The sequence below is a fragment of the Primulina eburnea genome, chromosome 11, assembly GCF_022965805.1.
Source record: "Primulina eburnea isolate SZY01 chromosome 11, ASM2296580v1, whole genome shotgun sequence".
Lineage (NCBI taxonomy): Eukaryota > Viridiplantae > Streptophyta > Magnoliopsida > Lamiales > Gesneriaceae > Primulina > Primulina eburnea.
In genome coordinates, this window is record NC_133111.1 from 41,145,595 (window position 1) to 41,215,298 (window position 69,704).

The 69,704-nt window shown below is 33.4% G+C and overlaps 10 protein-coding genes across 20 annotated transcripts; 6 read left to right on the forward strand and 4 right to left on the reverse strand.

Annotated features, from left to right (window-relative positions):
* Positions 1–607: 607 nt before the first annotated feature.
* LOC140806127 (cyclin-D5-1-like) lies at positions 608–3,147 on the reverse strand. 3 transcript variants are annotated; one of them, XM_073162610.1, is made up of 6 exons: positions 2,683–3,147; positions 2,503–2,610; positions 2,068–2,359; positions 1,851–1,984; positions 1,531–1,743; positions 608–1,427 (listed from the first exon to the last, which is right to left on the reverse strand). In XM_073162610.1, the coding sequence occupies exons 1-5, from the start codon at positions 2,929–2,931 to the stop codon at positions 1,534–1,536; spliced, it is 993 nt and encodes a 330-aa protein (XP_073018711.1). In that variant the 5' UTR covers positions 2,932–3,147; the 3' UTR covers positions 608–1,427; positions 1,531–1,533. The 3 variants fall into 3 exon arrangements, with proteins under 3 accessions (XP_073018711.1, XP_073018710.1, XP_073018712.1); XM_073162609.1 differs by having other exon boundaries at positions 610–1,743; XM_073162611.1 differs by having other exon boundaries at positions 611–1,743; positions 2,503–2,589.
* Positions 3,148–10,729: 7,582 nt separating this feature from the next.
* Positions 10,730–12,817, forward strand: LOC140806129 (BTB/POZ and TAZ domain-containing protein 4-like). The gene is made up of 6 exons (XM_073162612.1): positions 10,730–10,985; positions 11,087–11,372; positions 11,498–11,637; positions 11,721–12,027; positions 12,141–12,454; positions 12,545–12,817. Exons 2-6 carry the CDS (start codon positions 11,115–11,117, stop codon positions 12,669–12,671), a joined length of 1,146 nt encoding a protein of 381 aa, XP_073018713.1. The 5' UTR covers positions 10,730–10,985; positions 11,087–11,114; the 3' UTR covers positions 12,672–12,817.
* A 2,501-nt stretch (positions 12,818–15,318) lies between these two features.
* On the forward strand, positions 15,319–17,213 carry LOC140806130 (glucan endo-1,3-beta-glucosidase 12-like). Its single transcript, XM_073162614.1, has 3 exons — positions 15,319–15,566; positions 15,650–16,783; positions 16,970–17,213. Exons 1-3 carry the CDS (start codon positions 15,515–15,517, stop codon positions 16,999–17,001), a joined length of 1,218 nt encoding a protein of 405 aa, XP_073018715.1. The 5' UTR covers positions 15,319–15,514; the 3' UTR covers positions 17,002–17,213.
* A 295-nt stretch (positions 17,214–17,508) lies between these two features.
* LOC140806131 (uncharacterized) lies at positions 17,509–19,213 on the reverse strand. Of its 5 annotated transcripts, none has more exons than XM_073162619.1 (5): positions 19,007–19,213; positions 18,830–18,902; positions 18,516–18,581; positions 17,918–18,014; positions 17,509–17,773 (listed from the first exon to the last, which is right to left on the reverse strand). In XM_073162619.1, exons 1-4 carry the CDS (start codon positions 19,036–19,038, stop codon positions 17,940–17,942), a joined length of 246 nt encoding a protein of 81 aa, XP_073018720.1. In that variant the 5' UTR covers positions 19,039–19,213; the 3' UTR covers positions 17,509–17,773; positions 17,918–17,939. The 5 variants fall into 5 exon arrangements, with proteins under 5 accessions (XP_073018720.1, XP_073018717.1, XP_073018718.1 ...); XM_073162616.1 differs by having other exon boundaries at positions 17,918–18,017; XM_073162617.1 differs by having other exon boundaries at positions 17,509–17,808; positions 17,918–18,017.
* A 3,870-nt stretch (positions 19,214–23,083) lies between these two features.
* Positions 23,084–27,186, forward strand: LOC140806132 (phototropic-responsive NPH3 family protein NPY4). 4 transcript variants are annotated; one of them, XM_073162623.1, is made up of 6 exons: positions 23,084–23,665; positions 24,190–24,638; positions 24,875–24,944; positions 25,049–26,224; positions 26,447–26,575; positions 26,659–27,186. In XM_073162623.1, the coding sequence occupies exons 2-6, from the start codon at positions 24,577–24,579 to the stop codon at positions 26,776–26,778; spliced, it is 1,557 nt and encodes a 518-aa protein (XP_073018724.1). In that variant the 5' UTR covers positions 23,084–23,665; positions 24,190–24,576; the 3' UTR covers positions 26,779–27,186. The 4 variants fall into 4 exon arrangements, with proteins under 4 accessions (XP_073018724.1, XP_073018722.1, XP_073018723.1 ...); XM_073162621.1 differs by having other exon boundaries at positions 23,087–23,523; positions 23,603–23,665; positions 26,447–27,186; XM_073162622.1 differs by having other exon boundaries at positions 23,087–23,523; positions 23,603–23,665; positions 24,477–24,638; positions 26,447–27,186.
* Positions 27,187–33,668: 6,482 nt separating this feature from the next.
* Positions 33,669–35,855, reverse strand: LOC140806134 (probable N-acetyltransferase HLS1). Its single transcript, XM_073162624.1, has 3 exons — positions 35,386–35,855; positions 35,074–35,282; positions 33,669–34,768 (listed from the first exon to the last, which is right to left on the reverse strand). The coding sequence occupies exons 1-3, from the start codon at positions 35,569–35,571 to the stop codon at positions 33,904–33,906; spliced, it is 1,260 nt and encodes a 419-aa protein (XP_073018725.1). The 5' UTR covers positions 35,572–35,855; the 3' UTR covers positions 33,669–33,903.
* Positions 35,856–38,236: 2,381 nt separating this feature from the next.
* Positions 38,237–42,570, forward strand: LOC140805634 (uncharacterized). The gene is made up of 6 exons (XM_073161893.1): positions 38,237–38,621; positions 38,736–39,452; positions 39,694–39,894; positions 41,047–41,451; positions 41,533–41,879; positions 42,138–42,570. Exons 1-6 carry the CDS (start codon positions 38,307–38,309, stop codon positions 42,568–42,570), a joined length of 2,418 nt encoding a protein of 805 aa, XP_073017994.1. The 5' UTR covers positions 38,237–38,306.
* Positions 42,571–56,377: 13,807 nt separating this feature from the next.
* Positions 56,378–59,558, forward strand: LOC140806136 (uncharacterized). 2 transcript variants are annotated; one of them, XM_073162628.1, is made up of 8 exons: positions 56,380–56,441; positions 56,507–56,614; positions 56,814–56,957; positions 57,840–57,938; positions 58,250–58,326; positions 58,463–58,571; positions 58,705–59,033; positions 59,331–59,558. In XM_073162628.1, exons 2-8 carry the CDS (start codon positions 56,545–56,547, stop codon positions 59,421–59,423), a joined length of 921 nt encoding a protein of 306 aa, XP_073018729.1. In that variant the 5' UTR covers positions 56,380–56,441; positions 56,507–56,544; the 3' UTR covers positions 59,424–59,558. The 2 variants fall into 2 exon arrangements, with proteins under 2 accessions (XP_073018727.1, XP_073018729.1); XM_073162626.1 differs by having other exon boundaries at positions 56,378–56,614.
* Positions 59,559–59,709: 151 nt separating this feature from the next.
* Positions 59,710–62,884, reverse strand: LOC140806135 (uncharacterized). Its single transcript, XM_073162625.1, is given in 8 exon segments — positions 59,710–59,959; positions 60,188–60,295; positions 60,574–60,817; positions 60,993–61,153; positions 61,155–61,229; positions 61,370–61,560; positions 61,648–61,885; positions 62,159–62,884. Coding segments are annotated over 8 exon segments (1,359 nt in total). The 5' UTR covers positions 62,378–62,884; the 3' UTR covers positions 59,710–59,836.
* A 2,760-nt stretch (positions 62,885–65,644) lies between these two features.
* Positions 65,645–66,888, forward strand: LOC140806137 (LOB domain-containing protein 37). Its single transcript, XM_073162629.1, has 2 exons — positions 65,645–66,066; positions 66,178–66,888. The coding sequence occupies exons 1-2, from the start codon at positions 65,883–65,885 to the stop codon at positions 66,636–66,638; spliced, it is 645 nt and encodes a 214-aa protein (XP_073018730.1). The 5' UTR covers positions 65,645–65,882; the 3' UTR covers positions 66,639–66,888.
* The last annotated feature ends 2,816 nt before the right edge of the window (positions 66,889–69,704 follow it).

A 69,704-nucleotide genomic window follows, 5' to 3' on the forward strand; every position in this document is an offset into this window, starting at 1 on the left:
CCCTAAACCTAATGGCATTTCTTTCACTCGTTTCCCCAATCCCAGAGAGAAATTTTTCCTGCGATGACAACAAAAAAAATCGCAGGCCAGTTAGGTATATTCACATTCTTGACAAGTAATCTTGGCTGGGCATCGTTGTTATTATGTAATAACCCATGGACCACAACACGAAGACCAACACAGCAGGCTGCAGAACGAGACTATGGGTTATTTAATGTAAGCTGCAAATATAGAAAGTAAGTTTACAGACTGGACAAACTATGCACTGGATCCCAGCATGTGATCAAGAGGTAGCCCCCCAGCAGAGTACTTGCACCATTATTCAAGCTTACATGGACCAGATAGAAATAATCCACCGCGATTTAGTCAATGTGTATTCCAAGTGTGGAGCATATTTTGTTGTAGAATCTTGCAAAATTAATAATAGTTTCACTTATAATGTCATCTAAACTCGATATTCGAAGAGTAGTTGGCTCTTTCACAAATAGTATTGTTGGGTTGCAAGAATTGTCATGTCTAGCTATTCACATAATACAATGACCAATGTGAGATTTATACTACTACATGGCTAAAATAATTTTAATAGCAACCTGGTAATAACTTGAAGTTTCAACATAATAGATGGTGCTAGACCTAGGGGCTCGGATACAACAAAAGGTAAAAAATGGCACAGTACAAGCATGGACCATTAAGCTTATCAAATGCTCTTTATTATTACAACTAAATCTTGAACTATAGCCCTGACACACTCTAAAATTGAAGGGCAATCTTTAGAGGTCCTCCGCTTACATCCCCAAGATTTATGCATGCAATGGAACTTCATGAACCATTGTCCCAAACACGAAAGATATCAACAAGTAAAAAAGAAACTGAGCCAAACATTCAAAAGCTCGTTCAAAAGCCAGCAGTATTCGACTTTCAATGCTTTTTCTGAATGGCCCAAATGCAGCACAGATACATATATCACATCAAACAATAACAATGTATCATTCCTCATTCCCCATCCACGCCTTTTGAGCCTCCCCAAATACATAGAAAGAATCTTAAGTCTCCCCCTTCAATATGTAGGGCATACACCAAAGTCTTTTGAATCATGTGCAACAAATCAAAGTTATAAAGAGAGAAGGGAATTATGAATAAACAATAAGGTTTTCGAAAAAGTAATGCCCTAGTAGCATTCATTAAAACCAAACACTACTACTAAAAACGGCCTTCCACGGCTTTAATGGAGCCTTTGGACATTTCTTTGGCTCTTACTCCCTCAACAACTGGCTTTTTATTGCCTACTTTACTTAGCTTCTTACTCATCACTTCCAAGCTAAAGGTATGCTTTTCTTTATTTATCCAAATTCCTCCTTTCACTATTCGCTTGGTTGTCAGCACTCGAGATTTTTCTTGAATTCTTGACAATGGAGCCCCCTATCAAACTTCAAACCATACCATATGTTGGAACTTTAGCCTCTCATTAAAGATCACAATCAATATCAAGAAAACCAAGCAATCTTTGTAACCCCTTATTATCACACTAACTCCTTAAGATTTAGGAACCTTAGGGCAATGTGGATCACCATCGGTATACGTTAGTCTTCGTTTTGTGCCAATACCGATTGTTGTATCATCATCGAGAACATTAATGGAGCTTGAATTAGTGGATAACGAATTTCGGGAAATGTTAGATATGGGGGTCTTGGATTTGAACATTACAATCTGTTGTAGTAGACTATAACATGAAAATGTATCCTCCTGCCAAAAAAAGAAACCCAATATAATCATGGAAAGAGAACAGGTGATTCTTTATTTTATCAGTAATTAACAAAAAATGCAAACCATTGTAAAGTAAGCGAACTCACTTTTTCTAGGTACCCCCATGATGGGATTGCATTAATCTTCATCTCAAATAATTTTCTCGTTAACTGATTATCATAAGCAGCTAAAACTGCCGCTGCCGCGACAACGGAAGGTCGGTGCTCAGATACGTCAATCTCTGTATCAAAGTACTCAAAAATTCAGAAACAAGTTTCTTGTAGACTCGTCGAAGTACAAACCATATACATGTATCTAGTTTACCTTCCATTACTGCAAAGATCAAATCAGTAGCTTGAGTTACCAGTTCTTTATGCCTAAATTCCTCACAGAACTTGGCTGTGAAATAATTTAGATAAACAAAAGGAGTGGCATAATTCATTCTCCATTCCAATGTATTGAGAACCAATAACTCCATTTTTTGGATCACATTTCCTTCGAAATTGTATTCATCTACATGATATTCGGATAAACCCGGTACTTCACATTCCTCCATTTTCGCAGCAAGGGATAAACTTGCAACTGATAATAACCGAATAGCCCACGATTTTTCATCCTATGAACATCAAAAACATCCCCAAGTCACATAACAAGCAGAATGATAAAATCTAAAAATCCCATATCCAGAAACGTCTATATCAGAGATTTCAGCAAAAGGGATTCATCGAAAATCAAAACATTATTTGAATCCGCACTTACATCGATCCACCTTCTTGAAAAGAATCGATCAAAATAAATCATTGACAGATAGACAGTACTTAAGTGAAATCCAAACAGGGCTTTTGCCTGTATACCCACAAAAATCCACTAAAACCATAAATAATCAAACAAAAAGTTAAGCATAACAATACGAAGTAACACAAAAGGGAAAAAAAATACATCAAGAATCCATTTAATGGCATCCAAACGGGCGCATTTGAACCAGCTTCTTTTTCCCTTCACTGAACATTCGGTCCCACTTGCTATAAAACTGGTCTCCCTCTGTATTAGATTTTCAATATAATCGCAATCGGATTCTGAAACAGGATAAAGCTCAAAGTTCTCATCTTTCTGAATACACCGTTCTTGCAAACAGGATTCATTTTCATAGCACAAAAGATTAGACAATGGAGTTTCGAAATCTTCCATCTCGAAATTTTTCCGGCCTGAGCAAAAATACCCAGCACTCCCAGTATATAAAATAGTAAATTTACTATAAATAATAGTATCGAAAATAAAATGTTGGGGTTGAACAGGGGTTGAATGGTGGAGAGATTGAGGAAATCTTGATTCCCAAAAGCAAGAATTAAGGTTGTAAGGTTGAGGAGTGGTGCTCTGGTGCCGCCAAATTTAGCGCATGGAGCATATTATAGAGTTTTTATTGTATTATGATCAATGATTTTTGTATACTCATATTTTTTTCTTATTATTAATTTTGTTAATATGATTTCACGAATTACGTAATTTTGTATCCAATTAGCAAATCTTTTCCATAAGTGTGATTGAGAGCACATAAATGCTGATTGGAAAATGAATGTGGTTATAATTATTTTTTGATTGAAGAAAACAAAAACAAAAAAATCGAAATAATATAAAATAATTACATTGATTTCAAATGTCAAAATTTTGCTGCATTGACAAATCGAGCAAGAAGAAGATTGTGATTCATATGTAGTTATTTCCAAAACTAAATGTATTAATGTCAAACATAAATGAATTATCACTCATTTTGTTTTGAAAAATAATATTGCGCCACTTTAGTTCATCAAGAAAAATTGCGTATGAATTTATATATAATTATTTTGTATAATTTTGTGAATTGTTGTTTTCATATTTTTTTTTAAAAAAAATGATTTAATTATTAAAAAAATTATAATTTGTTGCCGTGTGTGTGTATATATATAGTAGGTCTTTTGTTAGACGGTCTCACGAATCTTTATCTGTGAGACGGCTCAACCTTACCGATATTCACAATAAAAATCAGAGTAGGTCTCTTGTCAGACGGTCTCACGAGTCTTTATCTGTGAAATTGATCAACCCTACAGATATTTGCAATAAAAAATAATACTCTTAGAATAAAAAATAATATTTTTCATGAATGACTAAAATAAAGATCTGTCTCACAAAATACGATCCGTGAGACCGTCTCACACAAGTTTTTGCCTAAAAAGTAATATTCTTAGCATAAAAAGTAATATTTTTCATAGATGACCAAATAAGATATATGTCTCACAAAATACGATCCGCGAGAGCGTGTGTGTAATTTGTTTGTGGGAAGAGGGCAATATTGTCATTTGTAAATAAACCTTTTTTAGGGAGATATGGATAGTTATTTAGGAAATGATCTTTATGTTTTAGATAGCTTATAAATTATTTTGAAGAGCTTATAAATTCTAAAACAATATGATAATTTTTTTAACAAATTATAACTTTCAAAATAAGTTGTTTGACAACATATAAATTGTTATAACAAAAATTTGGGTCACTCCACTTATCTCATAAGATCTTAATTTAATATGTCTTAAATATATCCACCAATTTTACAATATCTCAATTATATCCTCTTGTGATTTAATAAAGATTGAAAACCTTGATTTCTTTGGACTTTTTTTCCTCTCTTCCCCGGGATGATACGTTGGCATCTCTCATATCTGAGATAAGAATTTTAAGTTTTAAATAAATGTTGACAACTATTCTTATTTTTAATATTGATATTCTTTCTTCTTCTTTTTTATGTATGTAAATTTTTTAATATCATAATAACTATTTGAAAGAATCTTTAATGCATTAAATAATATACTATGATGACATATAAGAGAATAAAATTATTCATTACTAATATTCTTGTAGACATTTACGTGAACAAATTAAATTAAAATTTAAATTATTTACTTTTTTTATTAATTTTCAAAAAAATATCCATTAAAATTTCGATACTATATACTAGTTTCAGTAAATATTTGAACTATTTTCTTTAAAAATATTTCTGACAAAATTTATTTGCATCGTTTTTCATAGTATGATGTATTTTTTGATAATTATAACAATAAAAAATATTATAAGACAAAACACACCGACATCTTTAAATTATTTAAAATAATTTTACCTAAATACCGTAAGTAATATCATTCAACTTATGAACTCTTAATATTATTATGGATTGATTCTTTGTATAATAGTGTGTGTGTGTCTATATATATATATATATATATATATATATATATATATATATATATATATATATATATATATATATATATATATATTTTTGTGTGTGTGTTATATATATATGTAGGTCAGATCATGACACAAGATCCAAAAACTGGATAATTTATGATACCCAATGGGTGGGAATGGTGTTATATGAGATTGCAATAATATTATACAAGTAAAATGACAAAATAAAATTTATTATTAATTGAATGGAAGAAAGTATGAAGTATACATGTCATTTATATATACATATATATTGAGCCATTATTTATATAATTAAATAATTTACATTATTATAAAAAAAAAACAAGTGACATTGATTATATACAAGGAATAAGATACTTGGATTGCTTAGTTCAACTACAAATGTTGAATTGTTAAATAAAGCCAATTAGGGTTTTTCAATTTATTTCTTTTTTTGTTCGAAAATTTTAATAGGAGAATGATATGTGTTGTTAAAATAAATCATACACATACATATATATCACATATGCAGTTCACTTGCATTTATCAGATAAAAAACAAGAATGATCATTGACGAAGTATATCAATCCGATTATTTCAAAACCGTGCTATACTGGTTTCAAAAAATTTAATTTTCTAGTTTCTCATCGGTGTCGTCGATCACTATATATCCAAATATTATAAACCATATATGAACATTTATTTTTAAAAATATTATACTGGTTGGTTGGTTCGTGAATGAGATGATGAAGACATCGAAATACTTGGGGAATTTTATCAGTGGTGAGAACTGATATGATTGGTGATGGGTAGGAGCGGGTTCACGTGAGCCAGAAGCTGGACCACCCTGCATGAGCTGTGAAATATCATAATTCATACCAATACGCTCCCCTTCTCTTATTTATTCATTCATTTTCATAATAAATATCATATATTTAATCATTCATAAAAATGTATATGGTGCACCCACAATTTATTTCAATTCACTTTTTATGCTATCTATATATATTCTATTATTAACCATTGGGCCATATATATATTAAAAAAATAATCGTAAATATATTTTTGAAAAAATAAATTATAGAAGTTTTTTTTTTTTTTTGGAAACTTATAGAAGATTATTTTAAGATGGTGTTATTCCTGTCCAGACCGATTTTAGACATGTTATTATATATGCTGCATGGGACTGTGTGCAAAGATTCTGATTTCTGAACTTTGACTGGGAATTACCTAAACAAGATCCCTATTCCCCATTTTGACTGATTATTAAATTTGAGTACTTTATTTATTTTATTTCTTTTTCTGTGCATGTATGCATATATATATACAATTTTGATATCCTGCACACCTACCGTGCACACCTTTGTGAGCACCAATGAGGTGTCACTCACCCATTGGATGCATAATTTTTCTATATTTCATCACATCCAATGGGTGAGTGACACATCATTGGTGCTCACAAAGATGTGCACGGTAGGTGTGCAGGATATCAAAACTGTATATATATATATATATATACAATGATATCCTGCACACTCTTTTCCTGCACACTGTGGGCGCCTGCTTACGTAGCCCGCCCAGAACCACACAAAATTTTTTGTTTTGTTTTTTTTAAAAAAAGCTGACCAATCATGCACCGCCACGTAAGCGGTGCTCATGATACCCTGCACACCACACCTGGTGTGCATGGTAACAAATTCATATATATATATGTGTGTGTGTGTGTTTTTTTTTAAGCGGTTAGAGCATATGTCATGCAAGCCAATTGTTGGTCAGAGATTTTATTGACTCGATTGTAATAAACAATGTTTATTTTAATATAATTCATTATTTCATTGTTTGTTATTCCTTTATCTGTATACTCATGTTATCAAAAATAGATAAAGATCTTGATTATATTTTAATACAAATGAATCGTAATTCGATGTTGAAACTCATTTATAAACACTGTATGATATAAATTCGTTCCTAGTCGATTCAGCCGCATAAAATATGGATAAATATTGCTTAAGCTCGAGATTAACATCCGTGATGTCATATTCTATAACCAATTTTTATTTTCTCGCTTAAGTTTACCATAGTTTTTCTCATAATTTTAAGTTAATCGTAATTCTTGTGTTGAGTTATTAATAAATTTTAAAAGAATTTAATGTAATTTATATTATGCTACTAATTTATATAAGAAAAACACATAATTTTATTATTTCACATTGCCTACACTTAAAAAGAAGGGTTATTCAGTGTGACCAACGTGGTGGTCGTGCACTTAAGAGTAAGGGGGCATTTAATTATGATGTGAAATTATTATATTTTTTTAGAAGTGAAAATTGATGAGTGGAATGAAATTAATAAAGTTCATTTTTCTTTGGCTCAGCCTTTTCTTGTGGGAGTTGGTTGAGATTTGATTTGACCTATCTTGTTTTCTTTAATTAATTATTATTTGTTTTGAAATGAAATGTCTCCCTATTCCTGAACCTCTATGTTCTTTAATATTATTTTTGAAAAAAAAAATCATACATATTCACAAAATATGCTCCCTAATTGTAAAGCTCATATTTGAGATACATTAATATATATATATATATATATATATATATATATATATATATATATATATATATATATATATATATATATATATAACAATTTTGATATCTTGTTCATTCATTGTATTTGCTGTTGAGCTGACACATAGCTATTACATATAAAAAATTTGATATGCTTCATCATATTCATAAGTGTATGTCATCTCAACGGGTATGGTGGGTCTAAACGGTAAGTGGACAATATATTAAAATTATATATATATATATATATATATATATATATATATATATATATATATATATATATATATATATATATATATATATATTTGTCAAAATAAATTTATTAAGGGGTAAGCCCGATATTGTCCCATTAGACCCAATGGTACACCTTGTTTTAAGTCCGAGGCCACAAGTCTCACGAGGCCCAACACAGGAATGTATTTTTCCTAATCGAAAAAATATATATTAATATTATCGTTAGAATATATTATTAAATTTCAATGTTATAAAATATATAAAACCATTCTCTTTCAAATTTCAAAGCCAAATAGCTCTAAAAATTGACGTATCAAATCATATGGAATTTTTTTTTGAGCTGACGAGATGTTTAATATAATTTAATTTAGAATTCAAAATCTCGTTCTAAATTTAAGATTTTGGCGTGCTATAAATTGTCATTTTTTCTCTTTTAACTTTTTTCTACAATATACTTTTCCCTAAGTTATGTTTACTACATAAGTTAAACCACCGCAAATTTTATAAAATATTATTATCAAACAATAAGATGGATTTTCCATTATACTTCTAAGGCAAAAACTTGTGTGAGACGGTCTCACGGGTCGTATTTGTGAGACGGATCTTTTATTTGGGTTATCAATGAAAAGGTATTATTTTTTATGCTAAAAGTATTATTTTTTATTGTTAATATGGGTAAGGTTGACCTGTCTCACAGAGACGGATCTCACACGAGACTCACTTATATTCTAATTCTAAATAATTACAAAATTTTGTATCAAACCGTAAATAACACGAATTAATACAATGATATATTACCAGTACTTATTTTGCTACGTTAATTTATTGAGGTAATGTCGTCGAAGTAGGGATAAATAATGGACCATAATCGGTCCAAATCATGTATGAATAATCTGATTCAATTTGGACCCACTTATTAAAATCACTAAACTCCATACCAGTGTTGAATTGAATTGAGTTGCTTGAAAACATGTCCAAAACCATTTAAATATTGTCTGATTTAATCCATTCCAATGAAACATTTACCTTTGAAAAAATTAGTTCATAAATAAAATTGTCAAGTACATAATGATTGGAAAAAATTTGGTTTCAACTCTATTCCAATCTGGTTCTGACCTCCGAAATTGGATTTAGTTACACTCACAACCTGGTAAATTCAATCTCGTGTCTTATAAGATTGGTTTGGTTTGGTTTCATCATCCCACAATTCGAAACCAATTCGGTAACATATCGAAGTATATAAACTATTTTTATGATTCTTGATTTCCTAACTTCTGCTAGGACGTACAAATGTCTTACTGAAGATCAGTGCTAATGTGTTGATAATTATGCTAAATCTAAACTAAAATTAGATTAGTAGAAGGCGATTTGGGGGTAAATTGGTCGAACCTAGTGCTTATCAACATGAACATCATGAAGATTAGGTCTTGCTATTTTCGAGTCACCCATTAAGCAATATTCAGTACTATTAAATCTCAATAAGGACTATTTAAAAATTTATTTTGCACTTAAAATCGAATTAAAATATGTACTTTTTGTACAAACGGAGACTAATCAATATCTACATAATTGAAAGGAATTTATGCCGACAAAGTTAATCGACTACGTAGTCGGGGTTTTGACTTGAAAGTAGATCTTTTGTGAGATGGTCTCGTGAATCTTTTATCTGTGAGACGGGTTAATCCTACCGATATTCACAATAAAAAGTAATACTCTTAGTATAAAAAGTAATAATTTTTAATGAATGGCCTAAATAAGATATCTGTCTCACAAAATACGACTCGTAAGACCGTCTCACACAAGTTTTTACCTTGACACTTGATTGGCACAAATGAAACTAGTTTCAAATTATATTTCAAGCAGCTCAATCCAATTCAATATTTTATTCGAGATACAACTTAATCCAAAACTGATTCTGGATTGAATCGGATTGATTTCAGATTGATCCACTCCGATAAACATAGCAAACATTCCGTTTTCATCAATTCTGAATGAGTGATAAAAATAATTTTAATTTGACAAGAAACTTAGAAACATTCCAAGAAAATAAAGAAGAAATTGATAACATGTGGCCTTGAGAAATTCCTTGTTCAATTAAAATTTAGACAATTGTTATTATCATTATAATTCATTTTTTTTTATTTATGTTATTCTAAAATTGAATTGGAATTTTTCATACGACCCTTCGGCATTCGTAAGGCTAGATTAGATTTCGTTTCACATCAATGACTAATTAATAAATATTAGCAACCATATATATAGGTTGTGTGCGTATAAATTACTTTTGTGCAGATAATATTTTGGTGTTTAAAATTTTGCAGATTGTAATAAAATCGAGAATTCTAAAGATGAAATTTTATATGATTAATTTAAATTATTGCTGAAGTAATATTTTTAAGAAATTATATATTAGTGCATCGTTGCGTGTTTGTACAATATTTTTCATAATTTATTTGATTTATATTTAAATGATAATCAAAATGTAATTATAAAAAACAGTGAAAGACTACATTATAATTTGACAAAAACTTATGTGAGACGATAGAGTTGACCCGTCTCATAAATAAAAATTCGTGAGACCGTCTTACAAGAGACTCATTATTCTTATAATTTTGATTAAAAACTACTGAGAATGATAAATTTGAAATATTATATATTTTAAAGTATTTAAATGAAACAATTATTATCATAGTAATATTTGACAACTCAATAGCTGGATCCAGCATGTAATCGCAATCTCTCCTCCGAAGGATACAAGGAATCATACGGAACTCGTCGAAGCCAACACATAAGTCGGATAAGGTTCAAAAATATAATATTAATTTGTGGACGCGTTGACTGGGAACAGCTGTCGGCACACCGCACGTTTTCCATACAAAAAATCAACGGTGTTACAGACTCGGGGCTGACACAGTTCCACATCATTTCCTTATTATTTAATCATCAACTTCCTCGTTTTTTAAATTATTTCCACGCAGAAACATGCATCCACCCTTTAATATAAAATGTTGGCTCTATTCGATCTCTCGAATTCTCCATCTTTTTTAATTGAATTCCTCCCTTTCTTTCTTGTAAAAATATAGCCAATCATCCCTATGCTTTTCATATTTCTGGAAATTTGACGTTTAGGGATTCTTGAAAAGATTGGTTAATTGAAATAAGCAGTGTTCTTGCTTTGAAATCACAAATTTTTCATAAGAAATTGTTACAGAACTCCGAAAGGTAATCTGGGATTTCCTTAACCTCAACTTTAACAACTTTTGTGGGAATTTTGGCGTAGATTTCTTGAAAAACGTGGCTGAAATGGTTTATTTATGATACAGAACCAAACCCTGAGACTTGGTGACTCAAATGGGACCTGGAAATGAAGAATCCCCGTCCAATTTGGAGAAAACGATGTTGCCTGTTCCGCCTCCGTTGCCTGTTAATTTGAGTTCGAGGTTTTATCAAAGAGGCTTCTCCGCATCAGGATCAAATAATAGAGGCCATTGTTGTCAATCTCATTCGATCAACGATTCAATGGATCGTCTCTTTGACGAAGCTTACCGAGCAGATGTTTCGATTTTAACAGATGATGGTGGCGTCATCTATGCACACGCAAGTATTCTTGTAAGTTTTTTTGCCATGTTTTTCTTGGAACACAACAAATATATAATCTGTTGAAACATGAAGTATTTGCCAAATATTAAAATCTTGATTGATTGTATTCAATATATATAAATCAATCTATCCAGGGTAATGCTTCTCCGGTCTTCAGAAGCATGTTAAAGCAACAGAAAGGCCGAACAAGAGGCAAACGCCTGCTATCAATATCGATCCGAGGAGTTCGACCCGAGGCAGCTCGAATTTTCATTCGATTCCTATATTCTTCCTGGTAATTACCATCATTCAATACCAAATGCAGGATCTGCTTCTTCTGTAATTCGACATAAGATATGATACATTCTGCATTTGCAGCTACGAAGAAGAAGAAATGAAGGAATTCGCAATGCCATTGCTGGTTTTATCCCACGCATACGTGGTTCCTCAGTTTAAGCAAGTGTGCGAATCTTGGCTAGAGCAAAGATTATTATCCATCGAAAATGCAATGGATATCTTCCAGCTTTCGTTACTTTGCGACGCCCCTCGCCTCATCTTAATCTGCCATCGTTTCGTTTTGAACAATTTCAAATCCGTTTCGGCTACCGAAGGGTGGAATGCCATGAAAGAGAGCCATCCTGTACTGGAGAAGGAAATACTCACCTCTGTCATTGACGAGGACTCTGTAAGTACCTTTAGTTGTTGATTGATTACCCAACTAAAAAGCATTCATACTTGGACCAAAAAAATATTATAGCTTCATTTCTTTTACATGGGATATTGATTCTGATTGTCCAGAGGCAAAAGGAGTGGGCGAGGAAGGCGAACGACAGGAAAATTTACGAGCAACTATACGACGCAATGGAGGCTTTGGTTCACATATGTAGAGATGGTTGTCGAACAATCGGTCCATTTAACAAAAACTTGAGAGACGATTGCGAGCCTTGTAAATACATGGCTTGTAAAGGGTTGGAATCGCTCGTTCGCCACTTTGCCGGATGTAAAATGAGAGGTTCCGGTGGATGCGTCCATTGCAAGAGAATGTGGCAAATCTTGGAATTGCATTCCAGGCTTTGTGCTGATTCGGATGCTTGCGGAGTTCCCTTGTGCAGGTGATGTCTTGTCAAAGAACTAACTCTATTTACACGATAAATTTACCTCGCCGATGAGAGGCTAAACTGTTGAAGTTGTGTTATTTACAGGAACTTTAGGCAGAGGAGAAGGAAGCAGAACAAGAAAGAGGACATGAGATGGAGAATTTTGGTGAAAAAGATAGTGAGATCCAAGAGTTTAAGTGGTGCTCCATTCTTTGTGTTGGAATCAACATAGTTCAAAGCTTCGTTCATCGTTTGTAGTTTAAAAATATCATCTTTCTCCATATATCGTACTAGTTTGTATTAAAGAATCCATTTTTTCCCAGCTAGAATCAGGAAGACATTATCCAAGATCATAAAGCTTTAGCTCATTTTCATGAAGTTGAGTAATTTATAATATTATAATTTGATGGCATAATAATATTGTGGTCCTAGAAGAACAAACCATTCATAGTCCCAGTTGGTTAAAAATATTTTTCCATTGGTTTATTGATTCTAAAATAACTTATTTCATCAAGTATAATTTAACGAGTTTGTTTCAGCTCAGCTCATTAAGTGGGCTCGTTCTTTAGCTCTTCTATCATTGAGTTCGAGTTAGATGTTGATTCAAGCTCATTAAAAATAGAATCCAGTTCAAACATATACAATATAATGTATCTCTATAAATTAATTATTAACTGAGATATAAGAGAAACAAAAAACCTAATTTACAAATATAAAAACTCAGTGCATCACTGAACATCCAGAAAATACATCTAACAAAAATAACAGCACCATAGATCCATTATCAAATTTTTGTTAATATTAATTATCAAAATAATCATTCATCGTATATGATTCTGATTTTTTAAATATTTTAAATAAAATTATCATTTCATTCATAAATAAAAATAAAAATATAATCATAATAGCTAAGTTTTAATACATTAATAAATTTCTTTATCATTAACATATATAGTTATAATTATTTTTAGATGTTTTAAATTAAATTTTTCATTTCAATAAAATATTTCATACAATTTATTCTTATTTTCGTTCTATTCATTAACTTAAATTATTTATCAATGTTGAAATAACATATTAATTTAGCATCTAAAAATTGATCATGTGAGGTTAGAATTTACATTTTAGCTTTTTTTTTATTAATATAAATTCATAATACTCTATTTAAAATATTTTTGTTGTAGCAAATTTATCAATTTCAAGTAATTTACTTTAAATGATTCATAAATTATACTACGATATGGTTTCACATTTCAAGTAATTTACTTTAAATGATTAATAAATTATACTACAGCATGGTTTCACGAGCCACAAACCATATAAACGAACATATATTCATAAATATGTAGACGAACCAAGTTCGAACTATATAAACGAGCCGAACTTGAGTTTGAGACTGCAAGCCAGATAAACAAACATAGTTGTAAACAAGAAATGAGCCAAGATCGAGCTGGAGCTCGTGAGCCGAATACTTATGGTCGAGCTCAATTCAATAAAATTAAAGAATAATTTCAACGAATTTTTTTTATCGAATCGAGTTTTGAATAACTCACGAGCAAGTCGTTTACATTCTTAAAAATAAAAAATATCAGTTTCTAAATGAAATCCTTTCACCTAAATCACATCTACTAATCCACACACAACATGAGGAAGAGTGTGTGTCTATGTGAAACATAGTCATATATTTTGGTGCCTCGGAAAGGAGATTTCTGAAGGGATGTTGATATTCTAACAACTCGACAGAAAATCTCGTGAATTGGCTTAGGTTCGTACGAGATAAAACAGCTGGACTCTACAGACATTGGGCTTCTTTTCTTCTGTATCACTCATTGGTCCCACAAAATGTACAGCGTCCTCCATGCTCTGACAATTCTTACTTTTATTTATTTTTTCAAGATTCTGTCCAGAAAAATTCTCAAAAGCTGCCATATAGTACCTAATATCTATATGAATTATGATTGTGTTTTTGCTATTTAATTTTTCGAGAAATAGATCTTCGGTCTCGATCGTCGATTTTTTTTGTGTTCAATCTCTGAGTATTTTTTTAGTACCACATTTTCACATGAAATGTACCAAATTTCCACATGAAGTGTACCACATTTTGTATAACGTAGTACCACAATTTTATAGGTAGAGAGTGAACCCAAAGAAATGTTTTGATTGAGAATTTTTTACCAACTTCTCTTAAATTTTTTATTATCGAATTTTAGTTTTAATATGGTATAATTTCAATTACTTTTTAATTAGTTAAAATAACGTTCATGTGTTTAATATTACATAAATAAGTTTCATATAATTACAAAATAAAAAACTAAAATCATTAAAAAAAACATACAAGACTAATACGCATCGACGTAGTTAAGGAGGACAGGTGGGTGCGATTACCTTCAATTTTTTTAATTTCATTGACTAGCTAGACTAGAGATTTAAAATTAATTATATTTTTTCAATTTTTCCTTCAAATTTGCTCTTGCTTTCCTAATATTTTTTTAAAAAAATTTGCTATGCTAATACGTCATTATGATAATATAGCAACAAAATTCAAAAATAAAGAACGAGAAAATTTTTTTTTACAAATATTTCTATATCTTCACATGTTTTAGATATAATTACAATTTTCTTTTATCATATGGACTCATTATAAGACATAACAAGTATGAAAATTAGTCAGATGATTTTATTTTTGTGAGAACATTTTCTTACATTTGTTATTTATGTGTAAAGAACATCAAGTCAATGGACAGAAAATACTTCTAAGGATTTTTTTTGAAAAAGGTTGAAATTCGATATGACGGGGAACGTAATTCAAGTCCAGTAAAAAAAAAACGATGATGTTTATGGTTTAATCACTTCTTAAATGCCTTGCTTTGCACTTCATTGACATTCCCCACCTTCCCTTTTGCATGCTTTCTGAATAACAACAGAGTGGAACTCAAAAAAAAAAATCAGCACAGTAGGTCTATTCTAGCTCTGTAAAAAAATGACAGAATATGAGACTCAGTGATACAGAGAGAGGATTTCAACCTTTTTCTTTCTTTTTTTCCCTCTATCTTCATTCCATTATTGTGCGGAAGAATGAATATGGTTTGGTTGATTTCTCTGTTCTTCCTCAACTTGTATCTAACGGGTAAAAATCTAAACCAAAATATTTCATCTTTATACATTGTTTTTGCATTTTCATATAAATATTTCCTGTTTTCTAACGTGCAGCAACTAGTCATGAATCAGTGGAGTTCTTGGCTCTCCACGATCCAACTACACAAAATCTTGAGGTTCCATCTGCAAATGGGATTCCCATGGCTGTTCAAATGGATAATATGTATCTCAAGAATGTGTCAAAAAGTATTTTAATGGCCGAATCTTGGGTGAGGGCTAATGTTCTTGCTTACTACCCAGCCATTAATGTGAGCGCTATTGTAATTGGTGACACCATTTTATGCAACAAAGATCAAGAAGACAAGTTGATTTTTGTTTTACCATCAATCAAGAACATTCACTATTCACTCACTAGGTGGGGATTGCAAAATGAGATTAAAGTGTTAGCTTCTTTCTCATCCAGTTGTTTGGACTCAAACTTTGAAAAATACAGAGTTGATTTGGCCCAAGATTACATCAAACCTCTACTTGAACTCTTGCAAGAAATAGGTTCACCTTATGCTGTGAATCCCCCTCCATATTTGGTTGATTTGTCAGATGAAACCCTGAATTTACTAAAATCCCACTCAAAATCCATTCAAAGTCTAGGGGTTCTTCACTTCAAAAACACTCAAATAATTCTCAGTAGCCCAAGAAAAGAGAGACCATTCACCAGAAAGCTAGCATTCGTGGATTTATACAGCATGATGGTTCCATTTCCACCGAGGCCAACTCCTATATCCCCTTTAAGAAGTCCTCTTCCTCCATTAGTTGGAACATTTTCACCTCCACCAAATTCTCTTCCATTTGGTCCTTCACAGCCTCCACTAGCTAACCCAACACCCCATCCGTATTTACCCCGTTTGGCACCAATGGCTAACCCAACTAGCCCTCCATTTTGGTCACCCCATTTGCCTCCATGCAACCCATCTGGTTCTGTGGGTGCACCAGTGGCAGGGGTTCATCATGGACTGTGGTGCGTGGCTAAGCCCAATGTGCCAGCTGGCACGCTGCAAGATGCCCTAGACTATGCCTGTGGGGAAGGTGGTGCTGATTGTGAAGCCATTAAGCCACAGGGGGCATGCTTTTTCCCTGGTACTCTTGTGGCTCATGCTTCTTATGCTTTCAATAGTTATTGGCAGAAGACTAAGAGGCATGGTGGCACTTGTAGCTTTGGAGGCACCGCTATGCTCATTAATACTGATCCCAGTAAGAATATTTTTTGCTTCTAAATCCATAAATTTTATGGAATGTGATTCAATAAGATCGTGTTTCGAAATAAAATTTCATATTTTGGAAACTTAAGCCTGAAGAGTTTTCTTTTTCACTTTTCCACCCACCCAGTAGCTCTAATTCCAGATTCTCTTTTTAACAACATTAAGTTTATTATCGCAGGTTATGGTCACTGCAGATTCGTTCATACTTAGTTTTATTAATTGAAGAGGTTATTGTCATTTCTGTTTAGGTTTGATTTAGCTTTTTATGTAATGAGGAACCAAGACTTCTGACTCAAGGCAAACTATTCCCTTCATTCTTCAGTCTTTGATTGAGTTGTAATCTAAAGTAGAAGCATTTGGGATTCCATGCTAAACAAGAAAAGCTCTTCTATCTGTTGCTATTATTTGAGATATCACCATGATTGTGTTGCATTGGGAATCTGGATGGCCAAACTATCATTGGGAATAATAAGCAATCTGGTATCTTGTTTGGGTATTTTGCACCCCACAGTTTTTAGGTTTTTGACTAAAGCAAGAGGTGGAATGAAGTTAAGATAAAATTTTCAAGCCGCCCTACTAAAGGTCGACACGAAGAATATTCCCAACTCGAGCTTGATTGAGCATTGATAAATCATGATTCTGCAACTATAAATTTACTAAAACTGGATTTCTCAGTATCAATCAAGTTATGACGTTATATGGAACAAAACACGCATCTAAATCAAACTATCATCGAGAAATTTCAAATATAGAATACTTGGACCACATAATTCAATAGACTAGATGTTTGCCAACCTACCATGACTTTAAAGGGCCTCCTTATAATATGAAAAGAGTCTTGCCGAGGACATAAGTTTTGCGCTACCAAAATTCAAAGGAGGGTTGTTTACCAAATCGACTCTCTTCATTTATTCCATTCTACACAAGGGATTTCTCTTTGTGCTGGTCCGCGAGCCCATGAAATTGTTTAGTCCTCTAATTCCTTTGGGGATTGCATCCAAGGAGAGCAGTTGTGAACAAAAATTTCAGAAGTAAAAGAACAAGACCAAGATTTACATTGAATGGATTAAATAAAATAGTAGATAAAGAAGCAGCATATGAGAGAACTATCCAGTATGATACTTACTGTACCGAACTATATTTCACGACTATTCTTCATTGGTCCCATTATCAATTACTCCCTGACCAGTCTTTTTGTTGCTTGTTACATTAGCATTATCGTTCTGCTGTAAAAATAACAAGAATGAAACAATCAAACTCCACCTAACTTCTCAAAGTAACGCCAATGAAACAGGACAATTGTCTTTGATCGGCTAGGGGGATGGAACAAAGTATCACTTGGTCTAACAAATCATTTTGGCAATTTGTACCACAAAACAATGCACCAAATGAAATTGAAACGACACAACAAAGTAGGCTCCAATTAAAAGTAGGCATTTAAATCACAAATCACTAAACGCATAAAAGAAGAATGCAAGAGTTCTGCCATCAATGAACCAGTAAAAATCACGGTCTTGAAATTGAAACGACACAACAAAGTAGGCTCCAATTAAAAGTAGGCATTTAAATCACAAATCACTAAACGCATAAAAGAAGAATGCAAGAGTTCTGCCATCAATGAACCAGTAAAAATCACGGTCTTTCGAGGTCAAGATCAGCAGAAAAAATCCACACCGTAGCTTCAATATAAAGACGCAACATCTAGAAATGAGGATGAGACGCACCTTCTCAATTAACCCTTGAGCAGCCATGTACTCGTAATACTTGCGCATGAGCATTTCTTCCTCGACCTACAATTTCCACAAAAATTCAGAAACTCCACCTCTAAGTCAAAATGCAATCATCCCATTTCATACTGTTAGATGAAGCAGCAAAGAATTGAAGCCTCTGGCAATAGATGACATTCAAACAGTTGTAAGCTTCCAAATCATGCTACTTAACAATCAGGATAAACACAAAAACCTCAAGAGACCTGATTTATGTTCAAATCTAGATAAAATTAAAGGGAATTCGATATCAAACAGACCAAAACAAAAACCTGGAGTCTATGCAACTCATGGGACATGGACCTGTATGCGTCCATTAGAAGCTCATTCTGCTTCTCCAAGTGCCTGCATACAATCATTAGACAAAACTCGCATTGGATTTCGCAAAAAAACATGACTCCAATTATGCATACGCAGAAATCAAAGATTGATTAAAACTCGAGACAGACTTGAACATATCTCCCGAGTGCTTAGGATCCATACTGGTGAATAATATTCAGTCAAAAAATATTGTCTCGAATCCCAACTTCAAATTTCAGCATTCACCAAATTCAATCCAAAAAGGGAAAAAAAAATTAAACTACAGACTTCAAACCCCTCAAATTCTCATCTGATAACTTTTGAATGCAAACAAAAAAAGGTGAGCCGTGAGCCAACAGAGGGAACCTAATTCTGAAAGATGAGATTGGGCTTGGGTCTATTAATTTTGAATTCGAAATCATTGTAGCCCATTTAGTACTTAGTCCATATTCAAAGGGTACTCCAGCCCAACATGTAAAGGCCCAACCAAAGGCAAGCAACATAAATTACATAATCATATTAATTATTAATTAAATTTAAATTTAGAAAATTATAGAATATATTTATATGACGTTTCACGTTTGTCCTTTAAGATTTTTTATTTTCTTGGTATTTCGACTGAGGAGACATTTTATACGGATTATTTTATGTTACACCTGAAATATTTCTTCGTAAAATCACTCGGATCAAACGAATGCTTCCTGTTTTATAAGTAACCCATGTCTTGCCTTGAGAATCCCACGGCTACTGTTTCGCCACGTCGAAAGACATTTGTCGAAAATTTTAAATCTCATCGTGGGTGTGATTTTATTCATAAATTTGGAGTTTGTTTAATTTTTTTAGATTATATTATTACAAAATTTGGTGATTCTTGAATATCTTCCATTTTCAGGCGTTATTGTTTTCGAGGATGCAAACTCTTTTCCGTCTTTGTTTTTTGCCTTGCTATTTCCACTTTGGAGAATATGGATTCTAAAAATAATTAATTTAAAGTTTTTCTGCCTTACAAAATAATTCCCAAATCTAATTCTCTCGAAGATAATATTATTATTATTATTTATGAATAATAATAATAATAATTATCCAAACCCTATTGACATTCATCGGCATCTATTTTCGTTAATGGCAAAAACTTTGTATGAGACGGTCTCACGGATCGTATTTATGAGATGGATCTCTTATTTGGGTCATCCATGAAAAATTATTATTTTTTATGCTAAGAGTATTACTTTTTATTGTGAATATGGGTACGGTTGATCCGTCTCACAGGTTAGGATCCGTGAGACGGTCTCACATGAGATCCACCATACGAATCAATCTTGTGAGATAAATATTCTATATATGCCAATTATGAAAATTTATTATTTTTGATATCAAAAGTATTAATTATTATCATAAATATAAATATGATTGACTCGTCTAAAATCCATGATATAGTTTTACAAAAAACTTACTAATAAATTCTAATACAATCTATCACAAATAATATAATAAATTAATTTCCAAATCATATAATTTTGTATTCTTGCTCCAAAATTTAGTGTGACGTCCCCACAAAAATCCCAATTAGATTTTAGTATAAAATTGATTTAAAATAAATTCGTTTGAAAATCAAAATGAGTTCCGAATTCCAACCCCATGAAATTGGAATCCCGACAGATTCTCGTGGCAGAATCTTTTCACAAGATGTGTCGAAAAGTTTAATTATTATAAAATTTTTGAGCATCTTTTATAAATTGGAATCCTTCTGATACAAACAGTGAAAAATTAACTATATTTTTCCAGTTATGCCTCATTTCCACGTCATAATTCTGCTATTCATAAAGGACGAACCTTGTCAAATTCGTTAGTGTTGCAATTTGTATGGAAGTATTTAATTTAAGTGAATGGTTTGATTTGATGAATTATTTGAAAGATGAATGGCATGTGTTTTTGGATATATTCCAAAATCATCTCAATTATCATTAAATATACCTAATCAAAAAACAAGTGTTTGAAATTCATGCAATATAAACTCATTAAAACAAAAACAATCAAATGAATATAAACTTCTAAGGAGTATCTGAGTTAATGAAGTAGATGAAGTTTGATTCCTTTTACCAACAACTTTTGCAGCGAGTTTGACACTGAGGACTTGTCCGGTGTGATTTACTTGAACAACATGATTTGCAGGTTATTGTATTGGTCTATAAATTTACTCAGTATGCCTCCAACACTTCAAAGATCAAGTATTCGAAATACAAAATATAAATAAAATACATTTTTAATTATAGAGTTATTTCACAGAAATATTGGCTGCCATATAAAACAAGCAATTTATAGGTAAACAAATACATCAAAACTTACATTGATATACAAATTTAAAAACAAATTTATTAACATTCAGAATTGATGTAAAAAACGAGGAGAATATGGTCGGAGACAAATTAATAAAAAAATAATTTTTATGGAATTTTGATGACATCGGGAGAAGGGGGATTGGAGCAAAGCATGTGGTCTCAGATTTGGGATAACGAATGTGGTCACTATTTGTCCAATAGGTGTGGCATGGGAGATGTTCACCAATTTTTTCTTTTTTAAAATAAGAAAATTATTATTTGATTGGAAAGGTCAATAATATAATAAATTTTATATATATATATATATATATATATATATAGGTGTCGGAAGTTTCAACCGACTTATTACAAGAGATGATGATCTTCTTATGATTCGGCCACGGTAAATTCAGTTGTGGTAATAGTTTATTCATTATAAATTAATGTTACTCAAATTCTTTAAATTTTAAAAGAGTTTATAAATTTTAAAAATAAAAATTCCAGGTAAATTTATTGCCAACTCAATTGACCCTTATTACCAGTTTATAAAGTAGGTCTTTTGTGAGATTGTCTCACGAATCTTTATCTGTGAGATAGGTCAACCATATCTATATTCACAATAAAAAGTAATACTCTTAGTATAAGAAGTAATATTTTTTCATGGATGATCCATATAAGAGTCTCACAAAATACAATATCACACAAGTTTTTGAATACAAGTTTCTAATTCCATAATTGAAAACTAATTTACTTGGATGTACTCGATCAAGAACAAATTTCGAAAGTCACCTATCTTTTAAGTAAGAACTTGGATTCATCATTCACGTGGAATTAATTTATATTTAAAATTATGCTAAATTCAATTCATAAAAAAAAGAAAACCTATGATTTCAAATTGTAAAATACAAACACATCACAACATAAATTTTGCAGAACTTACATTGTGGCTGACAAACAAGTGGAAGTGGAAGTTTTCAATCACCTGTTTCAAAAAACAAACAAAAAATAAAATTATGAGAAGATCTTGGGAATTAGTTTTGAGATGTAGATTTTTTATTTGAATCAATTATGAAAAATATTACTTTTAATGTTAAAATTATTATTTATTATTGTTGGGTGCAATAATTGTCTTTACTTGGTAGAGCGATCGAACCGTTGTACTTGAGCTGCTGCGCAGTTTAAAAATTTTGAGTTACACTATTACCACCAGCTATAATTTTTGGTAAAGTGGCAAGCGCTCGGTCTTATAATTATTGTAAATATGGACATAACTAATCTATCTCAGAATAATGATCCGCGAGACCGTCTCACAAAATACTTATTATTTAAAAAATATTAGATTAAACATTTGTTATGTATATATTTGAATTATTTATTTAGTAAACAAAAGCAATATCTAAATATTTACCAATTAAATTTATAAAATAATCGAAAATTATTTTATTGAGGAGTGACGTCATACTAACTGAATAATTAGTACTTATCATTCACATAGTAACCTAGTATTCTCTGGTTGATGAATTTGGTGTAAAAAAAATTTGAGAGTAAAATACAGATAGAGTTGGATGCTATTATTATCAAAGTAGTTGTCAAAGTTCGATTTGTCCATTTTTGCTGCGAAATATCTGTAAGAGTAATTGCATCTTTATTATATATATTTTTAAAATATGTTTTCATAATTTATTTTTGATAAAAGTAGAATAAAATTGTATTTCTATTTTTATATTCAAGAAATCTTCGAAATCTTAAGTTTTACTCTTCTTATCATGAATGTTGAACTCTAATTAGAGAGTATTAGTACAAAATGTAAGAAAAACATTTTCTTTTCAAGAAAAGCATGATAAAATGGAGCGATATTGTCAGCTGGGTCTCTGCTTAGCTTTGTTTTTATTTCATTTAATTCTTTTGATTGTGAAAAAGATTAGATTTGAGGGGTCCCCTTTGTCTACAAGCGAAAACGAAGGCTCCCACTTTACAGTTGCATCTGAAATACGGAAAAAAAGAATTTTTTTATACCAAAGTACAGCTAATTTTTTTCATAATTTAGTAGTGTGCAGCACCTTTTGGCAATGAAATTATTTACATTTGCTTGGGAAGTATTAGTGTTCTGATATACGGTTATAGAGAAGGAGGAGTGTCTGGAGTGGAAAGAGGTATGGTGGTGGTGGGGACGGTGGTGCTGATTCTGAAGAGATAGATGAGAGTGTGGGCACTTTCCGAGCTTGGTTTTTGCGATAACATAGTGTTGCGGTGGTGGCTGGCAAAGATTAGGGACAACTCATCTTTTTGGTGTTTTGGTTTTTTCTGTTTTTTTGTGGCCGATCCCTTTCTGATTTAGTGGTTGTGGGGTTTGTTTTCTTGTTTTTGTTCTTCAAATTAGTGGGCACTTGTTCTCCCTAATGAGTAATTGATCTTTGAATCTTGAAGGGCTTCCGTTGATTTGAAAGATTGGTTTGATTCTCATGGGAGTTTAGCTTCTTCTGATCTTAGGTGAGTTTTAAAGAACATACAAAATCTGGTTTTTTCTTCTTCTTTTTCCCCTTCTGTTCTCTTGTGATAGCAAATGCTACTTGTTGTGTGTTCGAATTTATTGATTCTGATATTTGTTTGGAAAATGATATGTGATAGTAAACTTGTGATTTTTATGTTATTTTTTGAGTAAAGACGCAACCTTCCTTATTTTTAACTCTTTCTGCATTTGGGTTATGCTGAATTTGTGATTTGGCCAAAGAAAGGGTGAATATGTGTGCAAGAATTGGTTATTGATTCGGTCTTTTACTATTTGCCACTAGTTTTGTTTATTCTTAGCTATTGTACCTTTTTATCTTATGGGGTATAGGCGTTGATGCTTTGTTTCTTACACTCCCATTTCAGATAACAAATATGTTGATTCCAGCGTGGCTTGTTCATATATGTGCATATGATTTCAGTATCTTGCGAACTAATTGATGCTTCTTGTCTGTGATTTTGATGGTGCTCATTCACTCATTCCAAGATTATGTCGGATTTGACAGGTTTCTCCAACTTCATTGGTTGAAGAAAATTTTGTTGAGGAATGTGGATTCTTGTGTGATTTCTGGAAAGGGAACCTTAGATTTTATGCGAATCTTAACCAAAGTCTATAGTTTAAGAGATCAAATTAGGGGAGTGTTTCTGTGTTTTCAAAAGTATATTTAGCCCCTTCTCTTTGTTCCGGTCCTGGTTAAGAGATCAAATTCTTTCTCAGTCTATTTTATACATCCATTACGGTCTTTTCATTTTCACTATCCATTTCCTTCAACTCTATTTTTGTTTCTCTTAGACCGTAGAAAGGTGGCATGGCATTGTTTACGTCTTGTGCCCAAAGCCTTTTTCCGTTGTTAGGAGTTGAGATTTTGTTGAAAGAGTAATTACCTGCCAAAATGAAGTTTATGAAGCTTGGATCCAAGCATGACCAGTTTAAGACTGATGGAGATAATGTCAGGTTAACTATTTCTGCTGTCAAATCCTTTGTTATTATTTTTCTTTGGCCAAATATTTTGGATGAAGTATATGTTAAGAGCCATCAAATTTACTCTTCTATGGAGTAATATGATACTGCTACAGTACTGTCACTAGAAAGCTCGTATAACCATGTTCTGTTTCTTTGTCGAAATTCAACTTTTAACAATGGGTTTATAAAGTTTATCATAGATGACAGTTAAAATTTGTGTATTCCAGATATGTAGCGACAGAGTTGGCAACTGACCTGGTCATCAGTGTCGGGGATACTAAATTCTATCTACACAAGGTAAAGTCCCGTTTATACCAAACATCAACGTATCCTAAAAATACTAAATTTCACATCTTGAAAAATTTAGTTTTTGTTACTAACACCAGTGCGCGTATTTCTAGTTTCCCCTTCTCTCGAAAAGTTCTCGCCTTCAGAGGCTCGTTTATGGTAGAAGTGGTGAATATGACGATGAAATTAACATCCATGATATTCCTGGTGGAGCTGGTGCATTTGAAATCTGTGCAAAGTTCTGTTATGGCATGATAGTGACGCTCAATGCGCATAATGTGGTCGCAGCACGATGTGCTGCTGAGTATCTTGAAATGTATGAAACCGTCGAGAAAGGAAATATCACTTACAAGATCGACGTGTTTCTTACTTCAACCATTTTCCGTAGCTGGAAAGACTCGATAATTGTGCTTCAGACGGTCAAATCTTTTCTTCCTTGGTCCGAGGAACTGAAGATCATCAGCCACTGCTTAGATGCTATTGCAGTCAAAGCTTCTATCGACCCTTCAAAAGTCGACTGGTCGTACACCTATAACCGTAAAAAGAAAATATCTGAGAATGGAAATGACGCACAGTGGAATGGTGTGAAAAAACAACCAACTGTCCCGAAAGATTGGTGGGTAGAAGACCTCTGCGAACTTCAAATTGATTTGTATAAGCGAGTTATAACTACAATAATAGCAAATGGAACATTTACTGCAGACATTATTGGAGAATCATTGAAATCATATGCTTTAAGAAAACTTCCATGTTTTAGCAAAGGCACCACACAAGGAGGTGATCTCGAAAAGTACAAATACTTGATTGAAACCATTATATCGTTGCTTCCCGCGGAAAAAAGTTGTGTCCCTTGTAGCTTTTTGCTCAAGTTATTAGAAGCTTCTATTATCTTGGAATGCGGAGAGACGGTAAGAAGGGAGCTCATTGAAAGAATTGGACAGAAACTCGATGAGGCAACCGTTGGTGATATTCTGTGGCAATCTACAACTGGTGAAACAACGTTGTACAGCATAGATTTAGTACACGAGATGGTTGAACAGTTTGTGATGCAAGAACATAGTGCTCAGAATCACTCAATCGAAGATCATAAATTCCGGGAGATGTGTGTAGGATTTACTTCGGATGCTTCCAAGATTAAGGTGGCCAAGTTGGTTGATGGATACCTGGCTGAAGCTGCGAAAGATTCGTCTTTACCTCTATCCAAATTCATCGAGCTAGCAGAAATGGTGTCTAGCTTTCAAAGATCATCCCATGATGGCATATATCGTGCTATTGACATGTACCTCAAGGTTGGTTTATTTATTTTTTCGTCTGATTTGATTATTTGTCCTACTTGATGGGAAATTATAATTGGATTATGCAAACTGATTTTCACCAGTCAATACTAGCTTGGAGGGTTGTTATTTATCCTTGTCACTGTTTTATACTCTTTATTACATTCAACCATCTTATAAATGCCTGCCGCCATTTTAACTTTGATCCCCAAAACTAATTATCATCTTCTTTCACAGGAACGCTCGGGATTGACCAAGAGCGAAAAAAAGAGAATTTGCTCCTTGATGGATTGCAGCAAGCTATCAGCCAATGCCCGTGCTCATGCCGTGCAAAACGAGAGGCTACCTTTACGAGTTGTCATGCAGGTACTTTTCTTTGAACAAGCCAAGGCATCTGGCTCTGGCGGTGGCTCTGCTAGAGCTTTACTCCCTGGTACTTCCTATGGCAGCTCAAGTTCCACAACAACCAACACCTCGGACGACTGGGATGGCAACCAGACATCCGAGGAGCTGAAGACCTTAAAAAGTGGACTCGAATCTTTGAGCTTAAAAAGCAAGGGAGGTGGTGAAACTGATGCCAAAGCGAATGCAGAAAAAGTAGCTGATAAAAAAGCGAAAAAGATTTTCTCGAGACTCTGGTCGAACAAAGATAGAAAAGGCGAAAACAGCAGCTCGGACACATCCGAGAGCCCCGGTTCTACCAGTGTCGAAGAGACAACATCCACCTCTTCACTAACGAAGATGCAATCCTCTTGAAATGTTTTTACTTGTCTCTAGAAATTAGAACCAAAACCATTAATTTGAGGATTAGAGGATGAGGATTTAGATGCTAATGAAAATTTTGGAGCTCCAGAAGCCTATGAATGTGTCAGTAGGGGTTCATGTTTTTGATGTAGTCAAGTTTGATATTTGTCGCCCCCGAATGGAACCGCAGGCTTTGTTGTGTTCGGTGTGATGTTAATTTTTATTTTTAGGCCTCAGCTTAACTGAAGCAACGATTTTTCACAAAATTTTGAGAATATACCAAAAAATATCGCTCAATTTATTAATAAAAGTCTATTTTAGTAAATTTTTAACTTTTGGCTTTCAAAATGAATTAGAAAAATATGGAAAAATTATTAGTTTGAGTAATAAAATTATTATATTTAGATAAATATTTCAACTGTATAAATAGATCGGACGTTAGATAATATGTCTTGGTTTCTTCCAAGAAAAGTAAGATGGACTCATTTTCAATAATTTGACTTGTGAAATTATTGAAAGCAGGGCACCACCCCAAACCGAACAATTTGGACATGAATTCGGGCCACAAAAAAGTACCCACATGGTTTTGTAAGTCTATTGGGCTTAAATTATATATCATTTTTTAAATTTTTAGTTTCTAGGTGGTCTGAAAGTTTAGGCCACTAACATGCTGCAACAATTTGTTGGATAACGTGACCACTATGATATATTATACCAAGGACTATTTTTTTCCCTTAAAATCATATTTGGCAACCTCCTACGGCTATCAAAGAATTTTTTTATTATTTATGTTATCTAAAATATGTAAAAACTTTGTTCTAAATAAATTTGGTCTAAAATCATATGATACAAAAAATATCAATTTTGTTATATTGCATATCAATTCACACAAATAGTTTACATTTATTTTTAACAAAAAAATAGTCTATTTTCATCGAATTATTGGTGTTGTATTTGACATGTCAGCAATTTTCGGTGACATATTTTCATTTTCTAATGCTACATCATCACTCCAATGAATCAGCTGATAACAAGATCAAAAAAGTTCAAGTTAGAGGACAAAAACTTAATATAATTATTCAAATAATTTTCCAAATGTAGATAAAGAAATGATAAATCACAACCCATCAATAAGGTTGTGTAATAAAAAAAAGAATAGGTCTCTTGTGAGACGGTCTAACGAATATTTATCTGTGAGACGGGTCAACTCTATCGATATTCACAATAAAAAATAATATTTTTAGTATAAAAAATAATATTTTTTCATGAATGACTCAAATAAGATATCCGTCTCACAAAATACGACCCATGAGACCGTCTCACACAAGTGTTTGCCATAAAAAAATTAAGCGGAAATTTAATTGGAACCCGATGTAAAAAATACAAAGTAAACTCACCACATTGTAGATGAAAGAAAATTTTCATCTACTCTCATGTTATAATTTAAGAATGTAGAGGGTGCTCAACTCTATCAAATGGATGGAAAAGGACAACTTTTGACAATGCGAAAAGGGACACTTGAAAAAGGATAACCACCGTTTCTTTGAACCACAATTCCTCGTACCTAAACCACCTATAAGCTATAAATGCTCTACGTGCATTCTTCTTTGGGGGTACTTAACATTCAATCCATTTCAATTTTTGGGTTTTTGGAATCCAAACCATGTTTTTATATTTCCTTAAACTGAAACAAATTAGGAAAAGTTTGTCAAAAATCATTCACAATACCTAGGTCAAGAACTTCCTGCTGAAATGGTTCCAAATTACAAGAAAGAAAACGTGCATGCCATATCACGTTAATTTATACTTCTAGTTGCCAATAATGCAGTTGATTTGCAGAATTAACGCGAAAAGGAAAGATTATTTTAGGGTTTGTGGTTTGCATAATTAAGTTAAAAGACCAAAAGTAATTTGATTAAAGGTAAAAGCACTAAGCTCAATGCAATAACATAAACTCTCGATGCCCTATTTTGTGATCGAGTGAGTCTCATGTGAGACCGTCTCACGGATCATAATTTGTGAGACGGGTCAACCCTACTCATATTCATAATAAAAAGTAATACTCTTAGCATAAAAAGTAATACTTTTTCATGGGTGACCCAAATAAGAGATCCGTCTCACAAATATGACCCGTGAGACCAGTCTCACACAAGTTTTTACCTTTGTGATTAGGCTGCTTACTTTATGATAATTTGCCTATAAAAATCTGTAATTTTAAAAGAATTTCACATAAAATTACAAAGTGTTTAATTTGGTTGATGAGACAGCTTCTCATATTTTAATTACTCTTGTCACGCTCGTCCACTATATCCTTTATGCAAACGGCATTAAAATAAATTTACAACTAACTTTTCCTTTTCACGAAGATACATTTTTTCACATTTTGTATTGAAAAGTCACCAACTAATTAGATGTGTCGTGGGATGATGTTTTTTATTTCTCTCTTCTTCTTCTTCTTTTTCTTGTTTTTTTTTTTTTTTGGAATTTTGTAAATATTCATTCAACGACTGTTTCCATAATAGTAATACGAATCTTTTCATCGTACTTATGTTCTTATTCATACATATCTTGAGAAACTTCGTCATCTAAATCATAATTATTTTAAGTCAAAACGTGTAATTTTAGATTTTTTTTTTAAGTTATAAGCTTTTGAAAAGAAAATGTATCTTTTATATCTATCATTTTGGTGTCAGATCATTTATTCATGCTCTCCGCCGCCCAATTATTAGTGGAGTTTCCATATTTCAAGTATTAGTATCTTATATTGCGGACCATGAACCAACCTGAGAATTTCGGCTTCTGAGTGACAGATTTAGATCTCAAGTTCGAGTCATATGGATATAAAACAAGTCAAACAACAAAAGCATGAAATCACCTTCTTCGCTTTGTGTTATATTTCATACTACACAAATATATATGACCGGGCCTTCAATTTTTAAAGTTTTACAAGTAAATATTTATTTGTACGACTTCAATATTTTGAATAACACTATTCCAAGTTTTACATGTCGATCACTCTCTTAACAAAGACAATCACTTCACTCGAACAATCTTCAACTCCCCTCAATAATTGCACTCATTATAATCCATGAAATCGAATACATGACATTGATTGTGATACAAATTATCAGAACTCGGATTCAAGAGTTTGACTTTTTACCAAAAATTATAGTTAACCCAAAACACAAAATTCAATTTTGTGTACAACAATTTATTTAACCCAAAAACACAAAATTCAATCTTTTTTAAAGAACTTATGATAAAATCAAGTTAACCAACAAACGAGAGAGAGTTGGCTTCTTAAATGTCGTCACTTTCATTATCGAAGATAAACTAAAATAAAATTAGGAAACAAAAATATTTACAGCAGAGGAAGTATTTAAAAGTGGTGCTTTCTATTTCCAAGTCTATATGAACAGTACCCCTATTAACCAATAATGAGAAGCATATTTGGAGTGTGCAGCAGCTCAAAAATATTAACCAGCTTTCATTTGTCTGCTCACTCCACTTCCCAACTCAAAGCCAACGTGCATCCAATAATCTTACTCCCATCAAATTATAATATGATATTTTCCTACACTATCAAATATAATGTTAGGTATGTGTTTTTTTTCAAAACAATAAAAATTAAAAAATTATCCCTTGCATAATTTTATGTACTTCTCGATTAACGCATGACATGTATCTTGCTGAGAAATCGTGTTATTCTTTCTCTATATCGTACAACTTTATCGGATAGTCGGAAGAAACTAAGATTATAAATCCAATTATTTGATCAATCATTTTGTTTCTTCAAATACATTCACCCTATTTTTTTAAAATCAATTTCTATAATTCCTACCTTTCGAAAGCGGGTCCCGGATTTTTCCAATTGTTCAATTAATGGCCCCTTCATGACACAGTTCTTCTGAATTTCGAATAGTATTTAGGATCATCTGTTTTCGATTATCTAATAAATCACTTAATAACAGTAGATTATAATTCCGTTCATTTGAAAACTTCCATAATCCCTTCCCAAACCAAACATGAATCTTTCTCATAAAATATTAATTATTTTTGTTATTCAATGTTTCTTAGTAATCAAACCGAATAATAAAATGAATCCGTGGTTATGTCAGTCACAATCATATAATAAGAAGGTAGTTAAAAACTGCTACAGAATGATAAGAAAATGCATTACAAATACATTGTTGGGAAATCAAATCCAGATTAGCCTACACTGCTGGTAAACTTAGGACATTTAATAAATTTTATTACGTTATTATTACTCTTATGATCTATTTTTAAGAATATTTGATTCATTAAGATAAATTTTTAAGACAAAAAAACTGAATAATCCAATGGTTGTACCCGACGGGTACGTACATATGCTTTTTTTAACGATTGTCAAATGCATTGCATTATTTTTTTAAAAGTTTATTAATTGGATAAGACGCATCGAACATTAAATTATATATGAGATACGTTAAAATTGAGGCGACTTGGCATTCACATGATTTTGTCTTTTCAATCCATCTTCCCATTTCCGCCAAAATCAATTTCCCATGATTGGTACAAAATTTTAATAATTTCTTTCCAATTGTTTTATGTATATATTTTTTTTCCTATTAGCAAATAAGTGTTACCTATCTTTCTGGAATTTTGTAATGGTTCCAAGTTCAGTCTTCCCCTCACCTCTTCTTCAATATGTTAAGAAGGTTGCGCTATTCCGACATTAAAAAGTCATATCAGCTTCAGGCATCGAATATCAATTTATGCTATGAAGAAGCACATTTCACAACTAGGGATGACGACTTTTCCCACGTATTTGAGGCCCCACGGAGAAAATGCGAAATGGAGATCCTCAATTTTTTCGGATTTGGGTTCAAGTTCAGAGATTTTTTTAAATCTCCGATGTAGTTCAGGACGGGTGTAGGAATAGTATCATCATCTCCGAACCCGTCTCAAAAATAATATCAATAATAAAATAATAGTATTATTGTATCAATAATATTATTTTTTAAAATATTAATATTGATATTACTAATAATATTATTAATATTGTTAATATTATCACTGATATTAATAGATAATAACAAGTTTTGGTTTGAGAAAATCTCTGAATCCGTCATCATCTTTCCATAGTAATATTTCTGAAACGGGGATGAGGGCCGGGGATGAGAAGTTGATCCACGAAATTTCGGATTTAAGGATTCTCCGAACCCAAAAAAGTGGAGATCAGAACGGATATGAGGGTGATGATTGAATTCAGGGACGGAGATGTGGATGGCAAACACGCCCGCGCCCCGTCCCGTTGCCATCCCTATCCACAACCATATCAAAGAAGATATACAAGAAAAATGATATTTGAACTTGGAATATTCTTTAATTCGGTCCTTTTTCTTCGAATAATTTGAGCAAAGATTTCAAAATAGCTTTTCATGTAATACTTCAATTACTCATAACTCTAATTTGAGAATATAATAGAAAATGAAATCCGGGAAATAAATAAACGATTGAATTTCTCAGAGCCACTAAATATGCTTGTACCTTCAAATATAATTAAACCTTTGTCTGCTCCACAAAAGAATACATGGCCAATAATGCTACATCTATTTTTCAGTGGATGATTGCCTTTGGCATATTATTCTATGCTTCTTGAGTAGATTTTACATGTTTTATTAATGATTTAAAGTATGATATAACATGAAAAAATTGTATTGAAACCATTTGGACAATCTGGTAGTTGGACATTAACAAAAAAAATTATATTTCCCATCAAATTTCTGTAAGGTCCCTCTCTAACATTTGTCATTAGCCAAACAAGTCACTCACAAAGATAGCATCGAGGCTTTATGGGCCTATCGATACGATGATGATGCGTCGCATTTTCAATATATGCCATGAAAAAGATGGCCAACCGTGCAAAATCACATCAACATCAAGAATTCAAGTCAGGCCGTAGGAGAGGATCCACATGGCGCCTTGTTCTATTATTGAGATAACGGTCGGTCTACTCGACTCATTATCATCTCTAACTAACTTTCACTCTTACAATTAATATCGAAGTCAAAATCATGTATTCGAAGCAACTAACAGAACACATATTGTTAGGAGCAAAAACTGATTTAACGATAATTCGAAACATGAGGAATTTGGGTATGATACTTTGTGTCCAACCCAATCCGGATCGATTCGAAAAATTCAGGTAATTTGGATATTATTGGGAGTAAATTGCTCCTCGGTCGGGTATTTTTACAATTTTTAATTTATATATAATATTATTAATTTAATTTAATTAAAATAAAAATCGTGTTATTTTAGTAATATATTATGCTAATATATACTATTTTTTTTGTATGTTTTATATCTAAAAATTATATATTTAATTTAATAAATTTTTCTGTTAATTTTTTTAAAATCAACTAATAATAGAACCCGAGTGGCCCGATTATCTAGGGTTGAGATATAAAAGTATAAGAGTAGGTCTCATGTGAGACATTCTCACGAATCCTAATCTGTGAGACGAGTCAACCCTACACATATTCACAATAAAAAATAATACTCTTAACATAAAAAATTATATTTTTGCATGGATGATCTAAATAAGAGATTCGTCTCATAAATACGACTTGACGTCTCACACAAGTTTTACCAAAATATAAAACCCAGATAACTCACACATGTGCGGTGTGCCCACCACATCCAATTTAATTACAAAATTTACTTGATAGAGATGCTGGAATTTATCTTTTACAACGATAACTACTGCCAACAAATGCTGTGAGTCACCAAATACCTTATATTGGACCTCACAACTCATGATAATAATATTACAAAAACAACATACTTTGAACTAAAAAAATATGGAAGTAAAATACTAAAAAAAAAAAAATCAAAAAAGGTCATTTTTCGAAACTAAGCCATAGGTAGTGAGCAGATGATTTTTATCACTTGATCCACGCACAACTCTAAAACTCTCTCGGGTCGACGAAAATGGACGGACCAGGAGATGACTTGGTCCAGTCACCCGTGGCTCCGTCGCTGTATTCTTCCCCTAATCGTTTTATGCACCATAAGTCCTCCGGGCACGATAGAATTTTCCAATGTGGAATCCCGAATCTGAGCGGCTCCCGGCTAGCCACCTCCGTGGCCACCACTCCGCAGTCATGTTCCTTTGCAAGATTGTGGGCCAGCCTACATAAAGCTCTTATAAGTTTAACAGCGTTTGGGCCTTCACCTCCAAGCCCATACAGAAAATGGAACCCAAAAGGCCTAAAAACTTCAGGCACCGACGGCAAACTCAACCAGGGCAAAGCCTGGTCCACCACACGAGTAGTCTTAGCCAATGCTCTTCTCACTCGCGACGCGCCGCGAACCTCGAGCCGGAACACGTCTTTACAGTTCCACACGCTGAGAACCGCCCACGACTCCGGCGGACTAGCCAGAAACTCGGCGGCCCCCGGCCATGACTCGGCGGAGTACGACCCTCTCGGCACGGCCAGGAACGTTCCTAAGCTGAGTTCATTTTTCAAGACAGAGTCGATGTCCCGTGGGAAAAACTCGGTGGTGGAGAACCGCCGACGGTAGACGGCCTCCGCGTCGACGGGGCCGAGCCTGATGACCACAACCTTCTTGCTGATCTTGACTCGGTGGGCGAACACGGGCTGGACTAGAATGGAAGGGGTACGGAATCTTGAGTAGCCACATTTTTCAGTGAAGAGTTTGACAGATGCTTCGTTATCATTTTCAGTAGCCATGTATGAATATTCAGCGCCATTTTCTCCGAACCATCGCTCTATTTCCCGCACTAGCTTCAACCCAATTCCCATTCTCCTGCAAGCGTCCAAAAAACATTAAACAAATTAATACTGAAAAACCAGTCGTCCCCACATGTAAAAAGAAGTAAACTTTTAAACAGCAAGCACTCATTTCTTTTAGAGTGTCTGCGTTAATATATCATACGTGGTATGAGCCAAAGGAATATTTAAATAAGTCGGCAAACAATAATTAGTTGAGCCACCATCCATTTTTGGAATACCACTTGATAAACCGTGGACTATTGTTGAATGAGACAAGATTTATAACGTGAGACAAATTCGAGTGATGAGCAAGAAATGGAAAAGGATGGGTTTCTCTACCGACGAGAGGGGGAGACACGGAGGCCTAAAATATAGGCAAGTTTAGTGTACACAGGGTGGGGTTGATTCGCTTTCGTGGGGCAGTTATTGCCGCTTCTGGGGAGCTTCTTCCCGCAAGTAACGGTTTTGATGCAACCCCTGATCATCCCCACTATTTCTCTCCTCCCCTCATCCTCTCCCCCGCCGCCCAACACCGCCATCTCCGCCACCTGAGACGTCCACAGAACAGAAACCCAAGTGAGTTACCAAAACAATGATGGTGGAAATTAAAGTTAACAGAAACTAATGAAGGAAATGATCGATATTACTAACCAGCATGAGGTAGGCGGGAGAGTGGCGGACCCGGCAAATGGGGTCTCCCAAGAGGTCGGTGAATAGGGAGAGCTTCCCACTGGGCCCGACCTCACACCTATTCTCCACTTCCTCCACTGCACTACAGTCTTTCTTCGCATCATATTCTCTCACCACCACCGCCGCCATGCCACCGTCAGCAACCATTCCTCCCTTCTAAATATAAAGATCACAGCTTTTTTCCAAGGCCACTAAATTATAGGTGGGTCTAATAAAGTGTGACTGAAGCTGGAAAAGCAACGGCCGAAAATCTTATCGAAATATGAAAGAAGCAAAAGATTTAAAGCAAGAGAAGCCTGGAGAAAGGACAGCCCGAGAAAAGGAACGAGAATCTTAAATCTTAAAATTTCTATAAAGCCACAGTACTGATGCGAGAGTCACAAGCTAGCTTCGTCATTCATTTCATTTATTTTCTCACTGAGGTATAAATTTCAGAGTAGTGACCCCTTTTTATACTTGAATTTCGGAGTGCCCACCCTCCCTCTAATATAATCCGATTATTATGGACCCATAATATTTGGGATACAAAAAGTTTGTAAAATATTATATTTTAATAAGAAAAAAACTCTAATTTATGATAACATTCAATTTATACGCAATATTTTAAATTTTTAGTAAATTACAGTGAAATTTTAATGTATCTTATTATATGTGACAAATTATAAGGACCGAGCTTATTTGGTTGCTAGCGATTTAGAAAGAAAAAAGACATATTAATCAAAAGAACTAAAAAAATGAAGCTCCGAGGTTGATGACTCAAGTGTTATTGCATATATTCCAAAATTTGTGTATACATGTCCTTCCATATGTTTTCTTAGGTCCATTATTTTGATCATTTATAAAAAAAAGTATATTATATTTTATTATAAAAATAACATTATTATTATAAACTAACCACCGAGGCACACACGTTGTGTGGGTAATGAATATATTTAGCTAATATATTAAAAAACATTCATGATACTACAACAATATGACACCAAAATATTTTGTACTCGAATCATAAAAGAAAATAGATTTTAAAACTTAAATAAATCTGACAAACTTAATTTGTTATCTCATGTAATATAAATTTTAATCATAAAAAATAATATTCTTTTGAAATCGTAATATCATGTCATGTGAATAAATATAGACATGATTAAATATTTTATCGATAAAAAACCACAAAATTATTCACTTTAGATCTACCGTTGACATAAAAAAGTATTGGCGTTTGCTTTAGCTACGACTCAAAAGGACACATTCACGTGAAGACATTTGAGTTTAATTTGTCACTTGAAAACCTTTTCTGGGAAGTCTCTGTCTATTCCTTTTCCCTGTCCCTTCGGCTCTATCTGTTTAAATCCGTCGAAATGCTAAATCTTAAGAAATCATATTTATATAATTGTCTGGAATTATTTATTTTATCAAACATTTTAAAATAAAAATCATAATAATAATTGTTGGAGATTCAAGAAAACTACAATAACAGCCTTACCAAAAATCAATATATTTTAGAGTGGGTATCGTGTGAGACCGTCTCACAGATTTTAATCTGTGAGAAGGGTCAATCCTACCCATATTCACAATAAAAAGTAATACTCTTAGCATAAAAAATAATATTTTTTCATGGATGACCCAAATAAGAGATACGTCTCACAAATACGACCCATAAAACCGTCTCACACAAATTTTTACCTACATTTTAATTAAAGGAAATTTTTTGGAGTCGTTATTTGGTTAAGGGGTGTTAGTATTTTCCTGCCAAACGTCTTATTTTTCAAATTAAAAATTATTTAAAATTCATTGTTTTTAATTAATTGAAATTATTGGAGTATTAATTATAACAAGTAATGGAAAAATGGCGGCGGTGGCTGCGCAGTCTTCTTTTTGTTTACAACAATGGCCGCTTTGTGTCTCCCACTGGCCCCAGCATTTACTCATTTATTACAAATTGCAATCGTGACCCCATCTATAATCATTACCATTTTTTAATTTTCCTTCTGAGATTACTTCGGATTTCTATTTATTTTTTATTTATATATCGTAAATAAATAGATTCCACAAAAAATAAATACATAAAAAATGGTATATTAGTTGGTTTCATCCATAAATTATTTAATTATCATCACTTTGCTCTGTATATTTCTCTATTAGAATATATATGGGCTTAGTAAAAATCAAGATAGCAACTTCAACTTCTAATTTTTTTTAAAAAAAATAGATTTAATTTTTTGGTTATGTTTTTTTTAATAAATAATATGCTTTAAAAAAATTACTAATCGGAAACAAAAAAATCGATCACAATCTTATCTCGATCCGTTTTCATCTGGATAGCAACTCATTTCAATGTTTTTCGTTCTAACACGATCTTGGATTTGGTTATATGCTCAGCATAATGAACTTGGAATTGGTACAATTGGATATGCTATCGGATTGTTCGGTTTTTTATTACTTTATATATGGAGAACCAGTTTAATCACATTCGATTCAATAATTGCACTATCCTGTGTTTGACTTAAATTTTACAAGAGTTAAAATTAAAAAATAGCTATGTTATCCATATCTTTCATCTCACGAACCAAATTATGCATTATTTAACATAATCGGATATTAAGAATTTGAAAGTGTGAGTTTCTTATGTTACGAGAAAGAAAATCTGCTAGATTATAGGAATAATATTTTCTAGTATAGGAATGTATATATTAGTCAATAATTGTAATTGATTCTGTATATTATGTTTCCTAGAATAGCGCAACTTATGTCCTGTATAAATTCATGTTGCTCTTTATAGTAAATATACAAAAATTCTCCCAATATTTACTTCTTCTTTCATGGTATCAGAGCATTGAACCTGGTGACTCTGAAATCTTTCAAACGCTTCCGCAATTGTTACAATCATGGGAGACAAAGGCAACAATGGAAAAGAATCAACATCGTCTAAGGCTATCATAGAAGCCGTGGACACCTACAATCTACATCACTCGGATCATCCAGGTATGGTACTTGTCTCTAAGGTACTCGAAGGAGACAACTACAGCACATGGAGTCGAGCTATGCGAATTAGCTTGAGCGCTAAAAACAAGATTGGGATGGTCACAGGATTAATCAAGCCACCTTCTACAACAGACACTAGTTTTGATTCTTGGAAACGATGCAATGACATGGTTTTGTCTTGGATATTGAATTCTATTCATCCGGACATAGCCAGTAGTGTAATTTATTGGGAGACTGCAGCAGAAGTTTGGGCAGATCTGCAAGAGCGATTCTCTCAAGGGAACGATTCAAGAATCTATCAGATCAAACAAAATATTGTGGAACATAGGCAGGGACAACAATCTATTTCAGTCTATTACACAAAGCTTAAATCTTTGTGGGATGAACTCTCATCCTATCATGAGACATTATCTTGTTCGTGTGGAGGATTGGAGAAACTTAATCAGAGAGATGAAAAGGAGAAGGTTATGCAATTTTTGATGGGATTAAATGACAGTTACGCGGCCATTCGTGGTCAAATTTTGTTGATGCAGCCTCTACCTGATACACGACGAGTTTATTCACTTATTCTTCAACAAGAAAAACAAGTTGAAGTCTCTCTCAATCGCGGGAACATGAACCACCATGCCATGATTGTAGGTCAAAATAGCAAGACAACTCAAGCACATCAAGAACAAAAACAAAAGGCACAATTGCACTGCTCTTATTGCAACCGTGATAATCACAGCATTGAAAAGTGTTTCTACCTCCATGGCTTTCCAGTTGGTCATAAGTTTCACGGCAAGAATATGAAACCATTTAATCAACGCCCTTCAAATGCAAATAACGTGAAGGTGGCACCAGAGACAACGACAAAGTTTGTTTCAACAGATGATGGTCCAAGGCTCACAACTGATGAATACAACCAATTAATAGCCATGATCCGGAAAACCAATGAGGGTAACACACAAATTTTTACAAACACTACATGTAACATCAAATCATCATCTAAAGTTAATTTGGCTGCTTCGGGCTTGTGCTGGATTATTGACAGTGGAGCCACAGATCATGTGGCTTCCTCAGTTGAATTATTAGAATCAAAAAGAATATCAGGAACAACCACTATTGGTTTTGCCAAATGGTAGTCAGGCACATATTGAATCAATTGGTTCATTACGCATTTCACCTGACATAGAAATTGATGATGTTCTCAGAGTTCCAGAATTTAAAGTTAATTTACTATCAGTTAGTAAACTAACAAGGGCATTGAAATGTATCGTAATTTTCTCTCCTGATTTTTGTGTTGTGCAGGACGCTACTACGAGGAAGACGATTGGCCTGGGCAAGCAACATAATGGCCTCTACTACCTAACACAAGACCAAAATCCAGCCTTGGCCCACACTATCCGCAAACACTCCAACCTTTGGCATCAACGTCTTGGGCATCCATCATCTAGTCCTCTTCAAATTCTTAGTAAATCTATTCCTGCAATTTATTTTGATTCCAAGCATGTTTGTGAAGTTTGTCCTTTAGCTAAACAAACTCGTTTGCCTTTTCCATCTAGTTCAATTTCTTCTCAAGCACCTTTTGATTTGATACATTGTGATATTTGGGGACCTTATAAAATAAATTCTCATTGTGGGGCTCGTTATTTCTTAACAATTGTTGATGATTTTACTCGATACACTTGGATTCATCTTATTTGCTTTAAATCTGAAACTCAAGGAATACTACAATCATTTATTTCTTGGGTAGAAACACAATTTAAATGTCGTATCAAAACTCTTAGAGCTGACAATGGTGCTGAATTTACCTCTATGAAACATTACTTGGATAACAAAGGAATAACTTTTCATCATTCATGTACCTCAACTCCCCAACAAAATGGGGTAGTCGAGAGGAAACATCGCCACCTTTTAAATGTAGGAAGAGCCCTTCGTTTTCAAGCAAACTTGCCACTAAATTTTTGGGGAGAGAGCATTCAAACAGCTTGCTATTTGATAAATCGCTTACCTACTCCTCTTCTATCTCATAAGTCACCATATCAACTCCTTCATAATAAGCCACCTACATACTCACATCTTCGAATCTTTGGGTGCCTATGTTATGCCACCAATCTTCTACCCACATCTAAATTTGATCAAAGAGCTAATCGTTGCATATTCATAGGCTATCCATTGGGTCAAAAAGGTTATCGAGTTTATGATGTTGTCACTCATAAAATATTTTCTTCTAGGGATGTTGTATTCTATGAACATATTTTTCCGTTTTATACGAATTCTCAAAAACAACCAGATGACATGCTTGTTCTTCCTTTACCACACACATTAGATGAACCAGCCCCCACACATACAATTGACCCAAAAGATATTGACCAACCAAACTTTCCAAGTATTTTGAATGAAAATATACCGGCCCATAATAGTGTTCTACCACAAGCACCTGTCACTACTCGACATTCAGATCGTATCAAACAACCCAATGTCACACTCCGAGACTTTCATCTCTACCACACGGCCAAGGTTGCTTCCAACCAGTCTTCTTCCTTGTCAGGTACGCGTCATCCTTTATCTCGATACATTTCTTATGCACAACTTTCGCCCACATATCGCAATTTCATTTGTGCTATTACTACTCTTGTGGAACCTGTGACTTATGAACAGGCAGTGTTGGACCCCAAATGGCAAGAAGCTATGGATGCCGAATTAAATGCTCTTGACCAAAATCGTACTTGGACACTCACACCTCTTCCTTTTGGTCACCGTCCGATAGGATGCAAGTGGGTGTACAAGATCAAATATAACTCTGATGGCACCGTTGAACGCTATAAAGCTCGTTTGGTGGCTAAAGGTTTTACTCGACGGGAGGGAATTGACTATAAGGAGACATTTGCTCCTGTGGCCAAATTAGCTACAGTCCGTTGTTTACTTGCTGTAGCTGCTATTCGAAATTGGTCCCTGCACCAACTGGATGTCCAAAATGCATTTCTCCATGGTGATTTACTTGAAGAAGTCTACATGCAATTGCCTCCTGGTATGCATTCTCATCGACACGGGGAGATACCTCTGGTATGCCGACTCAATAAATCACTATATGGGCTCAAGCAAGCCTCCCGGAGTTGGTTTCAGAAATTTTCTACTGCTATTCAGCAAGATGGTTTTCGCCAATCTAAAGCTGACTATTCACTTTTCACAAAAGTTTCTGGCAATTCTTTTACAGCGGTACTCATTTATGTGGATGACATGATCATAACAGGTAATGATGACAGGACAATTGCTGCACTTAAAGAGTCTCTTCGTACCAAATTTCGAATTAAAGAACTTGGTCAGTTACGGTACTTTCTTGGAGTTGAAGTTGCTCGTTCTGCCAGTGGTATTTCAATATCCCAAAGAAAGTACACTCTTGACATCTTAGATGAGACAGGCTTGCTTGGTGCCAAACCATTATCGACGCCAATGGAAGAAAATATCAAACTTCTACCTATGCAGGGAGATTTGTTAAAAAATGCATCTACTTATAGAAGATTGGTGGGACGACTTATCTATCTTACTATCACCAGACCAGAGATAAGTTATTCGGTTCACATTCTGAGTCAGTTTATGCAAGAACCAAGAAAACCACACTTAGATGTTGTTCATCATCTTTTACGGTATCTTAATGGTTCACCTGGACAAGGATTATTATTTTCAGCAAAAAGGAATTTACTATTGAGGGGATTTAGTGACGCAGATTGGGCTCGATGTTCAATCACGAGACGATCTGTAACTGGTTATTGTATTTTTCTTGGAGGATCTCTTATTTCGTGGAAGACCAAGAAACAAGCAACAACCTCAAGGTCCTCGGCAGAATCAGAATATCGTGCTATGGCTTCTATAACATGTGAGCTTACTTGGCTTAGGTATTTGTTAGATGATCTACAGGTACAACATCCACAACCAGCAAAACTGTTCTGCGATAGTAAGGCAGCACTGCATATTGCAGCAAATCCAGTTTACCATGAACGAACAAAACATATAGAGATTGACTGCCATGTTATTAGAGAACGTATTCAGTCAGGTGCCATAGAAACTGCTCATGTTTCATCGAGCTGTCAACTTGCTGATATATTTACTAAACCTCTCAGTTCATCAACTTTTCATTCTCTCCTTAACAAGTTTGGCGTTCTCAATATACACGCTCCCACTTGAGGGGGAGTGTTACGAGAAAGAAAATCTGCTAGATTATAGGAATAATATTTTCTAATATAGGAATATATATATTAGTCAATAATTGTAATTGATTCTGTATATTATGTTTCCTAGAATAGCGCAACTTATGTCCTGTATAAATTCATGTTGCTCTTTATAGTAAATATACAGAAATTCTCCCAATATTTACTTCTTCTTTCATCTTAGTAGTTAATAGATGTATTATACTAAGTACAATATACATAATCTTCATTATTGGCTTATTTAAAAATGATAGATTATTAAACTATATGTTACATATAATGCCCCAAGAATGTGAAAGCCACTCGTATTAATCATCCAAACAGTTTTGAAAATGATTGGGTTTTTGTTTAGGAAGTGCGGAGGTCATCATATTTAGAGTTAGTAAATTGTCATTCATTTTCATTTAGTGAGTTATGGAACCTAAAGCTGATTAGTGGGGATATTAATTATTAAATAATTCAAGGGCATTATAGTTTGTATTTTTGTCTCATATGATTAAATGTTTTTATATTCAAATCTATTGGACAATCCATCGAACCTCGAGGAAAATGAAAAGAAAGAGTTGATATTTGTTAAAGTATATATATTTTTATAATCTCCCTAATATGAAAATAGTTGTTTATGTTAGTTGTCCTATATTGATTGGATAAAATATCTGAGAGTTGTACATATGGTCTTGGACAATCATCTTTCCTTGAGTTAGCTTTTGGAGTTGAGTTATGTCAAAGTTTCAATTTTAACATGGTATCAGAGCTCAGATTACATCGTTATGTATTGGATAACTCGTTTTGTCCATAATTAGGTCATTTGTAAACTCCACGCTCCAGATGTTCATTCATGGACGTGAGAAAGATGTGTTTGCCCATATAATTTGGTCATTTGTAAACTTCAAACTCCGGATGTTCATTTATGGGCGTGAGGGGGTGTGTTAGTTGTCCCACATCGGTGGATAAAATATCTGAGAGCTCTATATATAGTCTTGGACAATCTTCCCCCATTGAGCTAGCTTTTGAGTTTGAGTTAAGTCTAAGTTCCAATCTTAACAGTTTACCGTCAAAATATGATGTTTGAGTTCGATTAATGGCATTCAATGGTGTTTTATTTTGACTTTTTTAAAAGAATGAGTTTCATGTTAGACCGTATCACGGATCTTAATTTGTGAAATGAGCCAACCTTACTTATATTCACAATAATAAGTATTACTCTTAACATAAAAAGTAATTTTTTTTCATGAATAACCCAAATAAGAGATCCGTCTCACAAATATCACCGTGAGATCATTTCACACAAATTTTTGTCTTTTTAAAAATATTCATTAAAAAAATAAAAGATAATTTTAAAAAAAATTAAAAGTCAGATAATTATATAAATTCCGTAAAATTGTTAGATAGACATACATTAAAAATGGAACCACCATGAAAAAAAAGGAAATGACACTGAGATGTTGAAAGAATGCAATATTAACATTAATAATTGCACTCTTGACCAACAATCTTGTATGTTTGTGACAACATCGGAATTATGAATGTTGCTATCATCGATATTGGTGGATTTTGCTTGTCCTTCCATAAAAAAATATTCTGCATTATTATGATTTTGCCTTCAAATTTTCTGAAACATTAGGACGACAAAAATTAATGTCCATGTTTTTGTTTCAAATGATTGAAGTCTTTTATCATTAACATAGGATTCGATACTTATCGTTTTATTAAATGTTATAATCAGTCTGAATGATATAACATAAATTTTTTAAAATATTAATAATATGTACGTGTGTCATATTATTTATTACTCTGATGATAAATTTATCTGAACAGTTTTGATTAATTAAATTATAGTTGATTTTTATAATACGATTACAATCTTCTATTCCCACTTAAATTTTCTTATTATCGTTATATGATTAGTATTATACGATTTGCATACGTAAATATTGACATAGTAACATTTTCTTGAAGTTGGAAGAACCTGAAAAAGAAAAAATAATACATTTGATATAAAAATTAATATTTTTTTATTTCAAATCAATATTTATATAATATATTTTCTTATATAAAAAATAATATGTTCACCCAAATCAATATATATCACAATTATATATAATTTTATGAAATAAACAAAAAATATATTTTTACAGTAAAAAATAATATATTAGACACACAAAATTAATATTTTTCATGAATTTGATCAAATTCAATATATATCTCACAAAATTGACCATTGAAATAATCTCATAATAATTTGTATGAAAGAAAAAAAATCGCTCAAATTTAGATCTGGTTGACTACTTGAGTCTTCAACTTTACAAAAAAATCACCATAGTACGTTATGAAATCAATCTTTTTGGGTTTATAACCATTTATATTTTGGCAAAAACTTGTGTTAGACGGTCTCACGGGTGGTATTTGTGAGTCAGATCTCTTATTTGGGTTATCCATAAAAAAATATTATTTTTTATCGTGAACATGGGTAGGGTTGACCCGTCTCACAGATTAGATCCGTGAGACGGTCTCACATGAGACCGACTCTTATATTTTATCCACTTTATGTTTTGATATTGCCACATGGTAAGATCTTGTTAGCCTAACAACAACATTAAATTGTTCCTCTACATTTGATCGAATTTCCGAAACCTTTTGATGTAACTCCCGATCGAAGGAGCTACCAAGAAACTTATTTGTGATGGATTCGATCCTTGAACCGGGTTAGTCTCAGTTGTATTGCGTAGTTCATCAATACCCAAAGCAATGATTCCAGATTATCTAAGAAGTTAATTACACAAGAATGCTCCAGATTCCTAATATGAATCTTGTCAGAAACAAGAAGAGTAACAGGATGAACAATAAGAAAACACACAATCAATTTACGTGGTTCGGGAATGTGACCTACATCTACGGGAGAGGAACCGTCAATTTTACAAAGCTTAACCAAGAACAGAAAATTACAGCCTGAGATTATAACCCTCAACTCTATAATATTCAATTTTCTCTCTATGCCTTTGTTCCTTGTTCTCTTTTTCTGAATATGATGTATCTTTGGTGTTCTGCCACAGCCCTCGACTCTCTTCCTTCAATATCCCAGTGACTTGTGTCAATCTCCTCTTTAACCGTTGGAAGTTTCCTTGTTCTGGCCCTTTAATAGACTATTTAACCCGCTGACCCCAAGCAGTCAATTCGTCCCCAACATAAGCAATCTTACTCGTTAAGTTTTGACAGTCGACCAGATCAAATGGTACAATTTCAACAACCTGACACAAAAGAGATTTTCACGAGGTCACTCGTATCAATATTTCTCAAACTCATTCAAGCTTAACTCAACATTATTCTCCCACGAAATATATAAATATATTTATCATGAAGCTTGAATCGCGGATCTCGATCTGATATCAATTGTTAAGATCAAATGCTAACTACTAAGTCAAAATATATAGTTGTTAACTAAGACATAATTTTATTTAATTATATTTGTGACAGCACATTAATGCCTCATACTAAGCAACATGTAAAGACATAAAAAGATGTACTCACTTGGGTGTAAATTGGCTTGGGTTGTGGGACTTTTGAGCACTGACAGGGGTGTGCCTCGTTATTAGTATTAATGTCTCGTATCTCTTCAAAATTAGACTTATCCTTTCCCTGGGGTTGATTCTGTCTCCAGCAAAGATAATCATACTCACTAAGATCTGATGTCCTTAATTTATAGCTCACATGATCCACTAGATCAAATTGCATAACGTCAATAACTTGACTCACAAGAGTTTACTAGGAGTTCGCCCCATTTGATTTGAGTACTTCATTGCCCATATACACTTAACAAATACTTTTATTTTCTTAAAAAATAAATAGGAAAACAAGTTTGGGTCGAGAATGGGGTTAACTTAGTTTTATATCCTATTGCTTTCATTTTTTTTTGTAATTTAAATCATTTTTCGGGTGGTGTTAATCAATCACCAATGCGAAACTGACATGTGCGGCATTAAATCATACTCTCAGTTAAGAAAATAAAATTATAAAAAACTAAAAGATACAAAACTAAAAGTAAAATTTAATAATATAATATAAATTCAAAATCACAATATAAGCCTAAAATTATAGTTCTCGTAAATTTAATTACCATTTAATTAATTTAGACGTGTCTAATGGTGCATGTGCTATTTTTTATAATTTTTTTGGAGTTGGAGGAGAGGGATTGTTGCAGGTGGATCTCGAACTTAAGAGCTCCACTCACATTTGATATCTGGATGTCAGATAAACTATAAAATCATGAAAAATTTGTGTTTATTACTCGAACGTGTTAGTCGTTTACCCCAATCAATTCTTAATATATCCTTTAACAATGGAAAGCAATCTCAGTGAAATTTTATAACCCAAAATTAAAAATATGATAAAAATTTATTACGTAAAAAGAAAATAGAATATTTGACAGGAAGGGGTAGACAAAATCCTCGGTTCTGTAATTACAGGAATCTTGTTCCCTCTTGTTATGATATCAATTGTACGAACGTTTCTTAAATTTTTACTCGATTAGATTCGAACATGAACAAAGTAAGACAAAAATTGTAGGCCTACTTCCGAACGTTAATCCCTTGTAACATGCCAAGCCACGGCTCTCCTTGTTTTTTCACAACTTAATTAGCCCAAGTTTGATAATTTTTTTTTTAAAAATGGTTAATTAAAAGAGTTCACCATTATTTGTTAATGTACACGATTTTTGTGTACGTACATAATTTTTTTGTTGAATAGTTTCACTTGAATATGATCAAAACTCTAAAAATATGAATAAAAAATCTGTATGTGGATCTCAAAAATATATACTTTGGGATTCAAAGTAATGAACAAGATTGGATATGTTAGGACTAATAGAATCCAGATATCTCCACACTGGTATGATATTGTCCACTTTGGGTTTTAACCCTCATGATTTTGTTTTTGGAAACATCCAAAAGACCTCATACCAATGTAGATATCAATCCATCTTTATTAAACCCATTATCTTTCCCATATTTTTCAATGTGGAACTTTGGTTATATTCCAACATGATATAATATAACCAGTCACATCACATGTATTGTTATTGTTAAAGCTTCTCTCAAGTGTTAAACGGATAAAGATCGGAAAGTTCAACGGGGTAGCTTAAAAAACTAAAGACTGAAGCGACAAGAATTTGGAAAGAATCACGATTTGTTCGAGGACAAGAGGGATCATGTCTTAAATCCTCGTAAAGTAAGATTTGACCCAAAATTAGAAGTTTGAGTGGCTCGAGGAATATCAGGATCAAATTTTAGTCAAGGGACAAGAATTTATAAACTAATGTTTCATTATTTTTAATGATTCTTAGTGCTTGAAGAAATTATTAAAAAAAATATGAAAATGGTAGGTATTGTTGTGGGCAATTTTCCACCAAGTTAAGTATATGTGGTGTCACATAGAATTTAAATTTGACCCGGCAAGACTCGATTCTTTATCTGGTCTTGGGGATTAGAAAATTGACCACACAAGGAGACCTTTGTTTCTGTCCCTTACATCTTTTTTTAATGGTCGATAATCACCTACACACATAAATCCCGTTAGGTGTCAAGTCATCAGACATGGGTTTTCATTAATTTGTAAGATGTGTCTTTCAAAAAGTTATTTTTAATATTTTAAATCATTCAATAATTCCGACATAAAATTTTTTATTATAAGAAACTAATTTAGCCTTGGTATGACGATTCGTCGAATCTAAACCATTATTTAGAAAACATTTACCTAGTGATTTTAAATTTAACCCGACACTTCACTAACAATCAAGCCAACTGCATGTGAAAATAAGGCACTAACTACTAACTAAGACACACACACACACACATGTGAGTGTCTGCGTGGGTGTATGTGTATATATTTATATGCTCAATCAATATGTATTTTATTACTAAATCCGCGTGTCTGGAATAACTGGCATTGGCCTGTCCATATTCCCAGATGCAGCAATCCAGCTTTGGATGTTGGAATCATGCAGAAGATGGATAAGGTGAAATCGGGATTCACGCTTTGACATCAAATATAATATAAGGTTCAATCTTCGCGTCAGAAAATGAATAAGTTTTTTTGTGAGACGATCTCATGAAACTTTATCTGTGAGATAAATCAACGCTACCAATATTCACAATAAAAAATAATACACTTAGTGTAAAAAATAATATTTTTTCAATGACTCAAATAAGATATCTGTGTTACAAAATACGATCCATTAGATAATCTCACACAACTTTTTGTCTTCAGAAAATTTCGTTTGAGCTCATTGATTCTATGTATTTTTATCTTTTAAGATTCATGGTATTTCTTGAGTCTAAATAGATGCATATCTTTGAAATTGTAATATTAATTTATTAGTTTCGTGTATAAGTATATTTTAATTGAGTATATTATTTATGTCATATATAAAACACGAAAACTAAAACAAAAAATATATGTACAAATCATTGAGATTACAACACAAAATGTACAAATTTTATTATGTATGAAATGTTAACAATTTTTTTAGTCAACAAGACATTGTTGAAAATAAGATTTCAGGTACCAAGTGACTTAAATTATGTATCAATCCAGACAAATTGATTAAATATAATATAAATTATGAATTTTTAAATTCAGAGAGTTAAAATAAAAATCATATCAAATCTGAGAGTTAAAACTAAGTTTTTCTAACACGATGACTGAATCATAGCTTATATTTAAACTTACAAACTGAATCTCAATTAACTCTAAAAGTTAACCTAAGAAGAAAATAATTATGTGTATGTATATGTATGTGTATGTATATGCACATGTGTGGGCTATAGCATGGGGGACAAAAGATATATATACATGGATCTAGTGTAGATTTGGTTTTGTACTTGAGAAATGTATTGGGGGACGTATTTGGGAAGGGCTGAGGAGCTGTCCATTCTGCATTTGTTTTTATGCACATGGCTTTGACCTTTCTACGCCAAGTGTCCGACACCCCTGCATGAGTCGAATCTCTGTTTACATTCATGGTACAGAATTTCACTCATATATTTTATTTTATTTTTTTTTATATAAAAGTGACTGTATGCATGTATTTTAAATTCCCAAAGTTTATATTTTAAAATTAATTGCTACGTTTTTTAAAAAATAATCGTTTCACGTCTTTTGGAGAAAAATTAAATCTATGATCAACCATATATACCCTGCCTTGGGATAACGTAAAATTACAATTTCTACTTAGTAGTTAGTTCGTAACAATGATTAAACTAAATTGTTATATACGCATTCAATAACGGGTGAGTGATATCTTATCGGTGCTCACATAGGTGTGCACGATATGCACGGTAAGTGTGCAGTATATCAAAACTATATATATAGTTTTGATATGCCTGATCCAATATTTTGTTTCCCCATGTACATGATTTTAGGCCGTTGGTGTCAAAATCAGGCTTTGGCTCATGTATGCATTGCTAAAATATATCAAGAAAATTTTGATACTTTACACATGCAGGTCATTCAACGGTGCAATATGACTTGCAATTGAAATTCAAAGGACTACCTAATGGGGAATACACGTAAAATTCATGCAGACATTGAGCAATCAATGTCCATATAACATATCGACATATGTTCACGAGAAAATTAAATAAATTTCTCGTTGTGTCACATAATTATAAAATTAAAAGGATATTATTGTTTTTTTTGGGATTATTTGGATGAAATTTGATTTTAATCGTGCCCAGGAACTTCCATATTTGAGTAGAGTTGAGATGTCTTAATTGGATGACCAAGAATATTCCTTTCCAATCGGGACGAAATAATTTACTTCTTTAGAATTTGATCAAAATGTTTTTTACAAGCCTTATACCACATTAACACTTATGCGAAGAAAAAGAACAAAATCTAAACAAAACCAACATATTGGATCAAGACCTATATTCTAACTGTTCAAGAGACCAAAAAATAGTTAACCAAAGTTCATAACAAGAAATCATATCAACTACTGATGGGATCCAAGTGAAATGGATGAGTCGGATCAAGTACTTCGCTGAAATTGCTACAAGATTATGAAAAAAATAAAAGTAAGAGGTATATGAGCTAGAAACTTCTTTCTCGGGCGAGTAGGATATCCTGCACTCAAGAAGATAACCACATGAATGGGCGTCAGAGGGGTATCCGGCGTGGCCACTGCTATGCTTAAGTCAGTGAATGATTCAAGCAAAAAACCAATATAATAAAGTGATGATTGTGATATTGGTGTAGGAATTTATACAATAAATGAGTAGTAAATATGAGTATTCAATATCTGAATAAAGAAATAAATGCAAAGAAGGAACAAGATATTTATAGTAGGAGAAATAATGATGATCTCGTTCTGCGTGCTACCTACTAATTATAATAGGGCGGCTAATTATATCATACGTTCAGACATGTCAAATCATGCACTAATCACATCTACTCTACCTGATTTTGTCAACCACTTGGATTAATGTCAGAGGTGGGACATCCGCCCACACCTTATCCTGCTAATACACTCGAGTGCGGTGCTCATATCGAGATGACCCTGGTAGAAAATCTCCCGGGAGCTTGCCTATGAGCTCGGGCACCCAATAGACCGAGGAGAAGACGCCCCGGGTGTTCAATTGCCCGGCCTCTGAGCAACTTTTCTCGTAGATCCAACCGAAGTTAAGTTATCCAATCGGTATCACAGGTTGTCCGTGACCCAGGCTTCTTTGTAGATATTATCAAATGTCTCAGATCATCCATGACCCGGACACAATCCATACCCCTAACCCGTGCACAATCCATGACTCGGGATATCCCGGGGCATCATCAACTACTTTTTCACTTTTCTCTTTGATGTTCGGGACATCCAGATCAAATAAAATTGTTGAAGACGGGAGAAAAAAATCTCACGTGACATTTTTACAATATGATCCGGGTTACATTAACAATTGATTGACATGTCTTGGATTTTTTTTGTGTGTGATATTTTTTAAATATGTTGAAATAAGTAAGTTATAATTTGATACATGTGACAATTTATTATTAATGTAACATAAAATGTTGCATGAGTTTTTGCACTGGAATTTCTCTTCAATCCACATATGTCAAAATGGGCTAGCGGATAGATATGAAAGAATTTTTGATGATGTTAGGTTTAAGTACTTTTCATTAGACCAAAAGCTATAGCTCTTAATCAAAACGTAAATTTATTTTTTTATACTCGTGATATTGCCTATAACACCTACTTGATTGCTAACGAGGGTTGTTAGTCCAATGAATTTATCATATCCCTTAAATGAAATATGTTTATTGTTTCAATCTTAGACTTCTCGACAAGATACAACTAGCTATGTAGATCAGTACTAGATAGTTCAGGAGGGAGCTTCATAACCTTTAAGGAATTCAACAAAACCTAACTCACATAGATATTGAAAAATAAATTACAGAATTTCGGTTAAGCAAACAATTTATAGTAGCATGTTTTAAGGAAATGAAATAAATATTAATATATTATGTTATCATTAGCCATCTCCAAGGCTGCGGTGCTGCCGATCTTCTTCTAATGGTAAAATAGCGTAGTACCGTTCCTCTCTCATCTGCGTCAAATTTGGCGCATAGGTTTCTTTTTTTACAATTTTTTTATTATAAATATTTGTATAAATATTTATTTTGTTATTTTAATAATTAGATATTTAACCATATAAATTTAAAATAATAATGGTTGATTTTTAAAATATTTATTTATTTATGTTAATTATTAATAATTAAGGAGAAATTTGATTTAATGATTTATAATAATATAATTTTAATACAATATAACAATACAATTAATATAATGCTACTTGAAACACATAATTCAAATACAAATGAAAATACAAAGACACTAATCAAAAGAAAAAAAAACATCTAGAAAATAAACAAACTAGATAATTTTAAATTTATTAATAATAAAACAATATTCATAATTAAAATATATTAAATAAAGTATAATAATTAATTTATTTAAAATAAAAAAAATATTTCTAGAATATTTTTGTGTGTGTAAGATTTGATATAAATGAGTTGAAGATGAATATTTATTCGGTGCAAAAATCGTACTATTTTAGTTTAAAATGTACCCTAACAAAAATTTGTAGTCAGAAGTGACCTGACATACTTTGGCGGAAGTGGTATCAATATCTCATCATTATCATATTCTACGAAGATGACAAAAATGGGTAATTCAATCGAAAAGCACTGGACTTCGTCACTTAAAGATAAGAACACATTAAATTCCGAAATATAATTCTTCACTTGATCAATATATATGCATATCGATCTGAATTGGGCCTAATCCAACACTCATCAAGATTATTATAATTTATAAAAAAAATTTAGCAATTTTTATTTGTATTTTTATAAAAAATAAAAATTCAAAATTTTATTTTGTCCTTAGACTTCACATCTTGCTTTATGCTGCCTCGGGGATCTAGAATCTTATGTGGCACAATGCTCGCCATGGCCATCACTCTGTGCCATGTGCACGGCCTAAGATGATTTTCCATCACCTTCAATCCTTCCTATCCAAAGATGTTTACTCCTTCAATCGTCCATGAATTTGCTTGATCTTAGTAAGCGTCGCATCAGAAATGTTATCCCATGCTACTCGTTTGGCTCCTAAAACTTGATTATATTCACTCCTCACTTGAAGAAAAATAAGAAGCAAATAATGCACATCGATATCGATCGGATCATACCATGATGCATCTCTTTCAAACTGAATGCGCAGAAATTTTGTGAAGGACCCGCCTGAAATATACGCCACCAGCAGGAGGCTCAGCTGTACGAGTGGTGCTATTTGATTCGATAATGACAGAGATATCTCTATCACCCCCACTTCCAAGCCCATCATCACCATTGATTTATTTTGTATATATCCAACTATTCAATCGGTCTAATTACATCTATTGTCAAGTATTTTTAATAAAATGATTATGGGTATAAAGTAGAAAAAATCGGAGTTTATCTCATGTTTGCACGAACCTGGTTCCAAGTTACACAATGTCACAATACCTTCTATCATATGCGAATGTTAAACAAATTAACACAACTACAACAAAAATGACTTTTCGCAGCGCATATTAAAAGCACGCCGTTAATATTATTATTAACAGCGTGCATGTTTATGTGTGATGTTAATAGTAAATTTTTTTTTTTAAAAAAAATCGCGTCTAGCCATTAACAGTGCACATTAAAAGCACACCATTAATATTATTAATAACAACGTTGTTTATGTGCGTTTTTATCCGCGGCATGCGTCGATAATAGTATCTGTGGCGTGCTTTTATGCATGCCACAGATACTATTATCAACGGCGTGCACATACGCGCCACACATAATATTATCTGCAGCATGCACAGGCACGCCGCTGATACTATTATGTGCGGAAAGTGAATTTGCGCGGTTGATAATATTATCCGCGGCGCGTATACGCACGCCGTCGATAATCTTGAACTTTCAACAGCTTGCAGTTGTGCAGCATACAATATGCGACGCAGAAAATGAATTTATGTGCTGCGAAAGCAATTTTTGTTATACTGACAGGGCATTGTATAATTAGGATTCAATATTCACTCCAAACTACTTTGGAGACATCAGTTAATTATCTAATTATTTTCAAAATGTCTTACCAAGAACTTCAAATTTTACATTTTCACCTGTTTTATCCACGTATTAAACTTTAGACTGATTTTTTTATTATTATTATTATAAAACGTTAAAAAAGATTTGGCTAATTGAATAAGAAAATCACCCTTGAATTATATATTATTTATTTATGTGGTGAAAAATTATAGTTGTATTTAACTCACACAATCCAACAAAAGATTTATACCAGAAATCATGGGGAAGATCAGGCCTTAAATTCTGCTGCTTTTTCAACCAAAAAAAATCACAGTGATCACGATTCAGTCTGTTGTAAGCCCACCTACTGTCAACCCGCTCATTTAATAATCAGCTATTTTAAATAGATTAAATATGTATATTATGTAATTTTAAATTATTATTTTTCAGATAAAAAATATTATTATTATTTTGGAAACTGTCTTCACCTAGGGATGTAATCGAGTCGAGCCGAGCCGAACTCTTGAATGTTTGAGCTTGGTTCGTTTATAATCAAGTCGAGCTCGAGCTTTATTTAACGAATATATGTATGATTCACGAGCTTATTCAAGCCTTTATCGAGCCTAAACAAATTTAATAAATATGAATTATATATTTAAAATTTTATTAAATTAATTAAAAAGTAAATTATATATTTAAAGAAAAATATATTATTCTTATTAAAATTTGTAAATTTATTATAATAAATAAATTTAATAGATTTTCTATATATTTCATAAATAATATGCAAAATCAATAAATCAAATATCAAAACTATTATTTTTTCGTCTAAAAAGATTACTCATGAACTTACCGACGAACATGTTCGCGAGCTAACGAGTCGAATACCGTAAAGCTTGAGTTTGATTTGTTTATCTTAACGAGCCTCATTAAACGAGCTTTTATCGAATTGAGCTTCGAATAGCTTACAAACGGTTTGATTCGTTTACATCCCTATCTTCACCTCGACATGATATGCAAAAGCAAAACTGGGCCGTCGTTCTTTTGTTTCCTTCGGGCTAGTTTTGTTGGACTATTTGGATTTGGGTCCTCTAAAGGAATGGGCCTGAAATGCTCGCTAAAAAGGATTGGACCTTGAGTCTTTACTTTTCATGGATTAACTAAATTTAACCTGCAATCCATATTCATGTTTTATTCAATAATAATTTAATATTTCGTTTGTGACGCAAATGACGATTCACAATTTTTTCTTATGATTCGCAAGAGCTTATATTATTCTATACCATATATTAAATAATTAACTTTAACTAGTTTGCTTATTTTTACAATATTTTTTACATTTAAAATTTAGACAAAACGAATTCCAATTCATATCAATTTAAGTCGTAGATTGTTATTGTTATCAAATCAGAATCGAAATACTGAAATGAGAAGCATGATGGTATTCAAGGATTCAGTTTCGGTTTAACCTTTAGAAAAAGAAATCGAGGGGTATATTTGTTTTAGACTTTTAAAAATATATATTATATAAAAGTTTAGTGATATTCAATTAAAATTTTTGTAAAGTTTTACAATATCACGTGATATTAGAACTTGACTTTTTAAAATTCTATAAAAATCTAAAAATATTCAAAATTTTAATAGATTTTTAATAACTACATGAATTTCTATTAAGTACAAGAATTAAAGAATAAAGTACAACTATATGTCAAAAATGTATTTGATTCAATATAAAGATTCGAATGAAAATTTAATCGAGAAATTCCTAAAGTCACATGTTCACTTTTATTTGTATTTAAAATAATATCAATAGAAACACTGATTAATTTAGTATTCTCTCTCCCATATATTTAATATTTTCTTTAGATTTTTAAAAACATATTTTTTTTTTGCTAATAATAATTTTAAATCAAAATTATGAACAAAGTTGCTTTTTTTTTTTCCAAATTATAGTCAAACAGATTTGAAATTTTACAAATAAAAAAAATAAAAAAAATTCAATAAAAATCTATAACTTCACAAAAATATATTATTTAAAATATATATAAAAAAATCTCTGGAACGAATACTCTATATTTTCCAAATGTTTGGGTAAACCTCGTTCAGAATTCAGATGTCTTCTCAATATATTTTATTCGATTTATATATTAAAAAATTGAAAAAAGCAATTTAAGATTACGTCGGCGGAGAAATGGGTCAACATTTTGGAAAAGCTGCGAAGGAAGTGCATACGAAAGCGGGAAACATCCAAGCAGATACGGCCTCGCAGCCAATTTTATGTTTTTTTCCTTTAATGATAATACGACCCATCAAATTCTAGGTCTGAATTTCACGCACACAACTGGAGGATTCGGAAATGGATGAGGTAAGGGCTACCTCTGCATGGGTCGCTTCGCAGTCCTCCCATGTCACAATCGACCCCGCAGGTGAGCTCGCATTCCCGCTCCTTTGCATTTGAGTAATGTCAATGAAGGATTATGGGTTATGTCAAATGGGTTTCTGCTAAATCGCGTAAAGAGTGATCTTTTATTCCTTTTAGATTTTGATATATATTTGTGGGCTAGTCGAAAGTGTGCGATTTTTGAATGGAAGTTGGGTGTTGTGTAATGACAATGGGATTTGTAGGCATCGAGAAAGTGGCGGAAACAGTGAAGGATTCTATACCGAAGGTGGAGTGGGATTTTGAAGGGATTCACTATTTTGATAACGGTCCGCTCACTGTTCAGTATCTTTTCGTGTTGGATGCCTTGAATTTCTGTTTCTGGCCAGGTATTTTGACCTCAACTTGTCATTTACAGCCGCGCTTAAACTGTTCTTGTCATGTGTTTACTTGTCCAATGATGAATTTTCTGGGTCTGCCTACACGGACCGTTTCTGCTTGTGTGTTGTTCATCAATTAACAAGAAGAAAATAAATAGACGATACTTTGATAATATAAAGCTTCTATATATCTATTTCCGTGACAGAAAATTTATTGATGCAATTCTTCGATCATGAAAAGCAAACACATTTGAAAACGGATTCACGCTCTCGATTCGATAAACAAAGAAAAGGCTGTGTTGTTCCGATATTTTTGAAACCAAGTAATTGTTGTGATGTTCACCTCTTAGCTATGAAAAGTCTAGTAACAAATATTCACGAAGATAACAATCGATCTCAAGCGAACCTTCAAAGAACTCCTGTTTGACAATGCGAGTGAAGAACAATCGACAAACACAACAAAGTATTAAACTTTGATAAGTTTGATTTGAGAAGGATTTGACCGCTCGGGCGCGGAGGCTTCTGTTTTACTCTTCGTTTAACACTTGCACTACGATCCTATGGCCCCCAAGCTCATTTCCACGCATCACGAACCCTTCGAGATTTGGCCCTGTGTTTGCAGGCTCTCCTTGATTGCTCATGAATCCATGCATTGCTTCCTTGAATCTTTTCATTCCAAACAACAACACGCAATGTCCGGTCAGATTCATATCATTTATGAACCGGAAAAGTGGTATTTGAATCGATATTTTCCTTGTTCTTTGTATCCAAGATTGAATTGTTTAATTTAACTGTTGCCCTTCCTGTCCACCTATAATTTTTTCGTTCACTGGTCGTTTTTTATATATTTTATGTTATATGGTTTGAATCAGAAGCTTTAACCTATGGCAGATAAGGAGTTGAGCTATGATCATTTAGCTACCGGATTGAAGGAAGCTCTTCAGAATAACAAGTCTGCATTCGATGCAGATCGGCTGCAAAAGTACACTGGTCTAATTCTGCCTACACCTTTCGATCTCAGCATTGTATTTAGTAGATTGTCTTATGGCTGCACCAAGAGTTTTCTTTCTCAAGAACACATGTAGACAAGTAAAATTAACCTGATTATGTACAAATTTATAAGGCTAAGTAGCTTACTATAAGTCTCTGTTTTTTGTTTGCACTGTGTTTTATTTATATTTTACCTACGTAACCAATTATTTTGCTAGTCTAACTAGAAATGTTTATCCTTACACTGTCTATCCTTTCACCATTTCAACGTTTCTTCCTCATAAAATTATAGAGAAAATCATGTTCCCTAGGTCCTGAACTACGTAAAATGTTGAAATGGCCAAGACCTTTACCTTTGGAGGATGAACGAGTGCGCTTACTGCATGAGGTGCAACTTTTTATTTCATGCAACTTTAAATCTTTTAGTTCAGTTCCCTTTTGTTCTTTAAGTTGCTTTAATTTTAAGTGTCCCCCCCTATAACTCTATTTTGGTTAAGTTGCTTATTTTATCAAGCGGTTGTTAGGTGGGATTTGAGCTTGAGAGATCATTTGAGGGGAAAGCATCAAAACTTGTGGAATCTTGTCAGAAATCGGCCGCCAAGCTTGTGGCTCTCATCAGCCAACACTTTCCCGGTAATGATGGAATGTTGACTTGAATAAGGAGAACACATATATAGCTCTTAGTTTACATTCAATAGTCTCTTTATTCTTTGGTGACAATAATTTGTAAAATGAAGTACATGATAAAGGTTAGGCAATGTTGCAGGATTCCGTGACCACACAGTGTACAAAGGTCACCAGGTTTTTTTGTATAAAAGGGCTCAGATATTTGCTGCAGATTTATGGGGATCTTTCAAGGGTCAACAATATGGTGAATTTAATGACATTGAAACCGTGACAATGTTTGCCGACTATATTGTCCCAGCAGTACTTGAGCAGCTCGGAGTTTTAAAATTTAGCACTGCACTATCGCATGCAATAACTGCTAATGTTGAGATTTATTCTGGAAGTCAGGAGGAAGTAGAGCTGCGAGCGTGTTCAGTTCATGCTGTGGAGGAAATAAGGGAGTCGATCCACAGAAAATCAGGAAAGCAGGTCAGTTTTTTTGATAATAGTACATTTTCACTTTTTCCTTCTATACTATGCAAGTTTGATATAATATATTGGAGGTATCTGTTCTTGGTAAATGCTTGATTTGAAATTCAAGGATTATTTGGTTCTGGTTTTTGATATAAATCACAGTTTCCTTACCTTCAACATACTTTTTTCTTTTTGACAACATACTTTTTGAGCAAGAAGAGTTGTATAAAAAGCAGTGAACACTCTGTTAGCTCTAGTGCTTGGCCCTTGTTCTTTGAAGCACAAATCTGAGTCAGCTCTCTTCTCATGCAGGTCTTGAGTGTCGAGTTGGATCTCTGGTTGTGGGCATTTGGGATCCAGTGTTCTTCTCTTCAGCATCATCGAACACTCTCTATATATTATTGAGTGGACCATATGATTTGTGGAGATTATTGGCATATTTTTCTTTAAGTTTTTGAGTAATGTCATCGGGACAATGGTGACTCGGTCAATCATCATTTTATGTATCTTATCAGACTCGCTATTTGCATAAAGATTAAATAGTTGAAAACTACTATTATAGCATGCTTAAATCGCTATAATTCATGTTCTCTAGCATTTATGAAGGATTTATGATCACCTCACATTATTTTTGGGCTCTCTTTGTGCATACTAGTTTTTGATCAACAAAACAAACATTGGATTTGGTGGGTTATTTTTTTTTTTAATCATAGTCTCCTAATTAGCCAGCAAACATAAAGTTTCAACTTCAGCCATCCCAACATATTTGCCTACTCTTATCATCTTATTTCATGCCTCAGCTGTCTCCTTGATGGTGGTCAAGTTGTAGCACAGGGATTTTTCGTGGTGGGCAAGTTTCCATCATAAGGGCACTGTGGGAGGCCGGGATTCCTCACAAGCCTTGGTCCAGTAGGCACATTGCCTATTTTTGGACGAATATCCTGCTCGGAAATACGTTTCACTCAGTACAAAGAAAAAGATGGAACTTTAAATACGAGGAAAGCTAACTTATTTTATGGCTGCCATCTTTCTGATGCCTCAGTTTTGGAAATGATGCTCTTGATTGTCTATCGTTCTTTATAACTATGAATTTTCTAATGTCTGTTTATATTAATTATTTTTACGAATCAATGCTATGGAAAATCAAGAACTAGGGGTAACCATAATACCTGGTCGAATATAGCGATTGGAATTGCAAGGGTGGCAACAGCATTGGGGGAATCAACTATTCCAGAGATCCTTCCTTCGCAAGGGCAGCATGAGAGTAAAAGATAGACCTAATAAAACATCATTGCATCAATTAAGCTTTTAATATGAGCTGCCTAACCTTTCTTCAATAGTTCATGCTACAGTATTAGTGTGTCATTATTATTTTCGAGCCGTTTATGGTACAATATCTGATACTCTAGATAGTCTTCACATTAGTCTTTTCGAGCCGTTTATGGTACAATATCTGATACTCTAGATGGTCTTCACATTAGCGTGGCAGATAATGGACAAATGGTAAGTGAGACTTTATACGTTGTATTAGGACGGATTGGGGCAGGAAGCAGACCTGTTCTTTAGAGTATCCGAATCTGGAGAGGTAATCAATGGCGTTGAGCACAGCACGCTTGTAAGCAACACTGGCATCCAGGTAGTGTTGTCGCCCACTCTCATCGACACTAATGCCCTCAAAAACTAACCATTCTGAGAATCTTGGTTCCACCGGTCCTATCTCGAATATCGGGTTGACATGCAAAGGAGTTGGCCCCATTGGAGTGAGGTACTTTTTCATGCCATCTCTGATGATTTCACATCTGATAGGAATCGAAGTAATTTTACGAAAATCTAATGACATGTAGGTGTATAGGTAAAGTTATGCATGCTGCTCTGAAGAGATCAGTATCTTGAATTAAACAAGATCAATTCTTTATATTTATTTTAATGCTGGAAAAACTCGAGACAATGATGAAAGGTATGTGTGAAATATACTTGAGCTCTAGGAAACCGCTCATCTCTATTGCTCCACAAAAAGCCACTTCACCGTCACCCTGTGAAAAATGCATATCCCCAGTGCTAAGATTTGCTCCTTCTACAAATACAGGAAGGTATATTTTTGAACCTCTGCTTAGATTTTTGATGTCGCAATTTCCCTCCATTTTCTCTTCCAGGAATCGTTCTTGCAGCCTCTCTTGCAATCCTTTCCCATTCAGGAGTTCCTTCCTCAATCTATAAACACCACCAAGGTATTCCAAAATGCTACAATTTCTTGAAAAAGCTTAAGCGATTGACAATGCCACTTTTCTGAAACTAGGATCGTTCTATTATATATCAATTTGCTTGTTAACTGCGAAATGCTATTATCCTACCTTTCCAAGAAGACATCCCTTTGTCGATGGTAGGTTTGCCAATGGTCGTGAATGCAATACTTCACACAGTTTCAGAGACTGGAGACCAGTTTCTTCAAGTTCTCTTTCCCGTTTGTTCCATATATCAAGCAGTTCTGAAGAAGGCGCTGTTCCAACTATTCCAGGGTGTGTTAATCCCGGAAATCTGACCCCTGTCAAGTTTTTGTTTGCTCTAAATTCTGAAAATTGAGGCAAAGTAATCTACAGGTCGTCATTTATTATTCAGCGTAAGTGTTTACCAGGTATATGAGGCGAGTAAGCATATATTCCTTCAAAATACCATATAGCTTTTGTTGCACAAGGGAAATGGTCTGTGAGAAATCCGCCACCATTTTCCCTGTCAAAAATTGCTGTGAAACCCCATTCATCGCCAGGTAGAGGACCCAAGTTGCATATCTCTACAGCTAGAAGATCACCAGGCTTGGCCGGATTCCCATCCCTGTCCACCACTCTTATAGGTCCACTCAGATAATGCACCTGAGACAATACACATACCTGTCATACTAAATTTGGGAATTTAGTCATATTTTGTTTATTTAAATCCTCATTTTGGAGTGATTTTTCCCAATCTTCCTGAATCCGTCTGTGGTAGGAAGCAATGTTGTGATATTAATTATCTCAATCTTAGTACTGGAAATGATTATTCTTCTATCAAGATTGATAGTATTCATTTCTTCTGTAATAAGAGGGAAACATATCGAAACATTGAAAAGATCTTGGACAATATAATGCCAAGAAACCTGTACTTACAGTTGAGAGATCTATGTGCTTTACATCAATTGCAGAGTCATCATCTGTTATTGACCCTCCAGTCCAGTCCACCATCTCTACCCTAAATACCTCACTGGTTTTTACCTCTGCCACCGGTGGAATATCGGGGTGCCACCGATTGTGAAGTGGCAGCTTTTGCTGCCATGGCTTCTTCTTTAGGTCTACAGGAACCACGACACTTGGAGTTGGAGGGGCCATCGATGATTTTGGAGATTGTTTTTCTTGAATTGTTTGTTGTTTCTTATGTCATGGTTGTTATCGGTATATAGTCAAGTATGATATCGCGAATCTGATTTAGACTTGCTGACTAGTTGCCAACTTTTCTAATGGTCCTCAACTGATATTTCTATATTGTTTATTGATGGATGATATGGAAAGCTGATATCCCACGGCATTTGGACAGATAAAAAATTAAAATACAAAGTTGACAGGTCAGGTGACTCAGATTACACCATGTTTAAGCTTTTGAGGTATGTAAATCTCGACACCAAATTGACAAGAAAAACAACTAATTTAACTTTATACATCTTACATGTTAAAACTGCACATATGCAAACTATTCGGAGTTCTTTATGAATTACAAGCTTACTGCTACAAATACTATGTCCTTCGGAGTTTTCTTATTGGGGCGGATGCAAAGTGCTTGAAAGTTTCTGCCTTGAGTGTTTTTTTGGGCGGATAAAAGCTATAAATAGTGGCGAATCGAGATGGACATTCTGTAACTTAAATAAAAGAATATACAAGAGAAACTCACTATCGACGGATCAGCAAACTTGATGTCTTGAGCAGTTTCCTCTTTAGTTATGCGACCACCACTGAAATCCACCATTTCAACCCTGAAAAGTTGTCCGGCTCGAACCTCAGCCACCGGAGGTATTTCAGGGTGCCACCGATTGTGAAGAGGGAGCTTTTGCTGCCACGGTTTCTTCTTCACGTCTATCGGCACCACCACACTGCAACCACGAGTACCCATAACCGATTTACGGATTAAAGTTAAAATGTCAAGTCGCAGTGGAAAATTTAGGTAAAGTGCAATGGTGCCGGGTAAAGCTATATCCACGATGGACCCAATCCAACAATCAAGATTAACAACCACTCGTTCAAGAATAATGAGCCAACTTACAATAATTATAAAATGTCCGATTGATTTGATCATACGATAGCTACTCGTACGATTAATTTAGTGGTCACCCGCAATTATTAAATCACTTTTTTTCACCTCTTTTGTCTTAATCTTGGGTAGAAGAATTTTATTATCGATTTTTTTAATTAAATTCAAATATTTAAATTATTCTACGTATAACAAAATATATAAATAATGTCCCATTGAGAAGCCTTGATCTATCTTGTATAATGTAGTACGCAGTGGCAAACATGCATACTTTCTAGATGTAGATCCAACTAGGCATCAATATCGATAACTCTAGTTGGTATATAGTTTCATAATAACTACACGATACGTGAAAACACTAGTAGTTAAAATTAAGCCGAAAACGACGGTCATTTTACGTAGTAATCAATCTTCAAAATTTTACATATTCTTTTTGATACGATCTACGAAAAAATCCATGACAAGGCAGGTGGGGTTGTCGAAACAAAATTTGCGGTAATGGAATTGTTAAGCTGTTAGATTAGGGCGCCACGTCCTCCTAAGAGCGAGTCTCATGTTAGATCGTCTCACGGATTCTAATTTGTGAGACGGTCAACCCTACCTATATATTCACAATAAAAAGTAATACTCTTAGCATAAAAAATAATACTTTTTCATGGATGACCCAAATAAAAGATCCGTCTCACAAATATGACCCGTGAGACTGTTTCACACAAGTTTTTGCCTCCTCCTAGTTAGCATTTCAGAAAACGACATTTGCTGTTGTCGCCTTGGGGATTAAATTGCATGCTTCAAAATAATCAAGTGTAGATCAATACGATCGAACTTCTGTACAAGTTTTGTTTTTTAAATATTATTTTGTGAGTAAAAGTTTATAAATATAGGAAAATATCGAATTGGAGTAGATAATTTCTATGGGGCGTAGGCCTCTGAGAAGGTAACGGAGGCGTACAAATGTTTCCTCGGGCCGAACGAAAATTGGCCCTCGATTGCAAAGGCAGAAGGGAGCTTGACTATAAGACCTACCAGTCGAACAGGGACGAAAGTCGGCCTTATTGATCCGACGATGTCGAGTGGAAGGACCGTCGCTCAACGGATAAAAGTTACCTTTTTTAGAGTACACTTTTGCATTATGAAAATTTATGTCTTTTTTTTTTTGGTAAATAAACTTCATTGAATTAAGTTTTTTTTTTTGAAATTTTAGTCATCTATATTGTCAAATTTTAGTTTAAGTCGAATTATTATTTTTTCTCTCGACAATTTTAGTTTGTTAATGATGTATTGCGTGTATGTATAATACTACATCGGTTATCTCGATGAAAAAAATTAAAGTTTCAAAATAAAAACAAAGGTATTAAAACAAATAAAAATTTGACAATATATATAATCAAAATCATAATAGAAAAATAATAAAGATAATTGGTTGGCAGCTTGTTTTATACAACTGGTTGTATTTTGTAAACAATATTTTCAGGCTTCAGCGTAAAATTCATAATTTAATCATTTAAAATATAATTATTGTAAGTACTGTACTTATAAGTGAAGACATGTTTTTGTTCATGACTTGAAAGTACAAAAGTTAGTGATATAAGTAAAGCATCTCTGAAAATAAAGTTATATACATAATTATAATGTGATATGAGAATCTTTTAAGTTGATCATGCCAAATTATGTATATTTAGTTATTTAATGATGAGTGTGGTGCTTTTAAATTTTAAAATGAAGTTTCTCGAATCAAAGTATAAGATAATATATATATATATATATATATATATATATATATATTATTGAGACGGGTTGATCGTTTTATCAAGTAATATTTTATGAAAAACTTGTGTGAGACGGTCTCACGGGTCGAATTTGTGAGACGGATCTCTTATTTGGGTCATCCATGTAAAAGTATACTTTTTTATACTTAGAGTATTACTTTTTATTGTGAATATGAGTAGGGTTGACTTGTCTTACAGATTAGTACCATGTAACGGTCTCACATGAGACTCACTCATATTTTATATAATTTTTTATGTATATTAAGAAACTATTCAAAGTTCCCAACGTAGTATGACTTTTTTAATTAAATGTTATTAATTTTTTTGTCTTATAAAGAAATGTTGTTCGGAAAATGAATATGAGAGATTGAAAATATTTAATATTATTAACATGTGTGATGATGAAAAATAAAATAAAAAAGCAATAAGCTATCGAGAATCTAGATATGCACGATGTCATTGATAATCCAACGGTTGAGGGAGCCCCATCCGCGGAAACACGCAGCCGCTATTGCCCAATACTTTGGAATCTAAGCCAACCCCACGAAACCACATCCTCTCCCATCGACTAACCTAACTCCGGTTAAATCTACTCCAAAACTTCAACCCCACTCTTCCTCTTCTCCAATTCTCCACTTCTTCTTTATATATCCATAATCCACCACTCTTCTTCTCCCGACCCCCAAATCCCCCATCTCCTGTCTCTCGCTCTGTAGACGTGTTCTGGTTCTTCTTCTGTTTCTTGAAGCCGATTTTTGTTACCTCTTGTTTGAAATTTGATGCATGCTGGTTGGTATTCTGCAAGATTTGATTTTTGGTCGAGATGAGTTGTAATGGCTGCCGGGTTCTGCGGAAGGGATGCAGTGAGACGTGTATTTTGAGGCCCTGTTTACAGTGGATTGACAGCTCCGAAGCGCAAGGCCACGCTACAGTTTTCGTAGCCAAGTTCTTTGGCCGCGCAGGCCTTATGTCCTTCATCTCCAATGTCCCAGAAAATCAAAGGCCTGGTACGTAAATGTTGTAACATCTTGTATCATGTCGGTTTTCTTGTTTTGGTGATGTAAAATGAGACATGAAACTAAAAGGGTATGTGTGTTTTGCTTGTTGTGTTTGTACAGCTCTTTTTCAGTCCCTCTTGTTCGAAGCAGCCGGAAGAACAGTGAACCCCGTCAACGGCGCGGTGGGTCTTCTGTGGACCGGGAATTGGCACGTCTGCCAGGCCGCGGTGGAGACTGTCCTTCGTGGTGGCGCGTTGAAGCCAATCCAGAAGTTTCTCGGCGATGCATCGGACCCCGACGCTTCCTCCGAGTGCTTAAACTTGTTCAAGCTTCAAGATCCCGGCCTGATTTCGAGGTCCAAGGTGCATAAATCCCGCCGCTTCCCCGACGAGCCGGTCAAGATCATGCAGCTCTCTGATCTGGACCTCAGTCTTTCAGCTGGTTTCCAGGGCAAGAAACCAAACCCTTTACCAGAAAAGCGGCGCCTCGGAAGCCCATCGATGAATTCTGAAGAATCTATGACGACAACTTGTGGAGATCAACCAGCAAATGAAGCTAAACTTCTGAACCTGTTCACTTAATTAGGTCCCAAAAGCTACGACAACATTTCTATTAGCCTTTTTGTTATCTATTTTCATTTCTCTTGTTTTTCTTTGAACGGATTTTCCGGGAATTTTATTCCGGCGTGAAACTGTAGATTCCCAGGCGCGAGATTTCTCTCTTTCTCTTGTCAATTATTGTTATTATTGTCCTGTAAAAGAAAAGGAGGGGAAATGAAAGTTTTACCTGTAATTTTAATAATTTGTGCCAAATTACTCTTGGACTTGAACAGTTGTACGTTCTACTCATTCATTCTTAATCTTTCACAGTTGCTAAACACATACATATACATATATCACGTATGATTTCTCTCTTTGGTGGGCTAAGTTCAAACATCAAGTGAAAACCCTATTCAATTGAAAATTTTGTTAATTCCGTATGGTATAGGATCGAGATTTTATGATTAAACCGATACACAATTAACTGAAATATTTGACAATATAAATTATGTAATATATATAGTTTACTGGCAAAGAATATTATTTGATGATCAAAGGGATCTATTCAAGAATCAGCCCCCAAAATCCCATTCATATTCCCGTCGGAAAGAAGCAATTAATCTTTGGCTTCTTGGGGGTCGAATGCTGACTAAACCACACCTCAGAATGGTCCAAGAATTAGGATTAACGAGCCATTCGTACTTATCCACAGATCAAGAAAATTATTGTATATTTATCCAAACATATTTTTGCCGCTTTTTATTTTTATATTTTAAAATTCAAAATATTAATTGGAGGTAGGGTTGGAAGAAAATTGTGACAGGGACTGTGTTTAATTGGCTTTTATTAATTAATCAATGAATGAAATATCGTGTTTGGGGACCTTTCGGCGGACAGAACAGCTTAATTCTTGGAGGGCCAGAGTGAGATATATATATTTATCGCAAGAAAGAGCAATGAGTTGGCTTTTGGAGTGTGCAAGAGACGTGCATGAATGTATATTCTACTAACATATAATATATATATATTATATATATAAAATGTGTCATATGATATATATTAATATATATCAACACTTTCTTCTTTACGTTTATTTATTTATTTATTTTCAGGCTATGCGCATCAGTAAATTAATTGATTGCATGTTATGACTTTTGGAGAAAAAATATATTTTTGTTTATTAACTAGCAGATTTTTTATTTGTACATTATCAATTCATAGTTTTAATAACATAATCCGTATTTTTTTAATTTTTGTTTTTTTTGTACCAAAATACTTAGAAACCGACACAAAATAATGTGAATTCAACATCAATATTTCAATGAAAAATATTAAACTTGAAAAAAAATATAAATTAATACATTGAATATGCGAATTGATTAATAATATAATAAAAAATTGTACAAACTACGATGTAATTTTCCCGATATTTCGGTTTGTAATTTACTCATATAATGTTTAAATCAATAAGTTTGCAGTCCCTACTTAACCAGGAAGATGGTGGCCGTATACGTACAAAGGAAAGTCCCAAAAATAAATTAAACTGTAGATTTCAATTCAAGTGGAAGCAAGTCGTACGGTCCACGTCGTCGTTTTGTGAGTCTTGTCTAAAATTATTTTATTAATAAAGTAAGGATGAAATTACTTAAAATTTTGTGCAGTACCCAATTTTAGGCATCCTCAATTCTGGATCCTATGAGCTAAAGGAGTCAATGTACAAGGGTCCTACTTACGTTAAATCTAAATATTGAAAATTACTTGCATTCAAAAAAGAAAAATAAATACTGTATTTTATGATTTTTGTAATCATCGTTTTCATTACAACTATTAGTCCTATGTCACAACTAGCCTGTTGACACACGCCGCATACGTGCGATATGGATCGGTCCGTAATTCCCCAAATCTATGAAAAAGAATATTTTTTTTATAAAAAAAATTAGATTAGATTTGGGGAATTATGGACTAGATTTGGGGAAGAGGCTTCCACATACAGAGGTTGTGCAAGTGGAATATATCATCGTGGGACCCTAAAAAATTGCAATATATTTTGTGTATCCAAATCAGGACAAGAAAGAGAACAACTGTGACGCGGATTTCACCACCGTTCATTTTCATTGAATTTGGCCAATCACCACAAGTCTTTCCAAGTTTCTTGGCGTAGATCCAAACCTAGCAATTTAATAATATTTATTTAGTGCATCCCTTTGGGATTATTTTAACACGTAAATTGAAGGGTTCATTCCATATTTGTTATCTAAATTCGTTCGATTTGGGTGACCAAATCTGTCTTGTATGCAAGTTTTTTTTTTTAGTCATAGACACATAGGGCGCTCAAATATTGCAAGATATTATTGACATGCCATTGATATACATGAACTTGATCCATATCGCGTCATCATTTCGACGAAACAAGAACAAACGCGAAAAAACATCAATTTTATTATGTTAAGATTATCAAAATAAAAAAAATAAAAACTTAAAACTTAGACGACATTTTGACAGTATTCTCTAATAAATGTTGGTGGAGTAGTACTATTTTTCATATCGTTTTACCTCATATTATTTTACATACGTAGAAAAATAATAAAATTTTTCAATAAAAGTTCAAAAGTAGTTAGTCTTGATGATTTTTTCTTTGACAAAAACTTGTATGAGACGGTCTCACGGATCGTATTTGTGAGACGAATCTCTTATTTGGGTCACCCATGAAAAAGTATTATTTTTTTATGCTAAGAGTATCACTTTTAATTGTGAATATGGGTAGGGTTGACCCGTCTCACGGATTATGACCCGTGAGACGGTCTCACATGAGACTCACTCAATAAGGCAAAAACTTGTGTGAGACGGTCTCACGGGTCGTATTTGTGAGACGGGTCTATTATTTGGGTTATCCATAAAAAAATATTATTTTTTATGCTAAGAGTATTACTTTTTATTGTGAATATGAGTAGGGTTGACCCGTCTCACAGATTAAGATCCGTGAGACGATCTCACATGAAATTCACTCTTAAAATAATTATGATAAGATTTCTTAGAATACGATAAGAATAGAGCAAATTTTTTTAGAGGGCCCGATAATTAATTATTATGCACATGTTTTATTGTGCA

What these genes read in the sequence shown, in the direction of transcription:
- LOC140806127 (XM_073162610.1), bottom strand. Translation starts at nt 2,931, where the DNA reads ATGGAAGATTTCGAAACTCCATTGTCTAATCTTTTGTGCTATGAAAAT. An exon ending in CCATTAAATGGATTCTTGAT is followed by an intron (nt 2,611 to 2,682) that starts GTATTTTTTTTC and finishes TTATGGTTTTAG; the next exon opens with TGGATTTTTGTGGGTATACA. An exon ending in CATGGGGGTACCTAGAAAAA is followed by an intron (nt 1,744 to 1,850) that starts GTGAGTTCGCTT and finishes TTTTTTTGGCAG; the next exon opens with GAGGATACATTTTCATGTTA.
- LOC140806129 (XM_073162612.1), top strand. Translation starts at nt 11,115, where the DNA reads ATGGGACCTGGAAATGAAGAATCCCCGTCCAATTTGGAGAAAACGATG. An exon ending in CGATTCCTATATTCTTCCTG is followed by an intron (nt 11,638 to 11,720) that starts GTAATTACCATC and finishes CTGCATTTGCAG; the next exon opens with CTACGAAGAAGAAGAAATGA. An exon ending in CTGTCATTGACGAGGACTCT is followed by an intron (nt 12,028 to 12,140) that starts GTAAGTACCTTT and finishes CTGATTGTCCAG; the next exon opens with AGGCAAAAGGAGTGGGCGAG.
- LOC140806130 (XM_073162614.1), top strand. Translation starts at nt 15,515, where the DNA reads ATGAATATGGTTTGGTTGATTTCTCTGTTCTTCCTCAACTTGTATCTA. An exon ending in CCTCAACTTGTATCTAACGG is followed by an intron (nt 15,567 to 15,649) that starts GTAAAAATCTAA and finishes TCTAACGTGCAG; the next exon opens with CAACTAGTCATGAATCAGTG. An exon ending in GCTCATTAATACTGATCCCA is followed by an intron (nt 16,784 to 16,969) that starts GTAAGAATATTT and finishes TTATTATCGCAG; the next exon opens with GTTATGGTCACTGCAGATTC.
- LOC140806131 (XM_073162616.1), bottom strand. Translation starts at nt 19,038, where the DNA reads ATGGATCCTAAGCACTCGGGAGATATGTTCAA. An exon ending in ATGAGTTGCATAGACTCCAG is followed by an intron (nt 18,582 to 18,829) that starts GTTTTTGTTTTG and finishes TGGAAATTGTAG; the next exon opens with GTCGAGGAAGAAATGCTCAT. An exon ending in CTCAAGGGTTAATTGAGAAG is followed by an intron (nt 18,018 to 18,515) that starts GTGCGTCTCATC and finishes TTATTTTTACAG; the next exon opens with CAGAACGATAATGCTAATGT.
- LOC140806132 (XM_073162620.1), top strand. Translation starts at nt 24,577, where the DNA reads ATGAAGTTTATGAAGCTTGGATCCAAGCATGACCAGTTTAAGACTGAT. An exon ending in ACTGATGGAGATAATGTCAG is followed by an intron (nt 24,639 to 24,874) that starts GTTAACTATTTC and finishes TGTGTATTCCAG; the next exon opens with ATATGTAGCGACAGAGTTGG. An exon ending in CTATTGACATGTACCTCAAG is followed by an intron (nt 26,225 to 26,446) that starts GTTGGTTTATTT and finishes CTTCTTTCACAG; the next exon opens with GAACGCTCGGGATTGACCAA.
- LOC140806134 (XM_073162624.1), bottom strand. Translation starts at nt 35,571, where the DNA reads ATGGTTGCTGACGGTGGCATGGCGGCGGTGGTGGTGAGAGAATATGAT. An exon ending in CTCCCGCCTACCTCATGCTG is followed by an intron (nt 35,283 to 35,385) that starts GTTAGTAATATC and finishes TGGACGTCTCAG; the next exon opens with GTGGCGGAGATGGCGGTGTT. An exon ending in CGTGTCTCCCCCTCTCGTCG is followed by an intron (nt 34,769 to 35,073) that starts GTAGAGAAACCC and finishes GGACGCTTGCAG; the next exon opens with GAGAATGGGAATTGGGTTGA.
- LOC140805634 (XM_073161893.1), top strand. Translation starts at nt 38,307, where the DNA reads ATGGGAGACAAAGGCAACAATGGAAAAGAATCAACATCGTCTAAGGCT. An exon ending in GACACGGGGAGATACCTCTG is followed by an intron (nt 41,452 to 41,532) that starts GTATGCCGACTC and finishes ACTGCTATTCAG; the next exon opens with CAAGATGGTTTTCGCCAATC. An exon ending in CTACCTATGCAGGGAGATTT is followed by an intron (nt 41,880 to 42,137) that starts GTTAAAAAATGC and finishes TTCAATCACGAG; the next exon opens with ACGATCTGTAACTGGTTATT.
- LOC140806136 (XM_073162626.1), top strand. Translation starts at nt 56,545, where the DNA reads ATGGATGAGGTAAGGGCTACCTCTGCATGGGTCGCTTCGCAGTCCTCC. An exon ending in TGTCACAATCGACCCCGCAG is followed by an intron (nt 56,615 to 56,813) that starts GTGAGCTCGCAT and finishes TGGGATTTGTAG; the next exon opens with GCATCGAGAAAGTGGCGGAA. An exon ending in TCGGCTGCAAAAGTACACTG is followed by an intron (nt 57,939 to 58,249) that starts GTCTAATTCTGC and finishes CATGTTCCCTAG; the next exon opens with GTCCTGAACTACGTAAAATG.
- LOC140806137 (XM_073162629.1), top strand. Translation starts at nt 65,883, where the DNA reads ATGAGTTGTAATGGCTGCCGGGTTCTGCGGAAGGGATGCAGTGAGACG. An exon ending in CCCAGAAAATCAAAGGCCTG is followed by an intron (nt 66,067 to 66,177) that starts GTACGTAAATGT and finishes GTGTTTGTACAG; the next exon opens with CTCTTTTTCAGTCCCTCTTG.